Here is a 72,089-nt window from a genome sequence, read left to right as displayed (position 1 = left end):
TTGTATGCAGCAGTGACCATATGTGATCACTTTATCAAATTTTAAACATTACAGTTCACAAATAAGGCAACCCAGGCCAGATTTAGCCGAGCCAGAATAATTAGCTGGCTAATTTGCAGACTCCCAAGCCTCTGTCCAGAGGTGTCCAGATCAGTGGTCCTCAAATTCTTCTTTTGCAGAACAATGCTGTTCTCTAAGCTGTTGGGATTTTCTCTTGCTAATAGGGCCAATGGCTATCTATCAGAGCTTAGGAGAGAAAGTCTTAATGTTTGGAATTTTTTCTCATTTTATGGTTTTCTCTCATTAAGTATTTTTCTAAAAACATGACTCAATTTGGTACTCCTATAGTGAAGAGGTTAGTATCTTCCTTCTGCCTTCCACATTTTTGTAGTATTCTTTTATGTTTACTCTCTCTTCCTCCTTGCATGTTGTTTCTTTGGGAGAGTTCCCTAATGTGGTTATACCTCTCAGATGGTTAGTTATTTTGGCCTATGAACTCATGTGAGATAAGTAGGGGACATCAGCCATTTTGTCTGGTGGGCTGTACTGGAGAAGGGCCAGAGTCTAGGCTTGGTCTGTGTCAGTCCCAGGGAATTTAAGTGCAAAGCTCCATGCATGACATGAACTGCTGTTGGTCACTCCGGTTTGCTGCCCACTTACCAGGCAATTCCTTCATTCAGAACTTTCCCTCAACTCCTTAGAGATTAGCAAGAGTAGTGCTAATTATATCTAAAGATATAATCCACCAATTCACCAGCCCTAGGGACATGGAAGGAGTAGGTGAAGATGAATTATCTAACGAGTCCATCTGCCCCACTGTTGCATTACCTCCTCACCCCAACTTGTGGACTCAGGCATCTGGAAGTCTAGCCTAGGGTCTACACATTTTTCTATAATGTATGGAGGGTTGTGGTTGTGCCTAGACAACTCAGGGGAGAAGTAAAGAACAGAACTTGACATGATTGTCCAGCCTCTCCTCTCATGGCCTCCTTCTTGCCACCTGTGGCCACTCACCTGACCCTCAGTCCCCAAACAATCCTAAACAACCATCCTTCTCTCCAGGTTCATTTTGGTTGTTGTGTAAATTCCTGAAATAAATGTTTCCTCTCACTTTACAGCTTTTCCAAGGTTGATATTGCCTAAAGGAGTTAGCAGGAACACTTTTCCTATGAATGATTACAGCTCACAAAACTTAGGTATACTAACATTTATTAACGTCTTTAGTATTGCATAAAAGTATGTAATTAGCTAAACCAAGCATCAATATTTCATCCATTTCCAAAAGAAAACACGGATTTTATATACTCAGCCAAATGAACATATTTGAGAGCCTTTAGTCTGCCTGATGCAACTCAAGGAAATAGTAAGTTGGGAATTCCTTCTCCACTCTACACATAATACAGGAAGCATTAAGTCTATTTGTTGTTCAAACCAGAGGACTAACATGGAGTTCTACCAATTGTTGAGTCCATTTCTTAACATAAAATGAAAACAGAAATAATAACACTGAAAAGAAAGTACTTGAGAAAACTTAGAAATCTGCTAACCAAGCTTTTATGACTTCATAATTATTTGTCCTGTTTTGCTGGGCAAATTCTCCATTGTCAAAGGGAAAAATTCCCATCCGCAGCAGTGTTTGTCCAGATGGCATAAAACTCAGGTCTTCATCACAACTGTTATAACCAACAAATAAAGCTAAAAAAGTACTATTATCTTTGAATGACTCTCACTGGATCTGACTGAGGGCTCTTTTCTGTCCAGTGAGTAGTAGGACATATTTTTTACCCAATAGGTACAGACCAATGGACTATTCAAGTCCTTTCTAAGGTGATAATTTCCAATCCTTAATTAACTAAACAATGCCTTTTCTAGCTAAAAAAAAATCCCTTCATTTCCCAGGACTACTCAATTAACTTCCTTTGTTGCTAAGTATTATGACTTTGTCCTAAGTTATTTTATCTCAGAGGATTCTGGTATATGTTTGACAAATGTTTAGCCTTTAGAGCCTTGCTTCTCAAAAAGTGTGATCCATGAGGTATAAGCGTTGATCTCACCAAGGGAACATGCTAGAATCTTCAGACCCCTCCCCCATGAAGTACTGAATCAGAACTTCCATTTTGACACCATCCCCAGGGGATTCCTATGCAAAATAAAGTCAGAGAAGGGCAAGCCTAGGACAGGATTTATCAGAGGTGAATCTATGGACAACCTATATCAAAAACACATAAAGAGCTTGTTTTAAATGCAGGGTCCTGGGATCCAAGTCAGATTGATGTAATCAGAATCTCAGCAGGTAAATCCTTGGAAATCTGAATTTTTAAAAAAGCACCCAACTGATTATAATGAACACTGAAATGTGAGAACTACTGCTTTAGAAACTGCGATCATCAAGTAGGGAGTTAAAAAAAGTTTTTTTAATGTTTATTTATTTTTGAGAGAGAGAGACAGACAGACAGAGTGTGAGTGGGGAGGGGTAGGAGGAAAGGGAGACACAGAATCTGAAGCAGGCTCCAGGCTCTGAGCTGTCAGCAAAAAGTCCAACGTGGGGCTAGAACCCACAAACTGTAATATCATGACCTGAGCCAAAGTCAGATGCTTAAGCGACTGAGCCACCTAGGTGCCCTAGTTTTTTTTCCCTCAAGCAATTTGTATCTTATTTTTACAATTAATGTTTCCATTTATTTTAAGGAAAATGTGTTTACTGTAATTAAGCAGGAACTTACCAAACAGAAACTACAGGAATGCTATTTTATCTCCACATAGTTCATGTACCGTGTATACAAGATCAAATATTTATTATATTGGCTTAATCTTTTGATATGCATGTCAAAATGTCTAATCCTTATGCCTGTGTAACAGCAATAGATTACTACCAAAATAAATTGCCCCAATGATTCACCTAGATTCATAGAAATTTAAAGAAGCATTGGAATGGTTTTCTTTTTAGCCTCATAATTTTATGAAATTTAAATGAGAATTCGGTGCTGATTTTAAATTTAAATGACTCTCTGTAGAGGAACACTTCCTTACATATTTGCCTAACTATAATTTTACAGTGATATAGGTACATCTGAAAGTCTGTCATATGTTTTGTATAATTCATACACTGCCTTTTACTATAATTAATTCTATAGAGTGAAAATTTTTTAGTAAATAATGGTATCTTACAATTCAAAGAGAAGAGTATTAGAAGTATCAGGTTAAAACTGAAGGAGATCTCTTCAACAAATGGTGCTTCGAAAATGAGGCAGCAACACACAAAAGAATGAAACTGGACTACTTTCTTATACCATACACAAAAATAAATTCAAAAAAGGCTAAAGACTACAACATGAGACCTGAAACCATAAAAATCCCAGAAGAGAGCACAAGCAGTAATGTCTCTGACATCAGCTATGGCAACTTTTTTCAAGTTATGTCCCCTGAGGCAAGGGACAAAAGTAAAAGTAAAGTATTGGGACTATATCAAACTAAAAAGCTTCTGCACAGCACAATCAACAAAACTAAAAGACAACCTACAGAATGGGAGAAGATATTTGCAAGTGAAATACCTGATAAAAAGTTAATATCCAAAATATACAAAGAACTTCTACAACTCAATGCCTAAAAAACCAATTGTCCAATTCAAAAATGGGCAGAAGAAAAAAAAATACAAAATGAGCAGAAGACATGAAGAGACACTTTTCCAAAGAAGACATCCAGATGGCCAACAGACACATGAAACGATGCTCAGCATCACTCATCATCAGGAAAATGCAAATCAAAATTACAGTGAGATATCACCTCATACCTGTCAGAGTGGCTAAAATCAACACAGGAAACAATATGTGTTGACGAGAATGTAGAGAAAAGGGAACCCTCTTACACTGTCAGTGGGAATGCACACTGGTATAGCCACTATAGAAAACAGTATGTATAAAAACAGTATTTCAAAGGGATACATGCACCCTACGTTTACAGCAGCATTTTTTTACAATAGTGAAAATATAGAAACAGCCCAAGTGTCCATCAACTGATGAATGGATAATGAAGTGGTATGTGTGTGTGTGCATACATATATATATATATTCCACATATATTCCAAATACATATTCCACATATATTCCATATATATATTCCACATGTATTTAATATATATATTCCATATATACATGTGGAATGGAATATTATTCAGCCATAAAAATGAATGAAATTTGCCATATGCAACAACATGGATAGAGCTAGAGAGTATAATGCTAAGCAAAATAAGTAAGGGAAAAAACAAATAGCGTTTCACTCATATGTGGAATTTAAGGAACAAAACAAAGGAGGAAAGGGAAAAAAGGGAGAGAGAGTCAGAAACAAGCCAAGAAAAAGACCCTTAACTATATAGAACAAAATGATGGTTACCAGTGGGGAGGTGGTAGGTGGATGGGTGAAATTGGTGATAGGGATTAAGGAATACACTTGTCCTGATGAGCACCACGTGAGAAAAATAAAAACTTCAAAAAAGGGGAAGGAGAATCTGATGCTAGATTTCAAGTGTCAAAAATATTACAGTTGTGTGTATGTGGGTATGTGTGTGTGGATATGTGTGCACCTATGTGTGCAACAAATATAAAAAGTTTTTTTCATTAATCTTATTATTGGCCTGTTTTTTTTAATGTTTATTTATTTTTGAGACAGAGAGAGACAGAGCTTGAGGTGGGGAGGGGCAGAGAGAGAGGCAGACACAGAATCCGAAACAGGCTCCAGGCTCCGAGCTATTAGCACAGAGCCCAAGGTGGGGCTCGAACCTGTGAACTGTGAGATCATGACCTGAGCCGAAGTCAGCCCCTTAACCGACTGAGCCACCCAGGCGCCCCTGGCCTGGTTTTTATTGATTCGATTTTTCTACATTCAGAAGTTGTCGTATATTACTTATTATAAATCATTGCTAGTATAGCTATTAAATAAGAATACTCAGTCAAAATTTTGACATGAGGAATAAAGTAGTTGAATGCTTTGACCTAAAGATGATAAAATACAAGATACGTATAGCACAGCATCATGTGTATATTTGTTATTGCTTCTCCCTCCTCTTTTTATTTTTTTTCTTTTTCTTCAATACTTGTTTGAGGAACACCAAAACAATTATGAAAAAGTTGGCTGTAGAAAGCAAACTTCTGTACTTAACTTAGAATATTTCCACTAGTAGGAGTGGGCAAGACAATATGAGGAGTGATTGTCAGAGGTGCAGAGGTGGCCTTTAGTAGATTATGGGCTTTCCCAAAATCTTCTCCTTAGGCTGTTTCATTTCTATCCAACTTCTCCGATAAGGCTAATTGGAGATCTTTTTTTTAAATCATAAATTTCTGGGCCCCATTCCATATCAACTGAATCAGATTCTCCAGAGGAGGGGCCTGGGAATCTGTGCTTTCTCTTCTAACATACATGTTTTGAATGGCAGAATGATAAGACTTAGACTTTTTAAACTATAGAATTTGGATTATAATTCTTTTTCACGAATAGTGGAAAAAGGGGAAGTATTTTTTGTGGTCATGTGGATTTTGGTGCAGAAGAATTCTAAATAATTCTTGTCTCATTTATTTCAGTGTCATTTTGGTGGAATCCTCAACATTTGTTATCTTTACCTTAATAATGAACTGAAATCTGGCCAATTAGCTAACCACATGAGCCACTGGTAAATATTTTTATTTTATAAACTGTTAATTACCAGAGAGAATTCAGTATAATATGTACTAAATAAATTTCATCTAAATTTACATATTGATTTTAACTTATTCAAATAATTTCTATTATTCACACTTTTATTCAAATATATCTGTTTATGTGTTACTAGGTTCACGTGCATGGTAATTGAATAACTATTAACCTGATAGCATTAATCTTTAAACTTCTTTCATCTGACTTGTGAAGTCAGTGCTTATGGTTTTGAAAGAGTCTTTGGGGGCGCCTGAATTATTCAATCAGTTGAAATTCCAACTCTTGATTTTGGCTCAGGTTATGATCCCAGCCCTGTATTGGGCTCCATGCTGAGCGTGGAGCCTGCTTAAGATTCTCTCTCTCCCTCTGACCCTCTCCTCAGCTTGTGAACTTTCTCTTTAAAAAAAAAAAAATAATAAAATAAATATATAAATAAATACATAAAATTTAAAAAAGAAAGAATCTTTGAATGGAAGTAAGGTTTTTAAAACACAGATGCTTTATAATTCTAATATGTTTTAAACTACAGAAAATTATCAAGGGTGAAACAGATTAAGAAGTATTGATATGACAATTATGGAATGTCAAGGCAAAAGAAAATAATGTAAATTTCTATTAATGAAATGGATTTATATATTGGCCTTTACTGCTATGATATCAGTATATTTTACACCTTTCTTTCTGCGTGATCCTTTTAGATGTAAAAATGACTCAACAGGTAAAAGTTGGGGTAATTTTGATTACATGGACTTCCCAGTGTTAAAGTCATCTGAAATCATTACAATGCTTAGGCCAATCTTACTAAGATTACAATTAGTGTATTTTAATTTCCAAAAGTGAACTGTACTCAAGCCAATATTTTTAAGAAATACTAAAGATTCTATAAGATGTTTGATTTCTCTATTGGATGTTCTGTGAGAAAAGTTGTTAAAGAAGATACCATTTGCTCTCAGTGCATTTGCTTTATTGAATGTTCATGTTATGCTTACCTAGGGCATTCAAGGCCTTTCTTTCTCATTTGGCTTCAGTTAACAACACAACATGAATTAATGAGTTGAGCTTTATTACCATACCATACAATAACCATATCATACCATATAATACCACACTACATATTACACTATACCATATCATACCAGGAGATTTTAGATATCTTATGTTGACTTATTTGTAGATATCAAATACTATTACCAAACACATTAGTAAACAAACAGGTCATCTAGAAATCTAACTTTTCAGTCCCTTGCATTTTCTTGATTAGGTGGTTGCTTTGTGATGTAGATTTCACCTGAGTCGTCTCAAAAGATTTTCTTTACTTGTACTTTTGAATAATTTACAGTATTACGTATCAAACTAGAGTCAAACTGAAAAACAGTGCTATGGGTATCTCTGAGCATAAGTAACAAAAAATTGACTCAGTTTAATAAACAGCAAAACTGAGTCTACTTTCACAATTTGGGATACAATATAAGAATTCTGTCTCACAGATTTTAACATGTTTTGTTTCTTTATATATTGCTCTGGAATGTGTTTGACTAGATCCAAAGTTCAGGACAGTTACTGAAGCCGTAGACACTAATATTACAAGTAAAGTTATTATTCTTGTTATGGTATATTTGCCAAGCCAAAAAATAAAACGGAGTTCACAAGTATAAAAATATTTATAATTTAATTTTGGCAGGAAAGAAAACCTTAGAAGTTTCATCTAAAATAATTACTCATCTAAAATAATTACTAAGTCAGCATCAAGTAAAGCTTAAGTATATCTACCATGGTCTCAAGATTTATTGATTATTCTTTCTCATATAGTGTCTTCCCTTTACATCTATATTACTGAACATTCTCAGTTCTCTCAACCCTTCCTGTGATAAAAGAAATATAAAGCTGATGAAACACTGAGTGAGGGAGTCATGGTCCAACATAAGTCAGGGAGAATATGATCCAACATAGAGGAGTCATCCTTCTGGAGGCCAACCCTCTAAAAATCACTCAGAGCCCTTAGTTGAAAGGATTAAGGATTTACTCCATATAACTCTGTGAAGACTGTCTGCCAAATCAAGGGCAAGGGTGGGACTTACAAAGGCAAAGCCACAACATTTGTCAAGAAAAATGGACTGGCTCATTTATAGAAGTCCTTGGTTTGTCATTTTATGACTGGCATAGACAGCTGAGCCCCAAAGACTATGACGAATTAAAATAGAATAGTCACAAGCTCACAAAAGAGGTTGATTTTTCTGAAAGGCTAAAGACTTTCTTCTGTTTTCTGGCATCCTGACTATTTACTTTAAGACACTTCCAGGCTCTGGGTCATGTAGCAGGAAAATCCCTACGCACTTATTGAGAATTTCCAGAACTCCAACCATCATATCCACTTTCTAGACAGCAACAGAAAAAAGAGGAAGGACAAGTGGTAAGAGTGTCCCCTTTCCATTTTGAAAAGCTTCCCAGAAATTTGACACAGCACCTCTGCTCATAGCCCACTGGCCAAATCTTAATTGGATGACTGAATCTAGCTAGAAGGGAGACTGAGAAACCTCTTTCTCCTTCTCACATGACTAAATAAAATTAAATCTGGCAGTGAGGAGGAAAGGAAATATGGTTATTGGGGTAAACAATCAATGGTCTCCTCCATAAGGGCATACAATAAAGATTTTTATGTATGTATGTATGGCACAAAGTTATCCGTTATTTCATCAATCTGCTTTCATTCCCATAATGAGGCCTTTGATCTTTAAATGTTACTTTTTAAAATTCTTTTCTTAAATGTTTACTTATTTTCGAGGGGGGGGCAGCAAGAGAGGTAGATAGAGGATCCCAAGCGGCTCTGTACTGACAGCAAAGAGCCCAGGGTGAGGCTTGAACTCACAAACCATGAGATCATGACCTGAGCCAAAGGCAGACACTTAACTGAGCCACCCAGGTGCCCTGATCTTTGAATATTTCTTAATAAAATAATAATGAGCTATGTTACAAGATCACACTTTTCTTAAAGCTCTTATTATTATTTGTCTTTGTAGAAAATTCCAGGCACAAATAAAATGTAAAAATGCACATTTAAAATCATGGCCAGAAAGAAATCCTGTACAGTACTCTGTGGTTAACTTTCGTACGTAATCTGAAATGTAATAACATTACAGTGTCTTAACAAGAACCCTGGGTCTGGTCTCTAGGTTTAATCAGCAAGGTAACACTGGGAAGTAGAAAAGGTTAAAAAAAATCCCCATAAACTGACTGGATTGCTTGTAGAACTCTTAAAAATATTCATATTCTCTTTGGGGGCACATGATACTATTGCACTTCCTCACCAATGTTGAAGTTATGTATGACCATATTACCTCTTCAGCCAAAAACATGTGAGGAAAAGTGCCATACATTATTTCCAAATTTAGGGGTCACTAGGCGATTTTTCAGATTCTCCTTTCTTGCCAGATGTAAAAACTGATCCTTCCTCAGCATGGGTCTCTGAGTGTACATTCTCCATCTATGACGAACATATACTATGAGTATAACTTCATATAAACTATTATATGAAGCCACTGATTTTAGATGTCTGTTACTAAAACACGATGTGTCCCAAAGGATATATTTTCTTTTCTCAAATGAGCTTTATGGCACTGAAATTATAGGTGTTGTTAAAATATAATAGAAACTGTTATTCAAAAATAAAAACATCTCTATAAACTGTTCTTTATAAACAATACATAAATATTTTAAAAATTTAGAGGCACCTGGCTGGCTCAGTGTGAAGAACATGTAACTCTTAGTCTTGAGGTTGTGAGTTTTAGGCCTCTGAGAACAGATATAGAGATTACTAAAAAATAAATTAATTTAAAAAGTTTAAAAATAAATAAACTGAAAAAAATTAGATTATTAAAAAATAAACTTAAAATTTTTTTTAAATAAAAAAATCTTTAAGAAATTTAGATTACTAAAAACTACATAAACTGAGCCTGGGTGGATCAGTCAGTTAAGTATCTGACTCTTGGTTTCAGCTCAGGTCATGAGCTCATGGTTTGTGGGATCGAGCCCCTCATCGGGCTCTTTGCTGGCATTGTGGAGCCTACTTGGGATTCTCTCTCTCCCCTTCTCTCTGCCCCTCCCTCACTTGCTCTCTGTCTCTCAAAATAAATACATAAACTGGAAAAAAAAATTAAATGGCATGGGAAGTAGACTTTATATATATTATTTTACTTTATGAGAATATGAAACATTAGCATAAGCAAGAACCGTTAACAAATTCTTATTCTAATTAATCCCAAAAGAATTGGCTGGCAAGGACCTATATAAAAAAGTGGTTTTAGACACAATTAAAAATTGATCAATGAATCAGCTGTGCTCAGAAATGACCCCTTTGAAAAGATTTTTCTATACCAATATGATTTGCTCTTCTTTCCAGCAATATTGACTTATGTACTCACTCAACAAATCCATACTAAGTAATGTCCCAAGCACTCTTTTTGGAACTGACGAATACAGTGATAAGTAAGTTATATCTGGTCCTAAAGGAGCCCACCAACAAGTAGAAAAAAATACACAAATGTTTACTGTTGTACAACACAGGAGGCACTCAGTATCATATATTATATGAAAAAAAAATCTATGAGTTGATAAAAGAACCTCACTAGATATTACAGAGAACTTCATGGGGGAGGAAAAGACATTTAAGGATAATTATGAGATACTAAACTCTTTTTTCATGTATATTCTATACTCTGTTGCTTTTATTTATCATATACAAATTGGCTTTAAAAAAAATGAACAAAATCTTGACGGCCAGAGTCTACAGAAGGGGAAGATGTTCACTCTATAGAAACGGAGCACAGAAAGAGAGAATAACAGAAGCAATGGCAGCACAGCAAAGGGGTAGCACCAGTCATTGCGGGTGTATATCAACCACAGGGTTGGCAGAGGAGAGCGTGAATGAAGGATGAAAAGCTATGGAAGTGCTTATTGTTCTGCATTGTAATTATTTCTTGCAGGCTTGCATTTTGTGAAAGAGATGGTAGGTGAGCTTACAGGCTTCATCATTCATCCTGTATCCCAGAGTAGCTTGACCCCAAACAGTCAGCCAAGTGAAAGAATACTGTAGTGGAGATTTTTATGTGCGTCCTGATTCTTACTAAAAGCTCACCAAAAGCTGGATTCTGGAGAGCCATTATTTTAAAACATTTCATTTTACTGCACTGAATTAGCAATTAGAATTAGGCAAGTCTCTATGGAAACGAGAGCAGATCATAGGCCAAGTGTACACAGTAAGTATAGAATCTCCCCTTATCCATCAGGGATGTGTTCCAAGACCACCAGTAGATGCCTGAAGCCACTGGTAGTACTGACTCTATATATACTCTTTTATTTTTAATGGACGAATAGTTGACATACAATATTATATTAGTTTCCGATGTACAACATAGCGGCTCGACATTTATATACACTACAAAATGCTCACCACAATAAGTGTAGTTAACATCATTCACCATACAAGGTTATTATAATATTACTGCCTATATTCCCTATGCTATACTTTTTCATTCCTGTGATTTAATTATCTTATAACTGGAAATTGTACCTTTTAATCCCCGTCACCTATTTCACCCATCCCTCCACCACCCTTACGGCGTTATACCCATGATAAAGTTTCATTTACAAATTCCGCAACATAAGAGACTAACAACAATAACTAATAACAAGATCAAACAATTTTAACAATATGCTATAATAAAAGTAATGCGAATGCGGTTTCTTTCTCTCTCAAAATATCTTACTGTATGTACTCACCTTCTTATGAGGATGGGCGATGGTAAACTGCCCACAGGATGAGCCGAAGTGGGTGAATGACAGAGGTGTTAAGTAGCAGTAGGCTACTGTTGACCTGATGATTCGTCAGGAGAATCATCTGCTTCGCTGTTGACTGCAGGTAACTGAAATCGCGGAACCGGAACTGTGGAAAGTGAAACCGCAGATAAGAAAGGATAGTAGGAATTTGCCTTGATCCTCTTGCTCCAGATCAGATTTTCTTTTTCTTTTTAAAAATTCTTAAATGTTTATTTTTGAGAGAGACGGAGAGAACGCCCGCGGGTGTGTGGGCGCGCCTCTGTATGCACACGCATGCGCGTGAGCATGCGCGGCAGTGTGTGTGTGGGGGGAGGGGCAGAGAGCGAAGGAGACACAGAATCCGAGGCAGGCAGGCTCTGGGCTCTGAGCTGTCAGCACAGAGCCCAGTGCGGGGCTCGAACCCACGAATTGTGAGATCATGACCTGAGCCACCCAGGCGCACCTCTAGATCAGATTTTCTTAACTTTTTTTTATGCCGTCAGCCTCTTTGGCAATTTGGTGAAGCCTATGCCACTTCACAGAATACTGTGTTCAGACATATACATAAAATAAGATGCAAGGATTGTAGAAAAACTAATAATATTCCATTAGGTTATCAAAAAGTAAAAATATTATAATATATTTAAACGTGTACTTCTTCATTAACACTAAGATCTAATGGTGGAGTTGATGTAACTGTCATACTTTCAAAGTAGTGATAAATATAAAGAATATTTCAAGATATCTTTAACAAATGAAATGTGATGTAAACATATTTATATTTCTTTGGTGACCAAGTTATAGGTACAACTTATATTACTGTGTCTTGGGAATGCTATATTGCAGTTAAAAGTCCGTGAAAATAAAGACAGGATTTTGCATATCTGCTCTGTTCTTGGAACCCAGGTTAGAGCCCCCTTGGTTGAGACAACTCAATTTCCCAGAGGCGAAGTGGTACAAAATGCAGTGTACACCCCATTTTTATTACCCTCTAGATGGCCACTTGGAGATTATATGAAAATATCTCTATTCTTTTTTGCTCTGTCCATTTTGTGTATGACCTTTCTTATAAATGCTAAAATATCCTACCACTATGTCTATGAAATTCTTAAATTAAGATGTATATCAAACCTGGAGTGCCTGGGTGGCTCAGTCAGTTAAGAATCCACCTTCAGCTTAGGTCATGATCTTGCGGTGTGTTGCTTTGAGCCGAGCCAAGGGCCCTCAGCCAACATTCAGAGAGAGCCCAGAGCCTGCTTTGAATTCTGTGTCTCTGTCTCTTGTCTCTCTCTGCCCCTCCCCTGTTTGTGCTCTGTCTCACTCTCTCAAAAAAAAATGAACATTAAAAAAAAAAAATTTAAGGGGGCACCTGGATGGCTCAGTCGGTTAAGCCTCCGACTTCAGCTCAGGTCAGATCTCACATTCGTGGGTTCGAGCCCCGCATCAGGCTCTGTGCTGACAGCTAGCTCAGAGCCTGGAGCCTGCTTCCGGTTCTGTGTCTCCTTCTCTCTCTCTGCCCCTCCCCCTCTCATGCTTTGTCTCTCTCTGTATCAAAAATAAATAAAACATTAAAAAATATTAAAAAAAATTTTTAAAGATGTATATCAAACCCCAAAAATACATATAGATATCGAGGGAAGGAAAAATACATGTAAATATCAAGTGTTCTTTACTTTTAAAAAAAGGTATTCTTTAAACTGCTAACCAAAATATATGCAACTAGAAGTAAAGCACAGAATAATAAATGAATTGGGTATGGAATCTCACTAAGAAGGTTGTATAAAAAGACAGTGTTATTCATAAAAATCAAGTGGCGAAAATGATAAACTGCTGCGGAAAGAACTTTTCTCGGAAATACTCAATATATTTATACAACACCAAATCCAGGCAAAAATAGACGTCTGGGTAAGCAAATATTTTTCTTTATTTTTCTCTTTTCCAGAAGTAGATCAGGTAAACAGTGTCTGACCAGCCAAATATTAATTGACAGCTTGTTGAGCAAAGCGACAGGAAATACTAAGAGAAGAGTAATTTGACTAGGGTTGATAGGTTCTGAAAACCAAGGAAGCTTTTAAGGGAGATAACTGCTTCTATTAAGACTGTCACCTGCTAATTATTTTTCAGGAATGCAACCAGAATACCCCCTCTATGAGAGAAAAAAAATGTGGAAAACATTAGCGGATAAAAGAGAACTTTTCAAGAAAGCATCATTTTGGGGGGGCTCCTGACTGGCTCAGTCGGTAGTGCATGCAACTTTTAATCTTGAGGTTTTAAGTTCAAGCCCCATGTTGGGCATAGAGCTTAATTAAAAAGAAAAAAGGAAAAAAGGTATCATTTTTGGAGACAGTACCTATTTAGTCCTACCTTTTGACCACTTATTTTTGAGTCTTTGGATTAAGTTTATTATTATTATCAGCATCATTATTATATTAGCAAATTTATTCTTCTCTTCATTGTTTGAAAGTGAAGATGTATCATTTTACTGAAAAAGTGAGTGGTGGAAATATGAATTGTTAATTCCCTTTTTGGATTTTTTTCATGTTTAAAATTTTTCAAACAACATAAAAGATCAAATGATATATGCAATACATCTGTGGTCTTTGCTGATCATGTAAGTAGCCCTAATTTTTAAGGATCTATCAGATCTGTGGAAGATAGAGAATTGTTTTTGAATTTGTTTGTGTGGTTCATATTATTCTTCTGTTTGCTTATGATAGGGACTCTGGGGGTAGCCCTGAAAGTGACAATGCTGAGGGTTGATTACAAAACCTGAAGAACCTGTGAGTACCTCAGATAAGAGCTTTTATTTGTCTTCACGTCTGACTTTTATGTGCAAAGCATACTAGTGAATGTCATAGTCAAGAAAGCCTGGTTAGGACAATAGACAGCATGGCAAGCCCTGGGTGAAGGGGTGGCCCAGGTGTTGGTCCTCAGCCTGTCCTGCTCAGGACCCTTTGCAGGACTCCGCCACATCTTTCTTTTCACCGCCAGTCCTGGTTTCCTTACCCGTACAATGAATATACTTAGATAAACGACTTCTATGTTTCTTTTGGCTTATTCTGAACTGTTTAAATTTATTTAGGTGACAAATATCACCGTGTTTAAAATGATAGGAGAACACAGGTTTATTTTGTTTTATGAAATAACTAAAGATTTAGAAAAGATGGATAGAATGATGGATAAGACAATGGATATAGGAATGTTCTGGTTATCTCTAGCTACAGAACAAACCTCCCCAAGTGTAATGGCTTCAACAAACAATATCACTTATGATGATTATTTCTCACACTTCCCAGTGACTAGGCTCAGCTAGGTGCTGCTTGCTCCGAGTCTCTCCTGTGGTTCCGGTCAGATGGAGGTTGGGGCTTGAATCATCCCGAAGGTTTTCCCACATCCATGTCTGGTGTCAATGCTCCCTTTTGGCTGAGACTTCAGCAGGGATCGTTGGCCTGGACATTTACAGGTGGGCTTTGCATGTGGCCCAGGCTATTTCACAGAATGGCAGTTTGGTTCTAAAGGAAAGTGAGTCAAAAAGACGGAGAATTAGGCGAGAAGTTTTGTTAAATTTCCTGATCAGATGTCAGAAATTACTTCACTTCCTGCTGCACCCTAGCATACTCTTTCTTAGGAGGAAGTCACTACGGCCCACCATGTCACCACATTCACGGCAGTGTCGAACAATTTGTGGCCATGTTTTCAAACCACCAGAAAGAGGAGTTCATGAATACATAAAACAGTCCTTTATTTCCCAGTTCAGATTTTCCATTATGCCTTGTATTGTGAACTGTACACAGTCTATAAAAAAAAAATAATTGAAGATTCACGAGTGACTCCTTTGTTACGTCTATACAGGTTAATTTTTAATAGTAGTGAAGTTCCCTTTGTAGAGAAATTCTTTTTTTTTTAGTTTTTTTTTTAATGTTTTATTTATTTTTGATACAGAGAGAGACAAAGCATGAGAGGGGGAAGGGCAGAGAGAGAAGGAGACACAGAACCGGAAGCAGGCTCCAGGCTCTGAGCTAGCTGTCAGCACAGAGCCCGACGTGGGGCTCGAACCCACAAACATGAGATCTGACCTGAGCCGAAGCCGGAGGCTTAACCAACTGAGCCACCCAGGCACCCCGAGAAATTCTTTAATATAGGGTAGCAATTATGCATTTTTTAATATCAAAGTTGAGCTGGGGTCACCCATACTTTCATTAACAAACGTATCACATGCTAATCTTGTGTGCTAATACTTGGAACACTTTTATTGATCCCAAAATGTTCATCATTAATTGAAACAGCTGCTTTATTTAAACAGCACTTAGGACATGACATGCAGACAGGTTCTTCTTCATGTTTTGGCAGAAGTTAAGTCCAATTTGCTCAGAGGGCTCATCGGCTCCACACATACTCTTGACCTGGGAATGAGAGGGACTTCAAGCCTGGAGCAGTGCTTTCCTCCCTTTGACATCGCACGTGCTCCTGTGGTGAGAGGAACAAAGAGGTGAGAAAGAATTGAGGTCTGTACTTCCAGCATGGCCTGTAGCTCTAATGGAGTCACCAGTACAGGTGATCTAAAGACAGCAGAAGGTCCTGGGAAGCGTGGGATTATACCCTAGGACCAAAAGTAGCCTTTCCTAGAAGCCACTCTATAAGCCCACAGGTGAGAGCCATAATTCAGAAAATACATACGTGTTTCCGTTTCTAGGAGCTGCAAGAGTCAAAAAGTTAGTAGTGCACGGGGCACCTGGGTGGCTCAGTTGGTTAAGCGCTGGAGTTCACTTTAGGTCATGATCTCATAGTTCGTGGGTTTGAGACTCACGTAGGGCTCTGTGCTGATGGCTCAGAACCTGAAGCCTGCTTCAGATTCTGTGTCTCCTTCTCTCTGCCCCTTCTCCCCTCCCTCTCCCTCTCAAAAATAAATAAACATTTTTTAAAGTTTTTTTTTAAAAGTCAGTAGTCTAGCCTTGATTGTCCCTACCTGGCTCAGTTGTATTTAAGAGAGCTAACAACAGAGATGAGGGTGACCCTGAGACACCACTGATTGAAAACCTCAGTCTTCCCCATGCGTCATCCCAGCTTCCATTTCTTACTGACACCTTCCTTTCTAATTGTGTGTGTGTGTGTGTGTGTGTGTGTGTGTGTGTCCAGCTTTATTGAGATATTACTGACATAATATATGTAAGTTTAAAAGGTGTACAGTGTAAGGGTTAGATATAGTACCTGTACATATTGCAAAATGATTACCACAGTAAGTTTGACTAACACCTCCATCTCCTTATATAATTACCAATGTGTGTGTGTGTGTGTGTGTGTGTGTGTGTGTGTGTGTGTGTAGGGGGGTGATAACATTTAAGATCTACTCTCTTGCGGCACCTGGGTGGCTCAGTCCGCTAAGCATCCAACTTTTGGTCAGATCCTGATCTCACAGTTCATGAGTTCAAGCCACGTATCTGGATCTCTGCTGTCAGTGCAGAGCCCACTTGTGATTTTGGGTATCTTCTGTCTCTGCCCCTCTTCCGCTTACACTCTCTCTCTCTTTCTCTCTCAAAAATAAATAAATGTTAAGATCTACACTCTTAACAATTTTCAGGTATATATTACAGTCACCATGCTGTACTTAGATCTCCAGATCTTACTCATCTTACAGCTGGGAGTTTGTACCATTTGATCAGAACTTCCCCATTTTCCCCACACCCCAGCCCCTGGCAAACACTATTCTACTCTCTATTTCTGTAAGTTCAGCTTTTAAAAAAAAATATTTTTATTTCTAGGACTCCTGGGTGGCTCAGTCGGTTGAGCATCCGATTCTTGATTATGGCTCAGGTCATGATCCCAGGGTCATGGGATTGAGCCTCGTGTTGGGGTCCATGCTTAGAGTGGAGCCTGCCGAAGATTCTCTCTCTCCCTCCGCCCCTCTCCCACTTGTGTCTGCCCTGTTTCTCTCTAAAATAAAAGAATTAACATTTTTAAAAGAGGTTTATTTCTAAGCAATTTCTACACTCTACGTGGGGCTCAAACCCACAATTCCAAGACCAAGAGTCATATGCTCCACCGACTGAGGCAGCCAGATGCCCATACAAGTTCAGCTTTTTTAGCTTTCACATATAAGTGAGAACAGACACTATTTGTCTTTCTCCTTCTGACTTCTGACTATAGGTCTGACCTTGGGTACATGGATAGCAGGGCAGGCTGGTGATGGGAGTCAGGCTGGTGAGGTACAGGTGCACTGGTGCAGGAGCTGGCTGCAGGTCTGCCCAGCGCTGCACACCAATGACAGGAGACAGGGCTGGATAGGGGCCCGCAAGCAGCTGCATGCATTCTGGCTGTCAGTATGCACTTCTGTGACTGCAGGGCCTCCCTACAGACATGTACCATGTACCGGGCACTGGAGGCCAAAGTTCAGGCTAAGAGCATGATGGTGCATTGCCGGAGGGGCTAGCCACAGGTGATCTGAGGGGTGCAGTCCAGTGACTGGAGGTAAGGCCAAACCTGGACTCGCAGCAGGTATGGGGGCCTGGGCTATCCGTGTGCACTTCGGTGACTTCAGGATCATATCACAGGTGCGCATGTGGCAGTAAAGTGTGTCAAAGTAAATAAGGAGGTAAACTGAGGCAAGCTCAAATGACCAGATATTGGCTTTATCCCGGAACAGCAGAGGAATTGCAATTTGGGAAACACATGCTCCAGGCTTGCTCACCCTCTGTTGAGGATTTTGGGTGGTTCTATTTAGGAGCAAGGAGAGCAAAGAGGGTGACGTTGAGCCAGAGTCCAAGCAGTAAGTTCACTGGTTTAAGGATGGAGAGAGATCCCTGGCACACACTCACTGGTCAGGAGACAAGTTTCAGACTTTTGTAAATCAGGTATTTATGGGAAATCAGTCTCTCACTTCTTAATTCCATTCTTCCAAGGGTGCATGCTTGAGAGTCTCCATTTCACATTCTCCATTTTAGATTGAAATACTCTGGCCAAGGGCAAGCGCACAGCTGCAGGGTCTAGCCCTAGATGCGTACATGGCAACACATGTCAACTGTGCGCATCTAGGCTGATGCCGCAGAGGCCTGGACTGGGTGCAGGTATGTAAACCCGGCTCTGCTGGGGTGGGAGTGAGAGAGCCAGGAGGCACTCAAGTGGCTGGTATCAGTGAACAGAAGTACCTGTTGGGGGAAAACTGGTGAATTCTACTGGGTGTTCAGGGTGGCTATGCTGACCATTAGTGTCTTCAGTGGTACAAGCTGCTGGGGTCCTCTGCAGAGCAGGTCACTGGGAACTGCCATCACTTCTGCTGTGTGGCTGACATTGGTAGCACCTGTTCTTCTCCCTTGTTCCCAGCCATCACTAGATGTCTCAGTCTTGTTGGTCTCTGGGTAGGGTGAAACCCAGGCAGGTCCTTGGTGCAGGGCTGAGAAGGCTGGGAAGCCGCTCGCTCATCCACCTCTCCCTTTCTAACTAGGAAGTTCCCTCTTGGCACTGAGCATTCTGAGCATTGCTGGCCTGGAGGTAAGGTGAGGCAGGCTAAACGAAACTATTCCCTTTTTTCCCCTTTTTGCAGTTATTCTCAGATGTTTTGTTCTACTGTGTTGCTGAATATTGTTAAGTGGACTCCTGAGCGGTCACTGAGCTGTTTTTGTTAGTGGCTAGCTGTCCAATTATTGATCTTTGTCGAGGGACAGAGGCTTGGGTCTCTTACTTCACCATCTTGGTGACATTACTCCTTCTCTAGCTTTTTGTTTTAATGTTTATCTATTCTTGAGAGAGAGAGAGAGAGAGAGAGAGAGACAGAGACAGAGAGAGAGAGAGAAAACATTAGTGGGGGAAAAACAGAGAGAGAGGGAGACACAGAATCTGAAGTAGGCTCCAGGCTCCAAGCTGCCAGCACAGAGCCTGACGTGTGGCTCGAACTCACCAACCAGGAGATCATGACCTGAGCCGAAGTCTGACACTTAACTGACTGAGCCACCCAGGCACCCCACTCCTTCTCTAGCTTTTTAAGTGGAACACTTCTTATCTATTTTCAGCCTTAAGTATATAAGAGTCTATAGATTTTCCTGAAAATACTTTTGTCTTTTATAAATTTTAAAGTTCATTTGAAAGCAAGTCAGAGAATAACCACACACATACACGCACGTGCACATACACACACATGGAAAGCATAATTAAAAAGTGGATGGATGCCACACCAGATTTTAAAATATTGTCATTAAGTGTGCCTGGGTGACTCAGTCCATAAAGCCTCCAACTCTTGATGTCTGCTCAGGTCATGATTTCACAGTTGTGGGATAGAGCTCCAGGTCGGGCCCCATGCAGAGCATGGAGCCTGCTTGGGACTCTCCCTCTCCCTCTCTCTCTCTCTCTTTCTCTCTGCCCCTCCCCTGTTCATACTCTCTCTTTCTCTCAAAATAAATAAATAAATAAAGTTAAAAAAATAAAGTAAAATATTGCCATTAGACTCCAAGACCTGACTTTACTGCCCACGTGCTCGTACACACCAACCTTTGACCCACATTTTTCCTCAAGCTCTTCTTTCCAGCTTATCTCTCAACTCCGGCAAAAGACCTCATGGGCATAACATCCTGTGTAGGAGACTGAAACTACCCCTCAAGCAATAGAGACTGACCAGAGGAAGAGACCCAGCCAGCCCAGACCACCCAGACCAGTGAACTTAACCCCTAAATCACACCTGTGCAGGAGGACCACGGAGTGACCTCTAGAATGACATACCATTGCCTTTGTCTTATTATAATCCTAAAATCTCCACCCAAGGAGGAACTGCAGCCTTATTTGCATAACATACAATGTATATATAGGCACGTTTTTCCTAAAGACACATGTGTGACCTATGCCCACTTCTATATAAAATAACAAACCTCCCCTTCTAAATATTCATCCTAACCCTAAATAAAAGGAACCCATTTGCCCTTGCTGAGGGAGTCAGGGCTTTGGAAGTTATTCCCCACGATCTCCTTATTTGCTACAAATAAGGTTTTCTTTGTGTGATAACTCCACCTGGTGTGGCTTCTTATCTGCAAGTCACCAAGGAGCGAACTTGCTTTAGTTAGGTTACAATATTACAAGATTAATAGAAACCGTCCTTACATCATATTTAACAATAAATTCTAATGCATTTTATTGATCTGAAAATTGAAACAAAATATATGTAGGCCTTATATTCCTTACCTATAAAATGGAGACAGTAATTATGTTAACTATATCACAGGCTGTTATGAGGAAAGTAATGCATATAAGTTGCTCCACAAGAATAACTACAGTGGCTAACATTCCTGGAATGTTTGAGGCACTGTTTGTAGCAGTCAATACATATAACATGGATTGCTGTTATGATGATGCATTATTCACGTGAAATACTGAAAATTGTCATTGTGGATATTTGATTGGATTTGAAACAAAATGTATAAAATAGAGATGATAGAAACAAGAGAAGCATGTGAAAGACAGGGTAGAGATTCAGGAAAAGGTGATATTTATTTTAGCAGTCAAATGGCTTCCAGCATGACTAGAGAGAACAAGAGATAAGGTCCTGGGCTTCTTGTGCAAGTGAAAGTTATCATTGAAAACTCTGCATCAAAATGGAATTTTAAAATAAGTGCACCTTTGTGGAAATAAGTGATTAGATAAAATCCAACAATCAGTTTACAAACACTCTGTTTTGTGTGATTTTATCTGACCACTAGATGAGAAAAGACATTTCCCAAGAGGTAACATGGGCAGTCTGTGCACTGTTGCTTTGTGTTATTCCACTTGAATGGATCAGGAACCCCAAACCAAGAACTTTACATAGAAATTAGTCTAGGGACTATTATATCCCCCAGGATTACTGGTGAGTGCAAATATAAAATAATACAACAGAGGCACTCATACAATTCATGCTGCACAGAGCGGGGAAATATGAACACAGAAGCACTTACGGAAACAGCCTATCAAAAGAAAGAATCATGGATCAAATGGTCAAAAGGAATAGAGCCCAAATAACATGAGCAAATAGTACACAAATGTAAGATAAAATATAAGCAGGTTTAAAATGGTGAAGCATAAAAAAAGAGATTGAAATGGTAATTAAAAAATAATAAATTATAATGAAAAATGATTCTATTAAAAATAACAGGAAGAATTGGAAATTTCTGAGTGAAAAATATAGGCACTGTTATTTTTTACAGCTTATTTATTTTTGAGAGAGAGAGAGAGAGAGAGCAAGCAGGGGAGGGGTGGGGGGGGTAGCAGATCCGAAGTCAGCTCTACGCTGCCAGCAGCTCTAGCTCATATGGGGCTGGAACTCACAAACTGTGAGAACATGACCTTAGCCTACGTCTGCCGCTCAACCAACTGAGCCATCCAGGTGCTCCAACACTGATTTATTTTAAAGTATTCAATGGATGTAGTAGGTTGCAAATATGTGCAGATGATGACAGAAATTGAGAACTGCAACAAAATTTTGAATAAACTATCCAGAATCCAGCATGGTTAGACCTAAGTGAAAACTACAAAAGAGACATTCACAGTGGATACTGTGGAGTCTAGCCTATATTGTAGAGGACCTCCCATTGAATTATATGGATACTTGGGCCAGCATGCTTTAAGTCAGTTCACACATTCCCTCTAACAGGCACCCCTTCTTATGCTCTTGGGCCTAGGAGTCTACGATCAAGAGGGCTGACCCAGGGGTGCCTGGGTAGCTCAGTCGGTTACGCGTCCAGCTCTTGATTTCGGCTCAGGTCATGATCTCATGGTTTATGGTTTCGAGCCCCACGTTGGACTCTTCATTGACAGTGTGGAGCCTGCTTAAGAGTCTCTCTCCCTCTTTTTCTGCTCTTCCTCTGCTTCTGCTCGCTCTCGCTCTCTCTCTCTCTCTCTCTCTCTCTCAAGATAAATAAATAAACTTAAAAAAAAAAAAGACAGCTGACCCAGAGAAGAGGCCTGTGCATGTGCTGGAAACAGGGTCAGGCTATTTAGTAAGAAATCTTTGCATCATAAGTGCCTGGAATGTGCTTGGGGATGGACATGTTCCACTGGATCCTTGGACTCCTTGCTCTATGGAGAGTGCCAAAGATGGAAGAAGGGTAGAGTGAGGATCTGGACAGGGACCTCACTTGATTGGTTTGAAAGGATGTCTTAGGTTGTGTACCCCCAGAAGCAAATACTGAGACTACCCATCGAGAATAAATAGTTAATTTCTTGGGTGATCTCATGAAGCATAGATAGGGGTGTGGGAGACAGTGAAGAGGGGAGACTAATTCAGGGGATATCAATGAAAGAGACTAAGAGGTACAAACTTCCAGACTTCCAGTTATGAAATAAATATGTCACAGAGCTTACAAAGTACAATGTAGGGAATACAGACAAAATAAACAAAATACATTTATCGTGGTGGACATTCTGTAATGTGTATTATACACCTAACTTTATATTATATGTCACGTCCACTTCAATTAAAATTTAAAAATTTTTAAACAAATATGGGGTGCCTGAGTGACTCCGTCAGTTGAGCATCCAACTCCAGCTCAGATCATGATATTTCAGTTGGTGAGTTCAAGCCCCACATCGGGGTCAATGCCATCAGCTTATAGCCTAGGGTTTGCTTCGACCCTCTGTGCCCATCTCTCTGCCTATCCCTCTCTCTCTCAGAAATGAATAAACATTAAACAATTTTTTTAAAAATAAACAAATACTTTTTTTTTAATGAGCAGGGTACCACTGTGGACAATTGGGGTTTCATCCTGCTGCGGACTTCTGGAAGAATTCAGTTCAGGGGTGTTCTAACCAAAGGACAAGGAAGCTAGGTGTTTTTTTTTTTTTCCTACTAATTCCCATCCATTGTCAGTTGAGAACTGTTCCTGGAGGCTTCAACTGTCACTTATAGCCAGATGCATGGAAGGGCTGAACACTCTCCTGTAGCCAGAGAAAAGCCTCAAGGAGAAAGAAGTATTCCAAGAAAGCTATTGACCTAGAGGAAAGATTCAAATGCCCAGGGGACCTGGCATCTGCTCTGATGCAAGAATTGAAAAGGACTTTGAGAAAACATGTCCCTAAAAGAGAATGACGGTAAGACGGCATAATGTGGCCAGTAAAATTGCCAAGTGTCTGAAGATCAAAATGGTTTCTACCTCTGCTATTTTATATCTGAGGGGATGCAGATATAGACAGATGAATCTCTTAACCCAGAAGTGGCTTCTCATTTATAATGTATGATAATACTCCTTTAAATGTCTATTATACAAATCAACTTATTTTGGATGTTTAAGAAAAGATACACATTATTTTATCAGTACATCTTCAAAAATAGAACTCTCTTACTATGAATTTCACTGTTAGGATGGATTCCTTTTTGGGCTGGTAAAGGAGAGAGGCTGGCGCTGTGCATTCCTGAGGGTCTTTACTCATGAACATTTCATGAGTTGGAAAATGCTCACTTAAGAATGTCCTTGACTTTCACTTTCAGACTCAGTATCATTAGGAAGTAAATATTTTTAGGGAAAAGGGAATTGTGTATAACGCAAAGCTTTTGGCAGAAGCTTTATACTTTAATTTGTGCATTTCCATTTTTGTAGACTATGAAATAGCTAGTGATTCTTTATTTTTGATAACATTAATAATTACTGTTGAGCTGTTTAAATTTCCTATTCTAAACATTTCGTTTAGTTAAAATTCCCATTCTAAAGGTTTTCATTTCTATCTCTTTATGTGCAAGCAAAATCAGGCATTTTTTCCCCCTGGATTTCTGTTAATAAAACAACATTCTTTGATCAAACAATTCTTTCTCCTGATTTGCTCTAATGAGATTGCCACAACCCAAATACTTCTCTCAGAATAAAGTAATCAATGAGCAAAGATGATAAAATGTGCCTGGAGTCATTTTTTGCCAAGAGAAAATTATGTTCTAAAATTATATTTGTAGTTGAGTAGGATGGAATAAAAATAGTAATATTTTGACAGTCTTTGAGAGTAACTGTTTGTTTCCCCCATAGACCAGCTCAGAATGTTGGGGCTTTGGTTAGACATAGTATGGATTCCAACAATGGTTCATTGCCAGTGTGTGTTAACATATAATAACAAATTGTAATACGTTATAGTACTAATGCATATAATATAATTAATCTGTGATATAAAATATAGTACATACATATAACATAAACAAAAAGGCGGAATTTGTTTTACAAAGAATTTAAAGTTACAAAAAAACCAGCTGATTTTCTTGACATATAGGCTTCAGTGCTTTTGAAAACAAAGTTGGCATCTTTAACTTTTGATGTGTTAAATGTTTCTGATAGAGAAGTAAAATGTAGCCAATCAGTCTCATTGTCATAGATACTTGTCTGATTAATGTGCTTGACTTCTAGTTTTCCAGAGAATTTCCTTAAGTGGAGTTAGGCCTTTGTACACTTTTTTATCATTTGTTGTTTATTGATTACATACTTGGCAATAAATGGAAAGAAAAGTTAAATGGTTAAATGTGTATTATTTTTTAAAATGTATTATTTAATATAGTTGACATTCAATGTCATATTAGTTTCAGGTGTATAACATAGCGATATGACAATTCCATACCTTTGTATTATGTTTTTATACTGTATCCCACCTTAGGGTTGAAAAGATTTTTATAACAATGCTTTGATTTCATTAAGATTATGAAAATGGTAACCGTTAGAGAAAAAGTGACATTGCTTGAAAGGAAAAGACCACCGTAACATAAATGAAACAGAGGATAGCTTGCCCAGCTAGTGGGAAGCCTTGAAGAAATAGCAGTTTTCCCTGGATAAACAGCAAGCTAACAAGAAAGTCTTCAAAAGAGCAAGGGTAATTTTTTATGGTTATGTTGTCCCATTAGTGGAGCTTTCTACCTTTTTGAGCAACACGCCTTTCTCCCCATAGTAAGTCCCATGTTTAAAGGAATGAGATTGTTATTCAATAACCCCTGACATGAAGACAGTCCACAACAGAGATTATAGACTCGAAGAAAACTGGAAAGTGAACAAAACACTTTTTATGGCAAAATTTATGTGCTTCATTTTCTACTGTCCAAGAGTTTACGTATTTCAGCTCAGGAGCTTAGCTGAGCCTAACAAATAGGCATGTCTGAGTGCTTCAGGAGGGTGGTAAATTACAGTTACTTGAATGGAGGAAATTAATGGGCTTCTTGCCACACATTTTTGGAAAGTTTCCCTGTTTATGGTGGAGTTAGATAATACAAAATACAAAAAAAAACACTGAGGAAGAAATAACTTTATTTGAGTATCTCTGAATATATACTAGATATAAATTATGCATTAGCTTAGATATATTTGCAGGAAAGAATACATACACTTATTTCTGCAAAGATTGGATATTCTGCAGGTGGTCTAGAAGTGAGATTTGATGACACAGTTTCTCCTTAAAAAAATTAATGGTACACTTTAATAATTAAAAAAAGGATCATTAAATTGTTCTTGTCTCCTCCTCCCAGTTGGATAAACCAGTGTCTTAAATTATTTATGTGCTATCCTCAGAAATATAATTTGCACAGATTTAAGAGGGAACACAAGAGTCTGGAGTGAATGAAGAATAAAATCTCTTAAGATATTATGATGAAGATAAAACAGGACTGTAGAGGGGAAATCAATGCTGAGGTCACTGGGAAACTACAAGAAAGCCTTATAGGTGCTGAATGATCCTTTGGAGTCAAAGTCCAATTAGAAAATTATACAACAAAGATCAGATCAAGGGGCAGGAACCTCCAAATGTCATGCTAAAATAAATACTGAAATTCAATTATTTATTCATTCATCCAATTAATGTTGTTGAACCCTTAGACGTGCCAGAATCTGTTTGGCAGTAGATGTGACAAAATGAACAATGAAGACAAATAATGGGAGTCAGAAATTGTGTTAGAGAAGAAAATAATTGCCAGTAGATAGGAGATTTTTTAAAATTACAAATATTGAAATTCAGATGTTTTCAAGAAACTAAATTATGTAATTTTGAACATAATCCAGGAGCAATAAAGGTAGGAAGTGATTCTCAATAGCATCAGAAGAGATACTCTCTTCAGGGAAAGGAGGAACTCAGACCTGAGGATGGTGAGGTAGGAGATGTGCATCCTGCATTTTGATAGAAGAACACAAAGAAACTCAAAAGTGACTCTGAAAAGAATAGATGATATTTGAGAAGGAAGGAAATGTCATTTGGAGTTTTCAAAAATCTCTTTCAACGTACCTACTTTTTTTCATGTTTATTTTTGAGAGAGAAAGAGAGAGAGAGAAGAGGTGAGAGAGAGAAAGAAAGAGGATCCAAAGAGCTCTGAGCTGTCCGCACCCAATGCAAGTCTCGAACTTGCAAACCATGACACCATGACGTGAGCTGAACAAAGTGGGATGCTTAATTGACGGAGCCACCCAGGTGCCTCTTCATTGTACCTCCTTAATAATATTTTCTGTTTTTCCTCTTCTACAGAAACATATTTTATCTTATTTGAATACATTTAACTTTACGCTTATTTTTTAAACACAGGGCAGTATCATAGCATGGTGAATTTCATGTCATAAACTTGTTCTTTAAAATAAAGTGCACATATTAAAGCAGGATTTGAATATAATGCTCATGCTCAGTGTTTCCTGTATTTCTCTAGTTGGATAAATTGAATACAGGCAAGTATACTGAAAATATACTTGTGAATTTTGGTTAAAGTTAAATTGTTTAATTAAGATTAATTATATGCAAAAAAATGACATACTTACAATAATATCCCCCAGTAGGTATAACATTTTGCTCAACAAAAAGCAGAGAAAATAATAATTCTCAAATTAACAGGTCATTAATCTTGACCTTATGAAAGAACAAAGTAATTTATTTCAAAGATAATTGAACTTAATATGTGAAACCTAATAAAGTTGCAATATTAGTAATGTAATTGTTCTCGTTTAAAATTTGGGTCAGGCTTATAATGTAGTGAGAGAGCAAACAAGGAGAATATTAACTTCATAAAAACAAACAGCAGGACGTTTCCTTTGGCCTGACAGTAAAGTACAGCACAGATCAGCAAAGGTTCAAATGCTAGAGCCAGTTCTTACTCTCCCTGGGACAAGTCACTGAACTGCTTCATGCCTCAGTGTTCTCAGCTTGCGACTGAGATGGTTCAGTGAAGAACATACGATGATTTATTTTTTTAAATATTTTTATGTTTATTTATTTTTGAGAGAGAGACAGAGTGTGGGTGCAGGAGGGGCAGAGAGAGAAGGAGACACAGAATCCAAAGCAGGCTCCAGGCTCTGAGCCGTCAGCACTGAGCCAGATGCAGGGCTCAGACTCACGAACTCTGAGATCATGACCTGAGCTGAAGTTGGACACTTAATCGACTGAGCCACCCAGGTGCCCCTTTATGATGACATATTTAGTGCACGTACGGCAGTGTCTGGAACACGACAGATGCTAATTAAATGTTACTATTGTTTTTGCTGTCATTATTAATTCATCAGAGTAAAAAGAAATGATCTAGGGGTGCCTGGCTTGCTCAGTTGCTCACTTGGTAGAACGTGTGACTGGTGATCCTGGGGCTGAGAGTTTGAGGCCCACGTTAGGTATAGAGATTACTTGGTGCCTGGGTGGCTCAGTCAGTTGAGCATCTGTCTGAATCTTGATTTCGGCTCCGGTCATCATCCCAGGGTAATAGGATCGAGCCCTGTGTTGAGCTCCACACTGAGCATTGAGCCTGCTTAAGATTATCTCTCTCCCTGTCTGCCCCTCTCCCCTACTCACTCTCTTTCTCTCTCTAAAAAAAACATCGGGGCACCTGGGTGGCTCAGTCAGTTAAGCGTCCAACTTCACTCAGGTGATGATCTCACGGTTAGTGAGTTGGAGCCCCGTGTCCAGCTCTATGCTGACAGCCCAGAGACTGGAGCCTGCTTTGGATTCTGTGTCTCCCTCTCTCTCTGCCCCTCTCCTGCTCACACTCTGTCTCTCTCTCTCTCAATAATAAATAAACACTAAAAAATTTAATGACAGAGAAAAGAAAAATGAAAAATAAAGATAAAAAATATTTTAAATAAATACCTAAATATACTATACTGTATTTAATTTATCCAAAAAATTTCAAAGCACTGAGTTTCAAATTGAGTACTAATTATTTAATTTGAAACAATCAACTTAACCTCTCTCAGCCTCAGTTTCATAGGTTACTTTTACCCCAAGTATCCGTGGTTGAGTTGACTCAGAATATTTCAATAGTAGGTACAAATTTTTTATCTTACATTAAATAAAGAAATATAACAAATGTCTCTCAGGGATGCTAATGCTCCAGTAAATACACATTACTAAATTTCTAAGCAGAAAATTCATGTCCCAAACTTTACTGAGTTTTTCCTGCCCATCAACCTTGTTACAGTTTTAAGTAGGAATCCTCTTATACGGTGTGACATCAGTGTTCCCAAAATGTCTTTGTACAAATGTATTTTTCTGCCACTCTTCAAGAGATTTTAAAATATCCATCTTTCCTTTGGATTTGAAGCACTAATGGCTTCAGAGGAAAGCAAGTCAGTTAGCTGACCTGAGTAATGCAATAAACAAACATATGATCTAGAAAGAGCCTTAGGAATTGAGAACAAAGGCTGGTAAAAGTTAATAGAGTCAATCTCATCATGTAAGAAGCACACAACTTAACAGCAACTCTGGGATCCTGGTGAGTGCTCTCTCTTCATTCCCAATTGCACAAATGCCTGTTCAAGTCCAAATATTGTTTTTTAAGCACAAGTGGCCAAGAGTCCTTTGGAGCACTGCTCTCTCCAAGCTCAGGAATCTACTCCCTATAGGGAAGCAAGTACCATAGGAATGATAAATGTGAAGAATCAATAAAATGAGGGTTGCCTAGGTGGCTCAGTTGATTAAGTTGATCCAACTCTTGATTTCAGCTCAGGTCATGATCTCACGGTTCATGATCTCACAGAGCCCAACTTGGGCTCTGCACTGACAGCACTGACCCTGCTTGGGATTCCCTCTCTCCTTCTCTCTGCCCTTCCCCTGATCTCTCTCTCTCTCTCTCTGTTCTCTCTGTTTCTCTCTCAAAATAAATAAATAATTTTTTTAAAAAGTCCATAACGTGATGAATCCCTTCAAGCTAGGCTACTAAGGGAAGACAACGTATAGGAGTTAGTGTAACTGAGGCTTGGAGAATGACTAGTACATTTATATATAAACTTGAAGGTGGTTATAAATTCAGGGAAAGTGGGTGACAAGAGCAAATTCTCAGAATACAGAATTTTCCAAATTGACTGGGACACTGAGCCTTTGGGAAATTTGGGAAGTTGAGGCTGTAAAGGTGTATTCATGTCAGTGATTTTGGGGGCATCATTCACTGAGTAGTGGAGAGTAGTGGGAAATTTTAATGTGGAAGTGTAACATAAAAATAGTTCCTTGGAAAACTATAGCAGTCTAAAATTAGAGAAAATATTTTAGGTTTATGAAATCAATTTGGAAGATATTTGAAGTAGTCTAGCCATTAAGTCACAAAGTCAACAAATAGGGGCAGAGGCAAGAGAAAAATTGAAGAGTATTTGGTGGGACTTGTATGCCCGGCCAGCCTACAAATACTGGTACTCCGATTATAAAGACCCTTAAAATGATGACTCAAACCCAGTTCATTTTACTTTCACATAGGTTAAATAATTCAAATGATATCAACTGGATTGAGGATATAAAAATGAGTGTAGAAGGTTCCTCAGGTTTCCATACGTTCTCAGAATTCTATCAGCTTAGAGGTCATGTGTATGTTCTGGTCTTTAAATCAGTCAAAACCTTGCATATCTGTGATTACCACAGAGAGTACAACATGAGACCATCTGCTCAACTTCTTGAGAAGGGATGAGGCTTGGGAATTAAAGCGCTCAGGAAAAGATCTGAAGAGTTCTTTGGAAACTGCCATCTAAGGAAAACAGGAATTTGATGAAAATAGGGCTAAGCAGAGGTGAAACAGACAGTGAGAGCACACAAACTTTTAGGGCTAACCATATTTGTGCTTTCTTTACCATTTTGCAGGAATTATAAAAAAGAAATTGTAGGGGTAAGAATAACCGAGGATAGATAACCTCCATGGCATCACTGGGGAATATCAATAAGTAAGGGATTCAAGGGCAATTTTGAAATAGCTGGCCATGAACTCTCTGCTAATTACCAAGGTGACTTTCAGACATTTTTATTACATAACCTTCAATCTCCAAGGATAATAGCAAGAGATAAAGGAAATAAAGGAAATAAATAAAGGAAAACCTTGATTCTGGGATTGAATATTATATTTTTTAAAAAGGGTAGGGGGAAGGCAGCTGGGTGGCTCAGTGGTCAAGCATCAACTCTTGATTTTGGCTTAGATCATGAAATCACAGTTCGTGAGCCCAAGAGCCTGCTTAGGATTCTTTCTCTTGGGGTGCCTGGGTGGCTCAGTCAGTTAAGCGTCTGGCTTCAGCTCAGGTCATGACCTCATGGTTCGTGGGTTCGAGCCCCGCGTCAGACTCTGTGCTGACAGCTAGCTCAGAGCCTGGAGCCTGCTTCAGATTCTGTATCTCCCCCTCTCTCTGACCCTCCCTGCTCGCACTGTCTCTCTCTGCCTCTCAAAAATAAATAAGACATAAAAAAAAGGGATTCTTTCTCTCTCCTGGTCTCTCTACCTCTCCCCCACTTGTGCATTCTCTGTTGCACATTTTCTCTCTCTCTCTCTCTCTCTTTCTCTCTCTCTCAAAATAATAGGTAAATAAACTTAAAAGATTTTTAACTAAAAATATTTAAAAATGGTACAGAAATAAATAAATGATGCAGAGAGACAAGCTTAGTTTATGAACTTCTAAAGCATCTATGATGAATGACAATAGAAGAATAGTGATCTGGAATTATCTATGATGTTCTATCTGTGTCCTGTTTGCCTTCTTTTGAGTCTGGAGGAATAGACAATAGATAGTTTTTTGGAGATGACTGAGGAAATATTTAAGGAAATACCAGTTCAAATGTAGGTAGGAAGATATGGGTGAATTTAAAGCCAGTTAGTATGGTATAGTGGATAGAATGGGCAAGAAGACATCAAAGAATTAAGGAAGCAAACTGGGTAAGAATGGTAGAACCAAAGATTGTTTAATGGGAAGGTCCATACCTAACAAGAAAGATACAGAGAACTAGAGCAAAGAAGGAAGTCTAAAGATAGACTGAATCCAAAGAACTATTAGTGAGCAGGAAAGAAATTTTACAAAGGCATAAACATGGCCTAAATTTGGAGTTCTGCTTGAGTGCATCATCCTTTGCCACTGGAACAGAGCACGCTGTGATGGACGTGTCCACTGGCTCACTCCTCAGCTTCTAGTGTGCTTCAATCAAATGTCACCACATTAGCCATTAACAATCTTCCCATAACTTTTAAGAATTTTGTTTTACAGGGGCACCTGAGTGGCTCAGTTGTTAAGCATCTGACTCTTGATTTCAGTTCAGGTCACCACCTCATGGTTTGTTAGTTTGAGCCCAGCATTCGGCTCTGTGCTGACAGCGTGGAACATGCTTGGGATTCTCTTTCTCCCCCTCTCTCTCTACCTTCTGCCCCTTCTCCACTTGCTCTCTCGCTCTCTATCAAAATTAATAAACTGTGAAAAAAAAAGAATTTTTTTACAAAGATCATTAAGAGTTCATGGAAAAAAAAGCCCCCCCCCCCAATTCTGTTATAACAGAATATTTGTCTTGGATAACCTGAGTCAGGGTTTCATTCCCATTCTGAGGACAAAATGCTTAAAATTTTTGTCTCCAATTTCCATATTCTAAAAGAGAATAGAAATATTCATCTCAAAAATTCGTATGTGGCTTCTGTGTGATAAAGTAAACAACAGTGCCCGGCAGGAGTGTTTTCTGAGCACTACCTGACTTTCACTTCCACCTGTCCTCATCTGGAAGTCTGGCTTACTTGTTCCACTTCCAAACTATTGTTTTACTTTTCTTTTACTTTATAACATTACAGGAAAAAAATTCACGAGAGGGTAAAGTAATTCTATTCTAAAACTTTCAGTGGAGTAGTATCTTTCACCAATTTTGCACGTAATCCGGGGATGTAAACTGATTAAATGAATTTCAATTTCAATGTATATTTTCATCATCAGATGACAGCTCTACAATTCTTTTTGTGAGGAGCAACAAGTCCCCCAGAACTGGCGTGATTATTTTTAGATGAAACATCATGAACCCCGCTGTCCTGCTGTATATAAGGCAGCGAAATCTGCGACTTACGAGAAGGAACACAAGAGGCACCGTGATGAACGGTGGAGCATTGTGGAAATGGAAAGTTTATGACAACTTTGAAAGAAGCTCTTTGGCCACTCATTACTGAAATGAACAGAAAAATTAAATAATTACACTTGATAATGCTTTTCCCTTGTAAACCTTTTCTTGTGCTGATCTAATCAGCATTTGTAAGGCTGTGCATTCAAGACATGCTTATAATAAGTAAATATATACTCTCAGCATATTTGTATAGAAAATTTCAGAAGGAATTTAAGGAAGTAAAGGCAAGTCAGGGTGTAATGCAAAGTGAAGGTGGACTATGGTAAATGCTGCTGGTTACACAGGAGGTTTTACAGGTTTCATTACTTTGAAAAATATTTGCAAAATATAATCATGATAGCTCCGCTCAGAGTTTTCCCTTACAGTTGAATTAATGTTACCACTATGCTCTGGGAAAAAAACGAGCTAGTCAAGGAAAGGCTAATTCCATTTTTAATGATATTATTATTGGAAGACTTGTACATGTTTTTAAACACTAACTATGATTGTTTCTTGAATAGCTGTTAACTACCATGAAATAATGTAAGAAAACTAGATATAAATTTTTCACACATAGGTGAAAATCACCCTGTTTGTTTTGGTTAAAAATGTGTGCCTGTGTGTGTGTGTGTGTGTGTGTGTGTGTGTGTGTGTATGTGTGTGTGTGTGTACCAGAACTCATTTTAAAAAATGTGCTCATTTTCAATTCTGTTCTTAAGTATAAAAGAGTTTTTGGAGTGCCTGGGTGGCTCAGTAAGTTAAGCATCTGACTTTGGATCAGGTCATGATCTTGCAATTCACGAGTTTGAGCCCCGCATCAGGCTCTGTGCTAACAGTTCAGAGCCCGGAGCCTGCTTCAGATTCTATGTCTCCTTCTATCTCTGTGCCTCTCTTGCTCATACTCACTATCTCTCAAAAATAAATAAACATTAAAAAATGCAATTACTTACTGAGGGTCTATAATTAGGAAACCCTTGATAAGCATAATAGTTCTGAAAAAGTCTGACCTCCAATGAGTTGTGCTCTGCTTGCTAAAATATTGTAACAGTTGCTTTTACTATATAGTGCGACTTGACACCCTAATAACCAGAGGCCCTCCTTCAGAACCCTCTGAATCTCCCAGCAATCCAGTAACAAGTAAGAAGTGAATACATGTGTAGTAGGGGGCCTCAAAACCTTGCACAGGCATCCGTTCAGATTGGTAAGAACTCTATCTGTGCTTCTTAATTATATTTAATATTATTCTTGGCCAGCAAGATGGCTGTGATATGGCTCCTGCCTCCCAGGAATTCATATCTGGTAGTAGAAATAGATATCTATAAATCTTCTCAATACAAGGTACACTCTGATATATTGAAAATCTAAACAAAGGGGTGGGGAGCCTGGTGGAAAGAGATTAATCACAACAGCGTAGGGTCTAAGAGGTCTTAGGAGATACAGGGTTTTAGCCAAACCTTGAAGGATGAGATGGGATAAATGTGAGGGACTGCATTCCAATAAAACTTTATTTACAAAAACAGATGACAAGCCAGATTTGGCACACAGCTCTGTTGACTCCTCCTGTTCTAGAGCATCAGTTATTAACATAAGTACCTTATTTTGAGTTTCCCATAGAGCAAACTCTGAAACAGGGATGACAGGAATTTGAATGCACATAGGTTATTTGGAGGCTGATTTTAGGAAACACCCTGGAGAGGGAAGGTAGCACCCTGAAAGAGTGAAAGCCAACAAAAGGTAGAATTATAAACAGTTTACTACAGAAATCTGGAGTATCTCACTGGAGACCTTATTAGAGACAATGTAGACTACCCCCCAGAATTGTCACACGATGGAGTGAAGAAGCTGGATATGCATTCACTGTAACTCATACCTCATTATTTGAGGGACACTCTTGAGATATTATACCCCAGATACATCTGACGCAAACAGGCTACATATGCTCTCATGACAAAAAATGCATTCAGGCAGAGAGATGACGGAAAACATTGGTTTTCCATCTCCACCATTGTGGAGGACAGGTAGGCTAGGAACATGTGAGTTTCTTTCTTTCTTTTTTTTTTATTATAGTTTATTGTCAAGTTCGTTTCCATTTAACACCTAGTGCCCTTCGCCACAGGTGCCCTCCTCCATAACCATCACCCCATTTCCCCTTCCCCTCTCCCCCTTTAGCCCTCAGTTTGTTTTCAGTATTCAAGAGTCTCTCATGATTTGCCTCCTTCCCTCTCCCTAACTCTTTTACCCCCTTTCCCCTTCTCATGGTCCTCTGTTAGGTTACTCCTGTTAGACCTATGAGTGAAAACATATGGTATCTGTCCTTCTCTGCCTGACTTATTTTGTTTAGCATGACACCCTTGAGTTCCATCCATGTTGCTACAAATGTCCAGATTTCATTCTTTCTCATTGCCATGTAGTACTCCATTGTATATATATACCACATCTTCTTGATCTATTCATCGGGTGGTAGACATTTAGGCTCTTTCCATGATTTGGCTATCGTTGAAAGTGCTGCCATGAACATTGTCTTCGACATGAAAATATGGAATCTAATTTCATAATATTGTATTATCTCAATGAGAAAAAAAGAAGCAAAACAAAGTGAGCAAGCAAATGCACTATGTATGAAGTTCATTTTTCTTAAGGCCATGACAGAAATAATGTTAATGATATCACACTTTAAGACATGATGAAAGTTAAGATTTTTTTTGAATAACCATAAAGTGACCTGTCTGATGTGGATATAAATTATAATTTGAGAAGCTAATTTTATTGTTCATTGTTACAGAATCAATACAGAATAAATTGCAGAAATGCCATTCTATGGCCTATTATTTACTTGAAGTAGTGAAATATGCCAGTATATTTCCGTTCTTGTCAGGAAGAAGTTTGTTTTGCACAAGACAGAGATTAAAGCAAAGATGATTGGGCCTAAGTGGTTAACTTGTACTTTAGTAACAGCAACTCTTAAATTTATTTTGATTGCAATGACATAATATGATTCATAAATGTAATTTAAAGATGGTTATAAAAGATGCATGTTCTTAAGACAGAGACAACTCACTCCTAATGCAGTATTATGAAAATGAACTTATACCAATTAGAGCTTGTATAATGTGGTATAACCTGCACATCATTTTTCTCATAATTTTCTCCAGTTGGTCTTTAATAATCTACATCAAACTCATACACCTGAGGTGTGTGCCTCTGGCATGACAGTTATGAATTTCTTTTTTTTTTAACGTTATTTTTGAGAAAGAGAGACAGATAGAGCGTGAGCAGGGGAGGGAGGGGCAGAAAGAGGGAGACTCAGAATTCAAAGCAGGTTCTAGGCTCTGAGATGTCAGCACAGAGCACAATGCGGGGCTCGAGCTCTTCAACTGCGAAATCATGACCTGAGCTGAAGTCACACGCTCAACTAAGTCACCCGGGTGCCCCGACAGTTCTGAATCTCTTATGAAGATGTTACTCTAATCAGCAAGATCCCCTCCAGCTTGTGAATTACAGGGCAATAATATACATTTAAAAAGAGAACTTTAATAATAACAATAAGCAGTAAGTGCCTAAACTTACAGGGCCACCTTCAGGACCACTTTTCTGTGTTATCAGTTCCCTACTTCCAGAACCTGCTGTACAGAGTAGCTGTTCTGAGCCTATTTTTGAACACAGACCCCTTTGGCAGTCTAAAAAACATACACCCAGAGTACTGTTGTATATAAATTAAAATACATAAATAGCAAAGGATAGCAATAGTTTGGAAATAGTACCATTAAAAAAAAGTAAATGCATTTGTGATGTACTGTACGTGCTCCTTAACACAGTGGACAACATGATATAGTGAGTGATCAGTTAATTTTTGTAGTTTCAAGATGTGTGACGCAACTGTTACATGATTTCAGAATACCTGGGATGTTTATTGGCAACCTAGTCATAGGTACTTCTTCCTCATTAGGTTGTCCACATTCATACTTCAAAAAAATGATACATTTCAGTGGGATGTTAGTGAAAACATAAATGTTAATTTTTTCCTCTGATTCTTCAGCCCTTTCCAATTTCCTGAATCCTATACATGGGCACCTCTGAGGGATGAACCATAGATGCTAGGTTGGAAACCCATGGCAGGCCCTGCTCTGTTGCCCTCTGCCAGGGCCACGGCTGTGGTGAATTTGGTGTTGGTTGCACGTCAGTCCAGTGGTCCCTCAGCACAGTCTACCTCAATGAAATCCTCCCCCTGATGGCATTCCTGATGTGAGTGAGGCCAGATTGTGAGGAAATTTAAGTTCCAGAACAAAAAGTTTAAACTTTAACCCATAGATATTTTTCAGTCTTTGCTACTCTTCTGATAGCATGCCAGTTTGATTCAAGCCAGAGTATAGCCTTGTAACTCTGTTAGTGCTGAATGAGATGGCCTGCAACAGAGGTTGAGGTTTAGTAAGGCACGAGGAGGAAATATGAGTTGAGTTGAGATATCACTGTCTCTGTCCTGGTCTTAAGAATGAAGAATGAATTAACAGTCAGTGTAATGAATTACCAGAACTTGATGAATGTGGAATTTGGATAAAGTGTCAGAGCCCTCACTGATAATATTTCCTGGCCAGGTAAATAGAAAAGTTGTTGCAATACAAACAAACAAACAAACAAAAACAACCCCCCCCCCAGAGAAACGAGATGTTAAAATATGTCTGGGGAGGACATGTTATTTCTTTGATTTACTTGTTGAGGAAATTTCCAACGGGCACTTGTTAATCTTGAACAAGTAGGAGACAGACCTGGAGATCCAGGTTGGGGTTTGTATGAGACAAGATGTTATTTGGGTCTGTAAGTATGGTAAGACATTTAAGAGAGAGTGAGACAAGAGCAGAGAGGTAAAACAAAACTTTGGAGAATGCTACATGAAGGAGGAACAGAGAATTTGTGAAAGAAGACCCTCAAACACAGAAGACAAAGTAATAGTATAGTGTTGCATAAGGTAAGCAGTTATAAGATGAGCAAGTTTGGGGGCCTAATGCACAGCATGGTGACTACAGTTAACAACACTGTATAATATATGTGAAAGTTACTAGAGAGTAAATCTTAAAGATTCTTACCACAAAAATAAATAATGATAACTATGGGAGATGACATGTGTTAACTAACCTTGTTGTGGTGATCATTTTGCAATATACACATATATCAAATCATCACGTTGTACACCTCAAACTTATACCATATTGTATGTCAGTAAAGCTTGGAAAAAAAGAGAAAGAATTTACCAAAGTGTCTTCCAAAGTGAGTATAACATTTTGCCGTGCCACCAGCTATGAATGAGAGCTCCCATGGCTCCACATCTTCGCCAGTACTTTAGTGTTGTCAGTGTTCTGAATTTGGGCCATTCTAATATGTGTATAATGATAGCTCACTGTTGCTTTAATCTGCATTTCTCTGATGACATTTGATGTGGAGCATCTTGTCATATGCTTATTTGCCACTTGTATATCTTCTTTAGTAGGGTGTCTGTTATGGTCTTTGGTCCATTTTTTAAGGTAGTTGTTTGTTGAGTTCTAAGAGTTATTTTTATGCAATAGTTCTTTATTTCATGTGACTTTTGCAAATATTTTTTTGCCAATCTTTGGCTTGTCTTCTCATTCACTTGACATTATCTTTCACAGACCAGAAGCTTTTCATTTTAATGAAGTCCAGTCTATCAATTATTTCTTTCATGGATCGTATCTTTGGTGTTATGTCTAAAAAAGTCACTGAAACCCAAGATCATCTGGGTTTTCTTCTGTGCTATTTTCTAAGAGATCTATAGTTTGGAGTTTTACATTTTGGTCTATGATCCATTTGAATTCATTTTTGTGAAGAGTGTAGGGTCTGTGTCTAGATTCGTTTTTTTTTTTTTTCCCATGTGGATGTCCACTTATTCCCACACGATTTTTTGAAAAGACTATCTTTGCTGCATTTTATTGTCTTTGCTCCTTTCTCAGAGATCAGTTGACACGTATGTGAGTCTATTTCTGGGTTCTGCATACTGTCTCATCCACCTGTTTGTCTTTTCTTTCCCCAATACTACACTGTCTTAATTACTGTAGCTTGATAGTAAGTCTTGAAGTTGGGTGGCATCAATCTTTCAAATTTGTTCTTCTTCAATAGTGAGCTGGCTACTTTATATTTTTTGCTTTTCTTTTTTCCCTCCTTTTCCTTTTTTTTTTAAATTAAGTTCCAGGTCCAATTTGAGGCTCAAATTCATGACCCCCAGATCAAGAGTCACATGCTGTATTGACTGAGCCAGCCAGATATGCCTCTTTGGCTTTTCTGTATAAAATTTAGAATCAGTTCATCAATATTCACAAAATAACTTTATTGGGTTTGATTGGGATTGCATTGGGATTGCGGTAGATTATTTTGGAAAGATTATGCTGTCAAAAATTCAATGTGTTGATCTTGGTTGATGGGCCAAAATTATTTCCAAACATTAAACAGCAAGAATTTTTTAGGGGTGCCTGGGTGGCTCAGTCAGTTAGGTGTCTGACTCTTGATTTCAGTTCCGGTCCTGATCTCACAGTTCATGAGTTCAAGCCCTGCATTGGGCTCCACTCTGTCAGGGACTCTCTCTCTCCCCGTCTCTCTGTGCCTTCCCTGTACTCTCTCTCAAAAATAAATTAACAAACCTAAAATAAAAACAAAACATAAATATTTCATATAGCATTTACTTATAGTGGCAGGTCTTTCAATGTTCTAGAACACTACACAGGCACTGTTCAATGCTGTCACCAAGCTGCTTTAACTCTGTTTACTCCACATTAGAAAACTAAATTCTGAGAACTCACAATTAAGATGATTACCAGTTACATTAGCAAATTTAATCTCTATCCTGAACATTCTTTTTTTTTTAAATCAGATTTTAAGTTTATTTATTTATTTTGGAGGGAGAGAAAGAGCACGAGCAGGGGGAGGGACAGGGAGAGAAGGAGAGAGAGAATCCCAAGCCGGCTCCAGGCTGTCAGCACAGAGCCTGATGTGGGGTTCAATCTCATAAACCGTGAGATCTTGACCTGAGCCAAGATCAAGAGTCAGATGCTTAACCTACTGAGCCACCCAGCCGCCACTGAACATTCTTAATATAGTAGTCTGAAATTTAATCCTATTAATTCATGACCTTTGATAGTAACAAATAGTTAAGTTTGTAGCTCCAGAAGCTAAGTAACAATGATCAATTTTAACATAATCAACAAATACTGTACATTTTTATTCAATAGAAACTGTAAGTGGTTTTTTTACTTGCTGAAAAGTGATTGTATTCACTTAGTTGCCACAAGTGTGACTTATAGCTAAAACATGTTTCTAAAAATTTGCAATTCAGAAGTTAGCACACTGAAAAGAGATCTATTATGACATTGGAACAAGAAAACCTCATCCAAACAATTGCAAACAAGCTTTTATTCAGCTTTGGTAAAGATGTGACATCAGAAAACTTCTGTTTAATGTCTAAATAAAATGTTTAATGTGAGCACAATAAAGTTGTTCTTATGTTAGGCCTACATTAAAGCAAGATCGAAGTAGTTTTTATAGTCAACATTCTGCCACTTTCTGAAATGATACACTTTCCAGAAAGATATTTATTACCAGTTGCCATCTTTAAAATGACAAATTCAATTCAAAATTTGATTTCTAATATTATGTGTAATGAGAAACACTACTTGCACTCTACACTTTTAAAAAGTGATGCCAAACAAAAGTATTACCATTTAATTTTGTATTTCCATTTAACTTTGGGAAGGATATTTATGCTATCCACCACAGTGTAATGGCAAAATGACGTGTCTCATACTTTGTAATTTCCTATTTAACTATTATTGCACAAAGAACATATTCAGAAGACAAACAATTTGGTTTTCATAGCTTCTTAAAATATCCTTTTAAAAACATTTCAAGGTAAAGTGAAGGTTATATATTTCAAATGATTTTTAGTGTTTTCCTTTTTTAAGACAATATCCCATAATCATAATGCTTGAACTGATAAAAACTCTATTTTAGACACAAAGCATTTATAACAATGCTTTTATTGTTAGCATTTATTCTATTTTTACTTTTATAAAATATATTTTAATAATATTTTCTAAAATATAAATACAGAAAGAAATCCTTTTATTTCAGTGAACGATCTGAGATTTCTCTTCCTTGTTGAATATAAGCCAAACTACATCTTATATCCTGAGCAAGCCATCCTTTAATTTCTATCATTAAGTGGTGCCTAGGTATTTCAGGGCTTCCAACAATATTGTAATGACTAAGAATTACTTTACATAAAACCTAGTTTTAGATTAGTATGTATGTAATATTTTCTCAAAATGGTTTTTTAAAAATCAAAGGTCATCATCAAAATATGATTGCTTTTTATAATTCCATGGTACATGAAAAACAGACTTTGAACCTCTTACCTACTACTTCTTGTCTCTGAGACGTGGCCCAGGTTATGCAACCCCTCCAATCCTCAATATGATAATATAAATACTCCTTACATAATTGGCTGTTAGGTCATCAGTGGGTGATAGTGCTATGAAGCCACTAACACAGAACATGCAAAAGGCACAAAATAAATGTTAGGTCTTCTCATTTTATGCATCTGGATAAACATTACTTCAACTCACAATTATGTTATTCTCTGGTTGTGTGACCTTGAGTTATTCACTTAACCTCACTGAATGTCAGGTTTCTTATTTGTAAAAGATAGATAATATTTAACCTTTTGAGATGGGTATAGGCAGTAAATGAGAATAAATGAAATGTGCTAATATAGTAGGGGTTCAATTAATATTTATCACTCTTATTTAATATGCTGACTCCCATCTCCACCCCAGGTCTGACCCTCACATCTGGAAAACAGTCTTTTCAGCATTGAAAATATTGTGTAGGGGACATCCTTTACATGTTAGCACTGTGTTAATTGAAATTTACTTCGTATCTTTAAATAAAACATGCTCTAGAGAAAATCTACTTGAGAGCTGGCCTGGAAGATGCACAGTACAAATGTAAAATCTACCACTTACTTGTGTCTCTGAAAAAACTGTGTAGTATTTGAAGCTTGTGGGAATTCTGCTAATAGTGTCTTTTTCAAGGGTAACTAGTACCACCATATATATGTGTATATGTATGTATATATGTATGTATATTTATGTGTATGTATATATATACATATGTATTCTTTTCTAATCCTCAAGAACATTTGATATAGATACCATTATTTCTACTGTTTTGTAAAAGAAGAAACTGAGGCACAAAAGAGCTTCAGTGAGTTGTTGATATTCACATAATTTGTCAATGGCAGAGCTGAGATTTGAATTACAGCATTCATTTCTAGAGTTTTTGCTTCCTATCTCTATGCCATACTGTCTCTCTTTAATGTTGAAAAACTCAGTGACACTCTTTTCTGGTTATTGCAGCGAGGCAATCTGAGCAGCAAATTCTCCCCCAACGTCTTGTATGAGGATGTGTGGGACATCCTGCATGGGGACCAGTGCAAGGTCTGTAAGTTTTGGGGAACACTGGAGCTGCAGATCAGCTTGAAGAACTATGACCCTCAGAAGGACAAACACTTCTTGGGCACCATCAGGCCTAAGTCCATTCCCCACCCCAACTTCCCTGTATGTGTTGGGGGACCAGCAGCAATGTGGTGAGGCTAGGATTGTGGATATTTCCCATAGGGACACTGAGGCACTGAAAGCTTAGTCAAGATGCTGGGCAAGAAGTATGATCATTTTTTGGCTTCAAAATCTCTAATCAGGCAGATCCCATGAATCCTGAGTCCAGTTCTGAATAAGATTGGCAATTTCCCTTCCTTGCTGACCCACAATGAGAACATGGTGGCCAAAGGAAGGGGATGAAATGAAGTCCATGATCAAATTCCAGATGAAGAAGGTGCTGTGTCTGGCCCTGACTGTTGCCTACATAAAGATGACAGATGATGGGCTTGTGCACAACATCCACTTAGCTGTCAATTTCTTGATGTCGTTGCTCAAGAAGAACTGGCAGAATGGCCAGGTTTATACATCAGGAGGACCATGGGCAAGCCCCAGTGCCTGTACTAAGACACAGCTTAATAAACCCTAGTGTTATCATTAAGAAAGAAAGAAAGAAAGAAAGAAAGAAAGAAAGAAAGAAAGAAAGAAAGAAAGAGAGAAAGGAAGGAAGGAAGAAAGAGAGAAAGAAAGAAAGAAAACCTAATGACCATAGCACCACAGAAAATGATAAGGTATTATCTAATGAAAGTTTTTGCTTTTTCTGTGTTCTTTTTCTTCTCACTAAATGCCTAAAAGCTATGGCCAGATGGTTAAAAGTCCTTTCTTTGAAAACTGTCTAACATGATATGTATATATGGTGGATTTTTGAGTCCATTTGTCTTCCACCCTCTCCTAGTTTGTCTCAATGACAAAGACAGGAAGCATAATGTCAACGTTTAGTTGAGATCACATTTGTATTTTGCTATCTTGTTTCCATGCCAGTGTGGTCTGTCTCATGGATATAGAAGCATCAAAACCAATCAGACTGCCTCTGGTCTTTCAAGTGTTGGTTGCTAAAACCATTTCGTGCTCTTTTTAGAGGACAGAAACGATTTGCAAAAGCAGGGCTTTGAGATAGTTCAGAGAGAGGAGAATAGATTTGCTTGGATTTTGTCATGACAAAATGTCCTTTGGACTCTCCTCTTTGCTTTCGCTTTTTCCATCTCTGCTTTCCCAGGCGGCTCTGATGTTTCCCAGTGGCTCCAGCCACCTCATGGTGTTACCCTACAGGGCTTGTGAGCACTTGACCTTTTCTTCCTGCTCTCATCCTTCAAATCAAGAGATGTTCTCATTGAAGCCCCAGATGATTGGCTAGAGATAAACTAAGTCATGTTAATCAATCAATGAGTGATGACGTATTTGCATTTTCTGTTTTTACATAAGATTATCTGTCCTTTACCTGCCAGGTCAGCATTAGCCCCCAGAACAATACCTGGCATAAAACAGCGGAAATCTCATCAACAGTGAATGGAGGAAGACATGCATTTCAAAAATAAAATTGTTTCTAAATATTAAAAGATGTATTCAGTAATGCAATAATAGGAGTGCTATTAAATTCAAGAACACTATCAAGGAAGATTTACAAACTGAAGAAAAGCATAAATTTGACAACTATATCTACTCTGTCAGGCTGAAGGAAAGACACTCTTGCAACTACACTGTTTATCATGAAGCCCATATTTAATTGGCACAACATTAATTTGTATTCTTGATTGTGTTAGAGACCTAGCTCTTCCCGGGAGTGGAAGACAGGCTGTAAATGCTCTATTGAATATAAATTTAGGTTGCTTTAGGAAGAAGGCTCTAGTGGCTGATGAATCCACTCTTGATATTTTGTTTAAAGTGTTTACATCAGGGGGCATCTGGGTGGCTCAGTCAGTTAAGTGTCCAAGTCTTGATTTCGGCTCGGGTTATGATCTTGGGGCTCATGAAATCAAACCCAGAGCTGGGTTCCTTGCTGATAGTGGAGACCCTGCTTGGGATTCTTTCCCTCTCTTCTTTTTTTCTCTGCCCCTACCCTGCTCACAAGCAAGCTCTCTCTCTCTCTCAAAAATAAATAAACTTTAAAAAAAGAAAAGGCCTTTACATCTGAATTTTGAACACCCAGGATATAGTTTGCATTTATATTGAAAACGTAAAAGTCTCTGTGTACATGCATGCATGTTTGCATTTGTGTATCTGGTTTGGCCAATTAAAAAGAATTTGTGTATGCTGTGAGTGGTTTTTTTTTTTTAGAGTTTATTTAATTTGAGGGAAAGAGAGAAAAGAGAAAGTGCCAGTGGGGGAGGGGCAGAGAGAGAGGGAGAGAGAGAGAGAATCCCAAGGAGGCTCTGCGCTGTCAGCACAGAGCCCAAAGCAGGGCTCAAACTCACCAACCATGAAATCATGACCTGAGCCGGAGTCAGATGCTTAACTGATGGAGTCACCCAGGGGCCCCAAAAATGTGATTTGACAGGCTTTTCTCATGTAATCTCAGAACAGGAGCTTATAATAAGCTATTTTGTTCATACCTCATGCATTTTTTAGAAACTCTCAAATTCAAAGCACCCTGCAAAAATACTTTCCTAATATGTGAATAATTAAACATAACCTGTTGGAATTAGGAGGGTGAAAATATTCTTGAGCAATTCTGAAACTTTAAAACTGAAGGCTTTTCATGGAAGCTTAAATATCCATTAACACAGAGGCACCTGGGTCACTCAGCTGGTTAAGCGTCCAACTCTTGAATTCAGCTCGGGTCATGATCTCAGGGTTGTGAGATCTAGCCCTGCCTTGGGCTATCTGCTGATGGCTTAGAGCCTGATTGGGAGTCTCTCTCTCCCTCTCCCCAGTACTCTCTCTCTCTCTCTCTCTCTCAAAATAAACAAACTTAAAAAAAAAAAAAAGAACCCGACTACCACAGTGCAGTGAATCTAAACAGATGAGCTCAATTGCATTTGACACTTGTGAAGCATACTTGACTAAAACATGTTTGACAAATTAGCCATGCTAGTCGAATCATTGGTGTATTAGTCAGGGCTCCCTAGAGAAACAGAATCAATAGGATATATGTAGATTTATAGAAAGAAATTTATTATGAGGGATTGGCTCATACAATGATGGAGGCTGAGAAGTCCCATGGTCAGCCATTTGCAAGATGGTGACTCAAGAAAGCTGGTGATGTTGTTTCACTCCAAACCCGAATGCTGAGAACCAGTAGAGCCAAAAGTGTAAGTCCCAGTTGGAGAAAGGCCAGAGAACAGGCACACTGATCTCGGAGAGCAGGAAAGATAAACATCTTAGCTCAAGTACAGGTCAAATTCATTCTTCCTCCACCTTTAAGTTCTCTTCAGGCCCTCAGTGGATTGGATCAAGCCCACACAGACTGGTGAAACCCATCTCCTTTATTCAGTCTATGGACTTAAATGCTAATCTCTTCTGGAACCGCCTTTACAGACATATCCAGAAATAATGTTTTACTAGCTATATGGGCATCCCTTAGTCCAGTGAAGTTGACACATCAAATTAACCATTACAAGTGGATTCTGTATAGAAAATGATACTACAAAATTCTTGCAACATGTAGAGTAAATCAAAAAGTACATAGACAAGAAATATCAGAGATAAAAGTGTTACACAGATGTCTCAAGTGGTTCCTTAAGTTATATATTTATTTTCTTCATTTTGTGGGCTTGCAGTATATATCAGCTTTCAAAATTTATAATTTGTTATTTCTTTTCCCATTTTCAATAAACAGTCCTTTTTTTGTTTAATCATTTGTTTTAAAGTGGGTTCTATGCCCAAAATGGTGCTTGAACCCATGACCCTGAGATCCAGAGTCACATGCTCCACCCACTGAGCCAGCCAGGCATCCCCAATAATTAATCATTTTTCAAAACTAATTTTTGAACTTTAATCTCAATGTTATATTCTATCCTCTTAAAGAGGCTGTGCAAATCAGACAAGCTTCAAGTCGCATAAAACCGGATGGCTCCCTCCACCGAACAAGTGCCCCTAATGACAGGTGTAAGAACAGTGTTGCCTTTGTTAGAACATCTGATGCATACTTAAGCCTCTTAAACAGAACTGACAATTTTCCAGATACATACAGTGCTTTTTCACCTAGTAGCTATTTCATCAACACTGCTGGGTGAGGATAGTCCTAGGCGATGAGAAATGATGACAGAAAGCAATGAGAGATATAGTTTAGTCTCAAATTCAAGTAAGTGGCCTGTGAAGAATGTAATTATACCATAGTAAAGCTTGTAAAAATATTGACCTTGCTCTTACTTTTTCTTTTCATCCATTTTGTAATATGTTTATAGTAGCATTGAACGACAATTTATACATTTTAAGTTGTGTATATTGTTTACAGCTGACAAGGAGAATCTATTATGCTGTCATCACTATAGGGACAAATATGATGTAGTTTAATATAGAGGATACTATATTGCATAGAATCAGGCAAATCTGGTTCAAAGTCTGGTTCTTCCTCTTCCTTATTTGACTCTGAGCTAATTGTTTTCCTCTGGGTCTTTGTTTGCTTCTCCATAAAATGAGGATTAAAAATAGCTATCTTGAAGAATGGTTGAGAATTTTAAAAGAGATTTTATAGATGATTACAATATTTGGCTCTGAGTCATGACAGGCACTGAAGGGGTGCATTCTGGGTGTTATTATTACTAAAAATCCTTTCCATTGAAGAGGAGAATTATTGAATCATTTTATGATTACTCTATATCTGCAGAGCAGGGATGTCTCTACTTCCAGGTGGAAGCAAAAGTTTGCTTTCTGTAAATTATATCAGATAATTCTTGTAACTCTGCCCTAGAAAATAGTTTTATGTCATGCCACCACTGAAGAAGACATTTTGACAAGATCATCTAATTAGAATGGCTTGTACTCTAATAAGCAATTAAAATTGTTCCATTGTTTTCATGTTGAGCTTCCATGGTAAAAGATTTATAGCACTAAGGGGTTATTTTTGGCAGGCCAGCGCATGGTGCTCTTAACAACAGATTAGCATGAATTTGCAGAATTACGATTCAGGGAATTAGCTGTATCTGAGTAACACAGTACACATCGACATATAAAAATATAGTCCTCATGTAAATATATTATAAAACATCCATAGGTCAAACTTCTGTCACTGGCTCAACTATCATTCTTTTTTAGAAGAAATTCTGCTTTGGGCCTAGGTGGCCATATTTGGGGCAGATGATCTTTTTCCCTGTGGCTAAGTGTGACTGGACCAAGAGTGGACACTTGGCTACCAGAATACCTCTCTCAGGAATTTTGAATAAGGACATGTTAGGCTGTGTTTGCTGATAGCTGACCTGAATAAAACACAGCTGGGGCTGCCTGGTGAATCAGAGAGGGAACATGAGAAGGGTGTGAGAGCAGGAACAAGAGCCAGGGAGTAAAAGAGTGAGAGTAAGAGAGCATATGCCTCATGGTTTTCTATGAGATGGTTTTCTGTGAGATTCAGCTATACTTCCAAATACTGGGCCCTGTCCGATTCTCCTCCTACTAGAGAGTAAAATAAATTCCCTACTTCCTTAAACTAGTTGGAGTGAGTCTCTGTTTCTTATAACCATGTGATTGCTAATTAGAATTATAACAATTACATATTTCATACCTTCTCAGGGTGTGAATTAAGCTAAGCAAGACATCTACAGAAATATGTAAAAGTGCTACTATAATATGAGAGGTCTAATTTATCCATCTGTATTCATTTCCTGTTGCTGCTGTAATAAAAAAATCACATATTTTGTTACTTAAAACAACAGAAGTTTATTACTTTACAATTGAGAAGGTCAGAAGTCAAAATGGGTCTCATGGGGTTACTATTGGGGGGCAGTAGGGCTACACTGCTTGTGAAGACCCTTGGGGAGCATCCCTCCCTTGCCTCTCCCAGCTTTGAAGAGACTGCCTGCATTCCTGGGCCTTAGCAACAACCTTCCAATCTCTACTTCCATCATCACATCCTCTTCTTTCTTCCTCTTCTTCTGCTTCTGCTTCTGCTTCTGCTTCTTCTTTTCCTTCTCCTTCTCCTTCTCCTTCTCCTTCTCCTTCTTCTTTTTTAAGTAGGCTCCACACCCAACATGGGGCTTGAACTCATAACCCTAAGATCAAAAGAGTGGCATGCTCTCCTGATTGAGCCAGCCAGGCACCCTCTGTTTCCCTCTTTTAGGGATGCTTATGATTACACTGGATCCAGTTGGATAATCCAGGATGATTTTCCCATCTCAAGATCCTTTGCTTAATCATATGTGAAAAGCCTGTTTGTCACATAAAGGAGCATCTTCACAGATTTTGGCGATTAGGCCGTAGACATCTTTGGGGAGACATTATTCTACTTGCCATACCATCTGTGATAATAGTATTTTAATGATTTTATAATTGATCTTTTCACTCATGTTTATATGCTTAAAATTATTTAAATTATCCGAGTTTATGGTAAGATAAGAGTAATAAATCTAAACTTCATTGTGTTTATAAACATTGCATAAACATTGGAGGGTCATATAGCTCTAAAAAAAGATACATGCTCTACCTTTAGCCATATTTTGATGATGAACTTTTTAAATATTTTGATGAATCTTTATAAAATACTTGATAATTTTTCAAAGGAAAAATTATTGACTGGGTGCGAATAACCTTGTGATCATCATCACTAACACGTTGCTTGAAGATACTTTAAATATATGACATTTGTTGTTTGAGAGAAATGAATATTTCATTTCCAGGAAAGTATTTACAATTTTGGTCCTAATGTATTTAATTCTCTGCAATACTTTGAAATGTATAATACAAACATTGAAATTAGACGAAGATGTTGGTCTCCCATAATTTGCCTTCAATTCACTTTAGACACAATCCAGGCATCTCTGGTTTTTTGAATACATGAAATGCTACTCCCACTTTTACTTAAATGTTCATTCATAGTTTCAGCTAATAGTTGTATTTTCTTAAATAATTTTCCAAATTTTAATTCTATCCATACTTACATTATGAGTTTTAAAACTTAAGAATATTCGTTTATCATGCCTTTTAAATAAATTGTTGTGTTATGAAAATATTAAAAGAAGGAACACATTCTACATCTTCCTGATAAAGATCCCACAGGTATTTATTTATTTAAAGAAACAAAGTTGTGAGGTGGGAGTATTTGTTTTGAATGGTCTATTATGAGGGGGAGAAAAGAAAACAAAATCAAAGAATAGTTTCTTTTTTTCTTTTGATATAAGCAGAGTTACTTAGAATTCTCTAGGTTTTTTTTTCACCAAATGAAACCAGAACCATAGCAGTTTATAGGTCAATGTATTAGAATGTATTTGTCAGGGTTCTTCAGAGAAAGAGAACCAATTTGTGTGTGTATGTGTGTGTGTGTGTATTTCTTTTTTTAAGGAATTGGCTAACTTGATTACAGAGGCTCAGAAGTCTGGACCCTAAAGAGCCAATGGTATAAATTCCTATGTGAGTCCTAGTCTGAGTCCCAAGGCAGGAGAAAAATCCATGTCTCAGCTCAAAATTCTTTCTTACTCAGGTTTTTATTCTATTCAGACCTTCAGTGGATTGGACAAGATTCATCCACATTGCTCAGTCTACTGATTTAAATGTTAATTCCACCCAGAACCTATTCCCCCCTCCCTAACACACAGAAATAATGTTTAATTCAATATCTGGGCACTTGACAGTTAGTTGACAGTTAAAATTAACCACCACATAGACTTCTAAAATATTCTGAAGGTTGTAGAAAACTGAATCATTTGCATTTAAAATTAATTGATATTACTTTCTGGTAGTTCACAGTGTGATATAAATCATGGTAGGGAGAGAAAAGGTAGAAATTCAAATATCTGTACAGCAGCATATGATAAATACGAAAACAGAGGAAAGCTAGATACATACATAATACAGAATGCCAGTTTTAATCATGGTGGCCAGGGCAAGGCAGACAATAGCAGACGCCGACTTGTTAAATTCAGCCTCCCACAAGTGAGGCAGAAGAATCTGTGGTTGGAAAAAAAAGGGGGGGCGATTAAAGGATTACAGAGACTGAAGAGAGAAGCCTGGCCTTGCTCCAAAGGCACTTTGTTGTGGTACAACCTGGCATACAAAAAGGCATTGATGGACCAGAGTGAATTAGTACTCCCTATGCAATACCTCAGATTTAATTCTACTTACAAGAACACAGTAAAACACCTTGCAACAGATACCATTACTGTCGATGCCTCACCTTCTCTGCTCACCACTGGCTTCACCTACTGCTATAGTGGACAGTACCGTGCACACTCCCGGGTGCCAATTTAAGGGCATCATAGCCTCTCTGCTTTTCTGTCTCAAGGCTTTCTCCTGCCTGCTGATAGGTCCACCCATGGTTTTAACATACCCAAAGAGAACATCCACCAAGGGAGGATGGTAGTCTGCAGTGAAATGCTCCAGCTTCCTGTCGTTTGGGGGAAGCCAATCCCACAGGGAACTCTATACAATTCCTCATATGGTTCATGGAGACTGAGCCTATTTGTCCAGAAGGAAAACCAGCTTCTTATTGGTTTTCCAGTCAGACATCCTCTCTCTCTCTTTATCATTCCATGGATAACCTGTCAAATAAATATCCTATTCCCAAACTCTTGTCACACGCTCTGCTGTCAGGGAAACCCAAACTAGTCCACACTCAGTTTTATCCATATAGCTCTACTATATACAAAACCATTTATTTTATTTTTTTTAAAAAACTTTTATAGGTATTTTTAAATGTTTATTTTTGAGACATAAAGAGAGCACGAGCACATGAGGGGCAGAGAGAGAGAGAGGGAGAGAGAGAAAGACAGACAGACAGACAGAATCCCAATCAGGCTCCACACTGTCAGCACAGAGCCCACCAAAGTTGATCTCATAAACTGTGAGACCATGACCTAAGCCAAATCAAGAGTCAGGCTTTTAACACACCGAGCCACCCAGACGCCCCTCCAAAACTGTTTTATATTCCCACTTGCCCCAGAGGGAAGTAGGATGCCATGCAGGGTGGGGGACAGATTGTGTAGTGTTGTCAACTCCATTTTACTAATGAGGAAAAGATTTTAGATAATCTGAGTGGTTCTCCCAAAGTCACACAGCTAATAAGTGGCAAAGTCTTCTTTGATGTGCTAAATAGAAACTTGGCAACACACAAAAAAAGAATGACTCATTTCCCAAATGAGTTCTGTGTGTTTTAATTCCATGTATAATTTCAATTTAATGTGTCAGATCTTGCTAGCTTAAGCCGCTCAGCTAAACCTCATTAATTTGGACTCCATTTATGCTTTGTGATAACTTGTAAATGTAGGAATGAAATTTATTTTCTCTGTAAAAATATTATCTAATCTAAAATATCCATTTTTAATAAGACCAAATCATTTCATCAATCCCCATCTTGGGTTTCCTGTAGCCACCAGACTTTAATGTTTTATGGTATCCAATAAAAGCCAAAGAACATTAGGCAAACTCAATTTTAGGTTGCTTTATCATTCTCATAGTGCCTTTTGGCATCATGAAATTGAACTCTGACTCATTTCAATTTATATTTAGAGAAGGAAATATTCGTATATTTGTTTCCATTTAAATTTTTTATATAATATGCACATATATGGTACTAACTGTATGCCAAATTCTATTCTAAATGTTTCACAAATAGTAATTCATTTAATCCTCACAATAATCTGTGGTAATACTATCATCCTCATTTTGCAGATAAGAAAACTGAGGCACAGGGAGATAAGTGATTTGAACGGTGTCACACAGATGGGAAATGGATACGCCTGGATTCAAACTTCGGAAACTTGGCTCTGAAGTCAGAAGTCAGGGCTGTCATCAGTACCTTCAAAACCTTCCAATCCAATCTCATTCAGCCACCATAGCAACCCACATCTCAGAAAAGTCTTTAGTAATAAAGGCTGAGGATGAGGGTTTTAAAATATGCCTTTCAGGGTTATCTTTCATTCCAAATTGCACACGAATATTTAAGTGTTTAGGACCCAGTTACGTCTAGATGCCTTCACGCACCTTTTAAGTCTTTTTAAGTCCATGTCACACTCCTTTACTGAGGAAGCTTTGTGACCTAGAAGGGCTTTTGTAAACAACAAAGAGACCGGTTGGGAGCTAAGAGGTTTTGGAGTGAGTGCTCTTTATCTGAAAGTTGAATCACACACACACACATACACACACACAAAGGAAAGTCAGCAGATACTAATTGTAGAGGCCACTTTTAAGTGGAAGGCTTGAGTAAGGGAATGTAGACAGGACCCACCATGATCCCCCGGGCTGAATACACACAGGCCCATGAGGCGACCCATCACCCTCAAAATATCCATAGGCCCTAACTAACCAATGGGCTACTTACGACCAGACACAGTTTCCAAAATTAGAGAAAATTCCATACGCTGACATATCTCCTCACCTTCTCCCTTTAAATACACGCCCCACCCACTGCCTCATGGCAGACAGTCTCTCCCGTGCTGTGCTGCCTGCTGCTCCCTTGGGGTGTATTTGATAAACTTCTATCTCCTTTGCTCCACCTCACGTGAGTTCTTTCACCTCCCGCGCTACTGGCTTCTATCAATCGTCTCCCATGTTTGGGGGCCCCATCTGATCGGAGAGACACCACAGTGATGACTATAAATAGTCATCTGCCCATCCAAATAATGTGTAAACATTAGGCCAATTCATAGTTTAGTCAAATTCTCCACCGGAGTTAGGATTTGGGACCGCCAGTCAGACAAACATTTTTGCAATTGTTTCTATTGAGATCCAGCCTAATTGTCAAACTGTGAAAAGAAATGATTTTCCAGACTAACTCCCTTTGCCCCAAAATGATTTTGAGGATTTTATATTGTGTGTTGAGGAGGAAAAATGTCCCCTTCTATGCTCCTAGATTCTTTGGATGGTCTAATAATAAAATTGACGTAAGACAGATTAACAGAAGAAAAAACAAACTTAAGGTGCCTCACAAAGGCTGCCGACTCCCAGGCAGTCAGGCAGTGGAGGCCTATACACCATCCTGAGGGAGGGAGAAGGGGGTAGGGGTCTGGGCTTCAAAGGGAGGGAGGAAGACAGACAGTTGACAGGAAGATGAGAGGAGCAACTGTCTGGTAATCAGATGTTTGCCAAGCCAGGCCAAGTCTTTCTGACAGAAAAAAAGCTTCCTCTGGTAATAGCTCTCTTCCTGGTCAGGCTCCCCATTTAAATTCTTTTAGGCAGTTACAGAGAGGTAAAAAATTTTTCTGAGCGGGCTGGGTCTTAAGTGCCTTCCATTCAAAACAATCCACGTGCCAAAGTGGCATATGGCAGGGTGGCATATTCTGTTCCCCTCAAATGTCAGTGTTCTTATTTGCACAAAATTCTTGTCCAAGCATTTAGAGTTCTAAAATAAACTATCCGGCTACTTTATTGTTTTGTCAACAGTTTTTCTTTAAAAAAATGTTTTTAGTGTTTATTTATTCTTTGAGAGAAAGAGAGAGAGAGAGACAGGACAAGCAGGGGAGAGACAGAGAGAGGGGGAGACACAGCATCTGAAGCAGTCTCTAGGCTCTGAGCTGTCAGCACAGAGCTCAGTGCACGGTTCGAACCCATGAACCATGAGATCATGGTTGGAGTCTTAACAGACTGAGCCACCCAGGCATCCCTGTCAACAGATTTTCTATATATTCTTTTAAGAAAAAAAATGCTTTTTCCCTTAAATATTCTTGCTTGGATTGTTTTACCAAGTCTCAATGACACTTCTCCACATCTAGTCTAGATTAAAGACATTTAATTATACAAATTAAGGCCACTAGAAGGCCAGTTATCCTCCTAGGACACTATTTTCCTTAATAAATGATTCTCTAGAGTTCTGAAAAAAGATTAACACATTGAACAGAACACCTGGCCTGTAACAGCATCATATTATTTACTTACTGGAATTTACTTAGAAGATACTACAAAGATGAAATCCCCAAGATGGAATAGAATTATTTAATGGTACAATAACACTTATTTTATTGATGTGACTTTGATTTGATTTTCTAACCCTGTGTTTTGCGATTGCCTCATTTTCTTATTAGAGTTCTAACATCCATAATGTTGGAAGCTGTGACAAAAATAATAAATCCCAACTTTCTAATTTTACATCTAATGAAACAGAAACCCTGAGAGTTTAAATTATTGTCTTTCCTTGCTTCCAACCTAGCATTCTGTCCAATAAACATCTTTTCTCATTGATCTTGACATGTTTCTCTGCAAACATAAGCTCCTTGGTTAAAGAAAATGCTATGTTTTAAAAATACATGCTTAAATAAAATATTCACACATGTTAATCGTGATGGTGATAGACATTAGCACTGTAGTTTTATATTTCAGTGGTTAAGAAAACACTGATTGCTCATTTTATTTTAAATACTGGATCTCAAGGGAAATTTTTAGGGGAGCCTCAATGGCTCAGTTCATTAAGCGTCCGACTCTTGGCTTGGGCTCAAGTCATGACCACAGGATTTGTGGGTTTGAGCCCCGCATCAGGCTCCACACTGTCAGCACTGAGCCTGCTTGGGATTCTCTCTCTCTCCATCTCTCTCTTCCCCTCCCCTGCTTGTGCTCCAGGTATTCCTGGTGAAAACCAAGGTAACAGAAAATGCTCACATGCATAGAGAAAAAACGATGTCATTCAAGAGGAAGAGAACTCTGACAAGAGTCATATGGCCCGAATTTAAGTGTTCATTAAAGCACTGGGAGATTGGTGCGCTCACCAGTGAGTAGATAACAGAATCTCAACTGGTCTGGCTATATATATACATATATATATATATATATATATATGAATCTTTGAGTCTGATGTCATTAAATGTCTGTGTCAAGCCACTAGATTCTCTTGCACTTGATCCTGTGTTGGTCAAGCAACCTTAAGACAATTTGCCCTCCATCTAAAGAAAGGGAATGGGCTGATCTAATCACTTAGTGAAAAACTCTGCTTCACTTATCAATTTTTCTTCCTCTTGTTATACGTTATCAGTCTCTTGAGAGTGGACTTAACAGTTTTGTTAACAAAGAAAATTCAACTGGGTAAATTTAAAGATCTCATTGGCTTTATGCAATGATTCATGAATTGGGCAGCATCCCACCAAACAAATAAAAGGGAGCCCTGACAAGCTGTACAAAATAGAAGGTCTTTTCAAGGCAGAAAGGAGGTGGGATGAAGTCATAAACAAAAGCAAGGATTAATTCAGGCAGGGTAACATTTCTTGGGGAAGGAGTGGGGGAATCTATCTTGCTAGTGCTGACCTGGTAATTTTTTTAAAATATAATTTTTTGTCAAGTTAGCTAATACACAGTGTATACAGTGTGCTCCTGGTTTCAGGGGCAGATTGCCATGATTCATCACTTACATACAACACCCAGTGCTCATCCCAGCAAGTGCCCTCCTCAATGTCCACCCCTCATCAACCCTCAGTTTGTTCTCTGTATTTGAGAGTCTCTTATGGGTTTGCCACCCTCTCTTGAAAGGACACAGGTCTGAACCAAACTGACTCCATGACAGGCTTTAAGTTTCCCCTCTGAGCTTAAAGGCCTAAGTCTCAGTTTCCCAGAGTCATTAGACAATAGCAGGAAAAAGGCACATATCACATATTGCTCAACAAGCGACCACCCTTGCAGCACCTAATCAGAAGTGGCCAGCTAACACCCTTAACATTCCTAAGGACAGGCCTGTAGATGGAAACTATGGATAGTTACCTGTTGCTTAATGCTAGAATAACCAGTTACTCACTCCACGTGGGGGTCCTTGGCCCACCCTGTAATAGGTTATTTTCAAAGAAACACTAAAGGTCGTGATTGGGTCCCGCCAAAAGTAACGAACACTCTGGACAATGTGTATGGTTAGAATTGTTGCTAAGGCTGTTACACAATGATGACTGGATCACTGAACCTATGTCATAATTTTCTGTAACCCCCCTTTTCCAGCCCCCATAAAAACCCTACCCAGCCTTTGCTCGGGGCTCTCAGCACAGATCCACTGCGTTGCTGAGGTCTGAGAGTCTGAGCTTAAGCCCGAATAAACGCCCCATGCTTTTGCATAGGTGACTTGAACTCCTTGATGGTCTCGGCAGGTGGGGATTCTGCGATTTGGGCATAACACTCTGAAACTATTTTTCCCCTTCCCTTCCACCATGGTGTTCTGTTAAGTTTCTCAAGTTCCACATATGGTATCTGTCTTTCTCTGACTGACTTATTTCACTTAGCATAATACCTTCTAGTTTCACCCACATTGCTGCAAGTGGCAGGATTTCATTCTTTCTCATTGCCAAGTAGTATTCCATTGTATCTATAAACCATATAATATATGTATATATATTCTTCTTTATCCATTCATCAGTTGATGGACATTTGGGCTCTTTCCATGATTTGGCTATTGTCGAAAGCGCAGCTATAAACAGTGAGGTACAAATGCCCCTATAAATTAGCATTCCTGTATGCTTTGGATAAATTCCTAGTGCTATTGCCTATGACCTGGTGATTCTTGATTGACTAGTTAAAGGTCATGATCCTGGGAGTGGCTGAAACTGCAATTAAGTCTTAGTTTGCTTTTGTGGAATCTAATGAATATTTTGGGTCTGTTCCTTTTTTAATAGTCTTCATGATTTTAATATTTCTATAATGAATCTAAACATTTATATGCTGTAAAACCAAGAGGCATAGATCATATTGTGCTCAATTCACCAAGATAGAGACATTTCATGAGACATTTTGGAAAGTGGCCATCTAGCTTTCTGCGTGGGCAATGGAATCTTTCCAGCTATTTTACTTTCAGACTTCTGTTTATTTATTTTTGAGATAGAGTGAGTGTTATACCCAAGTTTCCAATATTGCCCCCAAAAACCAGACTGCCAGGGAGACTTGAGTCACACATGCAAGAGCAAAGGGCTTTATTACGAGTTTAGGCTGGCCGAGCCTAAGCAGGCTCACAGACTTTACCGGCGCAGTGGATCCATGCGGAGAGCCCCGAACAAAGGAGGGGGGATAGGGCCTTTTATGAGTTTGGGAAGGGGGAGTTACAGTAAATTGTGACACAGGTATAGTGATCCAATCATTATTATACACTATTATTGATAGCAGGTTTAACCATTCACATTGCGTAGAGTATTTGTTACTTTTGGCGGGACCCAATCACAACATTTAGAGTGCTAACCAATCAGAGTGGACCCAGGGCCCAGGACCCTCACGTAGGGTGTAACTAGCCTTCTAGGCCCGCCCTTAGAAATGTTAAGGGTGTTAGCTGGCCTTTCCTGATTGGGTGTTACAAGGGTGGTCCCTCCTGCCTTGGGCAATGTGTGCCCTTCTATTGTCTCATGGAGTCAGTTTCAGACCTGCATCCTTACAAGAGGATGAGCCGGGGAGGGCAGAGAGAGAGGGAGATATAGAATCTGAAGCAGGCTCCAGCTCTGAGCTGTCAGCACAGAGCCCAATTTGGGGCTTGAACTCAGGAGCCATGAGATATGACCTGAGATCTAAGTCAGATGCTTCTGACTGAGCAACCAAGGTGCCCCTATTTATTCTATTTCTGTTGTTGTTTTTAGGATCCATATAACTAATTCACAAGTATACCACGAGTATATTTATCACTATGGTTTTATGGCTATAATTCTATAAAATCATCCAAATTAATGTAAGACACCAGGTTACTTTTAGCTGAAGCTTTGTACTATTGTGCTTTGGTGAGGCTTCCCCAAAATTCCAGGTTTGAAATTTACTGGTATCATGAAGGTTCTCCTTATCTGAGATGTTGTCCATGGTATGTAGATACAGGTCCTAAAAATGGATATAACTTTTTTGATAGATCACAACTAGTTTCCTAAACCTCTTATAGACGTAAGACAGAATCAATATATTTATAAGAATAAATAAATTTCATCCAGACTGCTAGAGTATTTCTAATTAAATTTGATGACTAATTAGAGGCTTGTGTAAAACTTTATTTGTAAAATTAAGCTATACTTTCCAAATAATGGAAATGTATGTATTCTTTACTTTGCAATTTCAGTACTGTTGATGAGGAAGCTTAAGACAAGCTGACATCCCATAAACACCACCTCCTTACCCCCAGGTGGAATAAGGGTGACATTCCTCAGGCACTCCTAGCTGCCCAAGAACAAAGGAAAGGAAAGAAAACAAATGGTTAACTGATAAGAGATCAGTGTCATGCAGTACAGAGTTTATATATGTCTTAGTAAATTATAAGAAAAAACGCAATCTTAATCAATAGCCTAATCTCCAGAAACCTATAGACTCAGTTTCCTGAAGTCCTAACATCACCCTCCCCTCCACAGTAATGAGAGGAACAAAGGCAAGAAGGAAATGGCAGGTAAAATTAACTTTCTTTATAACTGCAGGCCATTGACAAATACTTGAGGCAAATAGAGAGCACAGCTTTTCTTCAGGAACCCCCTACTGTTAATGTTTTACTAGTAGGAAAAGAACCTTAGCTTGACAACAGCAAGGCCACCAGTCTCTTAGGAGTCCTCTTCAGCATATCCGAGTCCTTCTGGAGGCCTCCGTTTTGCTTTTTTATCTCCCCTGATTTCATAGTGTATAATGAGTCATTCTTCACAACCTCAGTGCAACTCTTTCTGCCCAAGGGTCCTGTTTCCTAGCTTTAATAAAATCACCTTTTTCTAATTTTTTTTAATGTTTTATTTATTTTTGATACAGAGAGAGACAGGGCAGAGAGAGAGGAAGACACAGAACCAGAAGCAGGCTCCAGGCTCTGAGCTAGCTGTCAGCACAGAGCCCGACGCGGGGCTCGAACCCACGAACATGAGATATGACCTGAGCCGAAGTCGGAGGCTGAACCAACTGAGCCACCCAGGTGCCCCTAAAATCACCTTTTTTGTACCAAAGACATCTCAAGAATTATTTCTTGGCCATTAGCTCAGGATCTCCACCACTCCAACAGCCCATCATTGTGACTTATAAGAAATAAATATTTGGTCTTTGTCCATGGTTTGGTTCCTGGTTTACAGCTCTCAAAACCTTTGGAATTTTCCAAACAATAATAGCAATGGAAGTCATAATATTTGGTCTCTTGTCCTCAGTTCCTGAAATCACTGGAGTGCTAAAAGAGTATTTGTTTATTCATAACAATCCCCTTTCCACCAAAACCGGTTTATGTTAATTAGGTGCCTGTTGGAAAGCACCTAAGATAAGGGCTGTTTGCCAGGGGAACAAACCCAGAATCTAGGGTTAGAATTTTCAGTCCCACCCCCAGACCTCAGGTGTGGTTAAGTCAATCACCCATCGACAATGATTTAATCAATGACTCCTAAGTAATGCAGCCTGCATACAAACCCAAATGGGTGGAGTTTGGAAAACCTCGGGGTTGGTAAACACGTGGAGATTTGGGGAGAATATCACACCTCGGAGGGGGCTTGGGTGCTCCCTGTCCTTTCCCCCTACCTCGCTCTATACATCTTTTCCATCTGGCTGCTCCTGAGTTATACCCTTTTATAATAATCTGGTGATCTAGTAAGTAAAATGTTTCTCTGAATTCTGTAAGCCACTCTAGCAAATTAATCAAATCCAAGGAGGTGGTTTTGGGTACCTCTGACTTCTAGCCAGTTTGTCAGAAGTACAAGTCACAATCTGGATTTGTGAGATGCATCTGAAGTGGGGCGGGGGGAGGGGGGATGTTGTAGAACTGAACCCTTAAGCTGAATCTGATGCTATGTCCTGGTACCTTGTGTTAGAATTCAGTTTAAATAGACCTATGTGACTGGGGGTTGCTGTATTCGCACAGGACAATAGTAAGTACAGAGAGACTAGAATTTTATCTTGTAAATGCACTGATTAATTTTAAGGTAAAAATATGAGCTAATTAGAATTAACATGTATTTTGTAAACAACTGAGTGAAATCCTTAAATATGCCAAACCATATATTTTATTAATTTAATGGAAACTATCTTAGAGTTGAATACTGTGAGATGTTTTAGTTCTTGTATTCTTTTGAGAAGATAGCATCGAAAGGAAGGAAAAATTCTTTTTCTACCTTTTAAGGTCTTCCATCTGGACCAAGAATTAAATATACAGGAGACAGATTAACAAGAGAAAAATATAAAATTTTATTACATGTGCATGGAGGCCCAATTATGAAATCGACGCCCAAAGAAATGAGCAAGGAAGGAAGTTTTTATACTTTTTAAACAAAGAGACAATCTGTTTAGGAATCATCGAGACAAAGATGCTTAACTTTGGGAGCTTCAGTTAGTAAAAGTTTCTAAACAGAATGTCTGATAATAAAGATGTCTTTTTACTTCTTAGTCCCTCTTTCGCATGGGAGATTTATTTCCTGCTTTCAGGGGGACAGAGGAGGGTTTGAGTGTCCTTGTACAGGCTGTCTTTTAAGTCACTTTTCTTTTTTCTTTTTTTTAATATTTATTTATTTTGGAGAGTGAGACAGAATGAGCGGGGGAGTGGCAGAGAGAGGGGGAGACAAAGAATCTGAAGCAGGCTCCAAGTTATGAGCTGTCAGCTCAGAGCCCCACCAGGGGCTTGAACTCATGAACTGTGAGATCAAGATCTGAGCTGAAGTTGGAGGCTCAACTGACTGAGCCACCTAGATGCCCCAAACTTTTATTTAAAATAATCAATATGCCAAAGTGGCCCCTCTTGGACCAGCCTGCTCTTGGCTTCTACAAGTATTACCAGCTATATTAAATGAAATGGATTCCAGTTGTCTCACATAACAAAGAGCAATCTTTCCTCTATTATACTATATTTTGGTACAATTCTGATGATTTTACTTATTTTTTTTTAAGTGAGCTCTATGCCCAATGTGGGGCTTGAACTTATGACCCCAAGATTAAGTAACACGCCCTACTGACTGAGCCAACCAGGTGCTGCATTCTGAGGATTTTATTTTTATTTCCAAGAGAGGCAGTGGTGCAAGTGAGTGAGGGGCAGAGAGAAAGAGACAAAGAGAAATGGGGCTCACCTGGGGCTCGGGCTCGTGTTTTTACCTGAAGCGAGGTTCATGCTCACCCAATGTGGGACTCAAACTCACGAACTATGAGATATTGACCTGAGCTGAAGTCAGATGCTTAACGTCTGAGTCACCCAGGTACCCAATTCTAATGATTTTAATGAACTGTCTTCAGGGGGCCCTTGGGTGGCTTGGTCCATTAAGCCTCTCACTCTTGATTTTGGCTCTGGTCATGATGTCATGGTTTGTGAGTTAGAGCCACCTGTCAGGCCAAAATTGGCAGTGAAGAGTCTGCTTGGGATGGATTCTCTCTCTCTCTCTCAAAAATAAATGAATATTAAAATTAAAGGACACAGATGTCTACTTTCATAGACATTAAAGGTTGAGTTGGTGGGGTGTCAATAAGAAACTAAACACAAAATAAATCTATAAAATAAAACACAGTTATATTGTGATACGTGTGTGAAAGAAAAGATTCAATGGACGAGAATATCAGGGAAAATATAGTCATATTTGGGGCTTAACAAAAATGCCATTTTGAGAGAGGGACAATTAGGCTCAGATCTGAAAGATGAGAGGGGGTTAGTCGGGGGAAGAATGAAAAGTGTGGAACAGTCCAAAAAGAAAAAAAAACAGAAATTTGATAATAAGAGCAATTCATTGGTATCATCCAGACATATTTTGCATTAAATTCCATTAGAATTGTTTTAAACAGTGCAAATCAAGAGCTTTTTCAAGAAATGTCAAACTTTATTTTGATTACTAAAGCATCACACTAATTTGCTAATGTATTGTTCATAAAATTTTTCAAGATGCAAAGACTTTCTTATTCAAATTTATTCATTGTATCATTTGTTCAATTTTGAGTTATGAGCATTTAATATTGAAATCTCCTAATGATATCCTTGTCATTAGATTAGAATGTTTTCTTAGCTAGTAGTTCAAAAAATTTTACATAGTTTTATAGTGTTAAATCACAATTTATTTAAATTGATTTAGAGTAGACAGTCCATCTTGTAGAACCTAATTCCATAAGGTTAACTAGAAAAAAGAAAACAGGCGGTCTAGGCTGTACCGGGCTGTTCTCTGTAGAGAGTCTTTTGGTTTTTTCAGCTTTTCTTTAGCTGAAATTACCTTAAAATTATTTTTTCTAGTACCAGGAGATGAAAGCAAAGTCCACCATTTGATGTCAATTGGAATAGGTGCTGCCTTGGCCTTGCACTTTGTTAACCTGTTTTCTTCAAGTGGCAATTTCTTTTGGTCCTAGGTGGCAGATTTGTAGCAGAGTGGCATCCAGAAATCATTGTAATTGCAGCAGTATTTCATGCAACTGTTGAAGAGCATTCTCTGTTCAAGGATTTCAAAACCCTTCTCTAATGGTAAATTACCTTCCTAATATTCCTTTCTGTAAGCTATAAAAACTTGAAGCACAGGAAGCAATAGTTTACCAAGGTCTAGTGCTGATTTTCTTAGTCAACATATTTGTTGGCTATCTAACTAAGCATTGACCCCTTTGAGGGATGCGGTGAAGAGTTTCAAGGGAAATAAAAGACAACTTTCCCGAAGTCAGTTGTTTGATTTAATGAGAGAAAAAAAGAGCTAAAGAAAATTATGCATATGTGGAAAACATTTATAAAGCCAATTATAGACATTCCCATTAAGCACCTAAGTATTTAGACTGGTTAAACAGCTAGATAAACAGATTTCATTGTGTAATTAGGATCATTGGCCTTGGGAAGGTTTTTAATGAGTGAGGCCTAAGATTTGACACTGTAAAGAGGGGATGACATTCTGAGCAGATTAAATGGCATATTTAATGATATACAGGCCAGAGAGAGCACAATTTATGTGAGGGTGGCACTGTGGCTTGCCACATACAGCCAAGATCTGGATGGCCCCAAATAAAGCAGAATAAAAGGACCTTTGGTTAAGGGAAGGGTTTCTGGCAACAGGAACACCTGGAGTCATTCATTTTAAGGGAAATGATCAAAATGATATGAAGGTAAAGTCCTTACTACACCATGTGGCAAAACTGGATGATAGGAGGAGACAGAGAAATTCAGTGGAAGAGACTTCAGTGAGAATTCTTTGGTGACACTTTATGTATCAGGCATCAGTGGGAATGGAGAATCCAATCTTTAGAGGAGAATCTTAGAATCATAGTCATAAAAGAAACCTTGGAGATTATTCAGTTCACTCTCACTATTCATCGAATTGCAACTATGGAAATGAAATACAGACATGGGCACTGTTGTATTAAATAGGAGTTATTTCATTTTTTTATTAACAATTTTTGTAATGTTTATTCATTTTTGAGAAACAGTGTGAGCAGGAGAGGGATAGAGAGAGAGGGAGACAATTAAAAGCAGGCTTCAGGCTCTGAGCTGTCAGCACAGAGCCTGATGTGGGGCTCAAACTCACAAATCGTGAGATCATGACCTGAGCCAAAGTACTGATTGAGCCACACAGGAGCCCCAGGAGTTATTTCTCAGAAACAAATATATAGGTTTGTTGTACTCAAGATTTCTTTATCGCCCCCAGAAACCAGAGACCGCCAGGGAGGCCGAAGCACGCATGCAAAAGCAAAGGGCTTTATTACGAATTTAGGCCCAGCCAGCCTAAACTCGGGCTCACAGACTTTACAGGCGTGGTGGATCCATGCTGAGAGAGAGTGAGCCCGAACAAAGGCGGGGTAGGACTTTTATGAGTTTGGGAAGGGATAGTTACAGGAAATTGTGACATAGGTACAGTGACCCAATCATAATGGTACAACAGTATTGGCAGCAGCTCTAACCATCCACACTGTTCAGAGCGTTCGTTACTTTTGGCGGGACCCAATTACAACATTTAGGGTATCTTTGAAATTAACCAATTACAGAGGGAGTTCAGGGTCTTGTTTGGTGACTATGGGGTTAACTTTAACACTAGGTCACAGGGTCCTATCTAAAGTTCCCATCTGCAGGACTCACCCTTAGGAATGTGGGGAGAGGTAGCTGGGCTTTCCTGATTGGATACCGCCGTGGTCTGCTTTTGCCCTGGGCAACGTATGACTGCCAAATGGCCAAATGGTTCTGGAGAGACTGACCTTAGGCCTTCTAGTTTAGAGGGGAAACAAAGCCTGTCATGGCGTCTGCTAGGTTCAGCTGATAGAATTTTTTAAAGTTTATTTATTTTTAAGAGAGAGAGTTTGTAGGAGGGGCAGAGAGAGAGACAGGGAAAAAAAAGATGCCAAACAGGTAGAGTGCTGGGAGCCATTTCTGAAGTAAGGCAGGTTTGCAAGGCCTCCCACCATCAGATGGTGAACCACTCAACCCCCACTCAATTTCTGCTTGAGCACCGACCCCCAAGGCACCTGACTGACTGATATCAGGAGTGACTTGCCTTTTTATGCTAAAAATATGTGAATTGTACCTTATGAAAAAATCTGTTATAGAAGTTTCTTCTTTTGTGATTATAGGAGCAAATATAACATTTCCCGAGAAAGCCTATTTTTCTTCCCCTCAAAAACAGGCTAGTGACCCTGCTCACAAAGAACTAACTCTTGCCTTTGCTATGCTAAAAACATTGCCTTGTATCTGAATGCTAAAGATCCCTTCCTTCCCCAAGTGATAAGCATCTAGTCACCTACTTCAATCACTACTGATAAAGGTTATGCATGAGTCTTCTACCAATCTATGTTCCGGGAAATTTTTACATACCAAAGAATTTGTCATCAGAAATCATTGTCTAAGGCAATTGCCACCTCTGTTTTGTACCTCATACATTTTTTTCAATAAATAAAGCTGACTCTCTAGTCAGCGCAGAGATGCCTGCCTGGTGAGCAGAAAGAAGCCAAGTCTCTGCAGGACACTGGCAGTAGGGCTTGATATCTTGGTCCCACAAAACATAAGATCATGACCTGAGCCAAGATCAAGAGTTGAACACTTAATTGATTGAGCCACCTACACTCCCTAAGCTGATTTTATTTTATTTTTAAATGTTTATTTATTTTTGAGAAAGAGACTGCAAGTGGGGGAGGGGCAGAGAGAGGGGAGACTCAGAATCTGAAAAGGCTCCAGGCTCTGAGCTGTCAGCACAAATCCTGACACGGGATTCGAACCCACAAATTGTGAGATCATGACTTGAGCTAAAGTTGGACGCTTAACCAACTGAGGCACCCAGGCACCCCAAATCTTTCTTCTATTAGAGAATGTGTGGGCTGTCCCCATTGATTTCCTGTGGTTCTGCAGAGGCTCCAGAGAGAGCATCCCCAAAGCTTCCCCACATGCCTCTGAAAAAGGTCATGAAGGAACTGAGATGGGTCTTTTCTTCATGGGGCAGTTTAAGTCTCACACAAAGCACATTTTCTGTTTTTCACTCTCCCCAGCTGAGGAAAATTTAATTTATTCTGAACTGAGTATAAAAACTGGATAGGACCTGCTAAAACCAAAGTTTATCTCAGAACATTAGAATCAATGCAAAATAAAGCAAAATCTATGAACAAAAGGTATGTTAGAAGAGTTCACTTCAGGCTGAAGCAAACCTACCCAGGACAATGGGTTTGGGAAGGTTTGGCTGCAATTTGAAATTAGTAAATTAGTGGAGTGTGTGTGTGTGTGTGTGTGTGTGTGTGTGTGTGTGTGAGAGAGAGAGAGAGAGAGAGAGAGAGAGAGAGAGAGAGAGAAAGTGGGAGAGTTTAGGATGGCAGCAGAGGGCACGGGGCAATAGGAGGAGGGAGGTCTGACTTAATGTGAAATATTATCATCCTACCACACTTGATGAGGGAAACTAGACATGACTATTTATGCAGTGAATAAAAGAGGCTTTTTAAGAGAGAGAGAGAAAGGGGCAGAGAGACAGGGAGAGAGAGAGGATCCCAAACAGGCTCTGCATTGTCAGCACAGAGCCTGATGTAGGGCTCTAACTCACAAGCTGTGAGATCATGACCTCACCGAAATCAAGAGTTGGTCACTTAACCGACTGAGCCACCCAGGTGCCTCGTTATAAAGGAGGCTTTATAAAATCCACACTCCGCTTCTGGAATTTTGTAAGGGGGGGGGGCGGTTAATGACCATTTTAAGATATTTCTGTCTCAGCAGCTCTCTGTGCAAAAGAGCTAAGCAGGAAGGCACTTCCTAGTGATCAGTCCCTGCAATTAGATATATTTCTACTTGTAACTGCTTTTTATTACCTTCCCTCCCCTCTTCGCCCCACCCTCTCCCCTCCCCAAGGTTACAGGAAATGCCTAAATAAACATGAACAACCCTATAGACTACAGGAGTTTCTGGCTCTTTCACAACTCCTCAGTGCCTGTCAATGCATCATCCCCCCCAAATCACCCCAATCTGGTGTTAGCTACCCACCTTGATTGCACCTCTGCATTCTGCCTGTCTCAGGTTGGATGGCAGAGGATTTGAAATGTGGGTGTGAGACGTGACTTCTGTGGGTGCAGATGGCAGTGACATGCAGGTGGCAGTGGCAAGGAAATGACAGTGGTGCTTCTAATTTACAATTATAAACCTGATTCCTCTGAGTTCTGAATTGCTGGCACTCACGTTGAGGCAGATTATAGCTATTTCTTCCAAAGTACATGATACTATACAAAATACCCTTTGGTAAGATTTTCAAATTGAATAAAATCAAAATAGAAGATTTCCACAATTATGTGTCTTACCTAAATTAGTATTATTGTTTGTTTTGGATCTCAGAAATAAGCCTTTTGGAGTGAACTCATGATTATCTTCTGAGAAATGATACAGTGAAAACTTTTTCCTGCTAGTGTATATTGAATTGCCGTTGACTAAGTTAAGCTCTGTATAGACAAAAACATGGTCTTTATTTACTCTGATCCTGTGAGAGGAGGAAATGATAAGGCTCTCAGCTCAAATATTTAAAGGATTAAATTGTTCCTGCTTGGGGAAGGTGTGAACCCACAACCGAGTAATCAAGTTATCCACGGTCTTGCTTCACCTGAGGCAGCTGACCTTATGCCAAAACTTTCAAGCAAGAGGCAAATCTGAGATTTTTAAACTCTTCCTGAGTCAGTTTCCTACCTACATGGTTGTTTGGTTATTTCGTTAATTATCCAGAACATCAGACCTACCCATGGTTAGATTTATATACAAAAACTAAAGCCTCTTATAAACTGCACATTTTAACCTTCTAACAAATATTTTTTTATTTAAAGTGTTTGTTTTGAGAGCGAGAGAGAGGGAGTACGTGTGTGACCAGGGGAGGAACAGAGAGAAGGAGAGAATCGCAAGCAAGCTCCACTCTCAGCGCAGAACCCAACACGGGGCTCCAATCCACAAACCGGGAGATCATGACCTGACCTGAAATCAAGAGTCGGACACTCAACCGACTGAGCCACCTAGGCACTGCCTAACAAGTATTTACTGAGGATCTCTGATATCCCTGGCAGTGTTCTAGATGCTGAGAAACAGCAATAAACTATGTATATAAGGCCTGTATTTGAATGGAGCTAACATTCTAGCAGAGTTAGAAAACAAATGACTGAAATGAGCCACTTCACAGAACTTGTTCTGTTGTCCTGGATTTGCCAATAAAGTCACAAAACTAAGCACTATCAGTAATTCTGTCTGTTATGAAGGGCATTGCTATGCCATCTACTTAGGACTCACTAAATATATTATTTAGGATATTTATTGCTGCTATAACAAACCAGATTTTCAATAGCTTAACACAATATAAATGTTTGTGACAATTTTAGCAGTCTAGTGCATTTGTTTCTGATTGATGGATAGTGTCCTCCATGTTGTGATCCATGGAACCAGGCTTTTTCCATTTTGTTCCATCACTAGAACCATATCACTGGGAACTGTCCTGTCTGGTTTGATGAGCAGTCTTGGGAGAAAGAAACTGTTTTCAGATTGCTGCCCACCAAGTTTAGCCCTTGCGCTGTGCCCATTACTATGAGAATAAATGATTGAGATAAACTGGTAGTTCTATAAACAAATCTAGTCCAGAGTTTCATTGAGGGAGGCATGAGAACTGGGGAAATGCACCCAGGGAGAGCAATTAACAAATGTACAAGCCCTCGGAACAAAATGAGCTTGCTGGGAAGGGAGGTAGTAAGAAGGAGCCCAGGCGTTCCCGGAACAGAAAAGGTGCTTATGAGGCTGGAGGTTGGAAAGAAATGTCAGGGGGTGACTTTCAATCAGAGGTGCCGGCAGGGCCGCGTCTTGCAGGACCTCAGAGGGCAAGAGATTTTATTCCACGTGCAATTAGAAGTCACTAGAGGGTGGAAAGAGAGGAATGACATGCTTCTAGCTGTTGGGTGGAGAATAAATTGTAGGAGACATGAAAACTGGGAACCTGGTAGAGACTTACAGTCACCAGGATGAGAGTTGATAGTGTTTTGGATGAGGCCGTTAGGGTGGTAACAGAGAGAAGAGGGCAGTCGCATGACCAAATGGCTAAAATGCCCAGCAGGAGCTTCAGAGAGACATTAAGTCCTGGGAAATTTGAGAAATGATTTTTATAGAGGGGATGCTGGTCAGAAGCCTCCACTCCTCAGTAATATCCTTCAGTGACATGCCCTGCTCCTTTAGTGGGCAGCTTGCTAGATGAAAATACAGGTCATTCGTCAGGAAGCACTGAGTTACTCCCTGTGTGGCTATTTCAGTTAACAAAGCCAGTATGGATTTTTCTCTTTTTCAAAATATGAAATCTGTTATAAAATAAATACAAATAAGATATCAGAGAGGTTTCTACTATCACATTTTCTGCTCAAGTATTTATTTACCCAACAGTCAGAAATAAAAGCAAATGAAATCTTCAGCATTGGAAAAGCTGTAACAAAGACTCCTAATTAGGATATATGTGCAAACAACTTACTAATTAAATATGCCTTTTCTCCTGTTTTCTTCATATCCCAGAATTCTCTCTTGGTCCTCCTCTTTCTGGTTATCTTGAATTGTTAATAGGTAAAACTTTCTTTGACATGTAAATAGAATGTAGGCTTGACATTTCTTCCCATCTCCAATCAAGAAAATATTTAAAGATAAAATGGTGAACTGTTGGGATTGTTATCAGAATTAAAACATATAAATTTGAAGGGGCCATTTTTATAAAAAAAAAATCTCTAGGCATCAACATAATTCAGCACAGAGCCTGCTAGGGATTCTTTATCCCTCTTGCTGCCCCTCCACTCCCCATATGTGCTCTCTCTCTCTCTCTCTCTCTCTCTCTCTCTCTCTCTGTCTCTCTCAAAATAAACTTTAAATGCGTTAAAAAATGTTTTTAATGTTCATTTGTTTTTGACAGAGGGAGAGGCAGAGCACAAGCAGGGTAAGGGCAGAAAGATGAGGAGACCCAGAACCCAAAGCAGGCTCCGAACTGTCAACACAGACCCCAACTTGGAGCTTGAATTCATGAACCATGAGATTGTGACCTGAGCTGGTCAGATGCTTAACTGACTGAGCCACCCAGGTGCCCCTTAAATGTTTTTTTTAAATGTTTATTTATTTTTGAGAGAGAGAGAGAGAAAGAGAGAGAGAACTCGAGGGAAGAGCAGAGAGAGAGGGAGACAGGGGATCAGAAAGGGGTTCTGTACTGACAGCAGAGAGCCCAATGTGGGACTCAAACTCATGAACTGATAGATAGAGCCAAAGTCAGACACTTAACTGACTGAGCCACCAAGGCTCCCTTAAATAAATAACCTTTAAAAAAGTAAATAATTAAAAAGACAAAACAATTCCTGAAAGGTATGTTTTCTGTTGATTTTTTAGAGTTCTGTAGATTGTTTAGAGCTTAATGGCTCTGCTTTCTCTACCAATGCCCACATGGTAAAATCAAAGGGATTTTCATGCTGTTGCTCCAACTTGAACCTATAACAACTTTTTTTACTTTTAATGTTTATTTACTTTGGGGAAGAGAGAGTGAGCAGGGGGAGGGGCACAGAGAGAGAGAGGAGAGAGAAAATCCTAAGTGGTCTCTGAGCTGTCTGCACAGAGCCCAATACAGGGCTCAATCCCAGGAAACTTGAGATCGTGATCTAAGCTGAGATCAAGAGTTGGACACTTAACCAACTGATCTACCCAGGTGCCCCTATAACAGGTTTTCTTGATGGCTATGAAGGTTGTTAATATCAATTTACAGTGCGAATAATGGTTCTTTTATTGCTTAGTACTAACGCCAGTAAAGTGAGTATAATTCTTTTCAGTCATCTGGATGGCTAATAATATTTAGTATTTTGTAAACATCTGTAATATTCTCTTCAAATCAGCAAACTGATTCTCTGAGTTCTATGTTGGTGTTGGTTTATTAGGAGAAAAAAACCAAGTATACAAACACAGTTGATTTATTTATCCTATATTTATAGGGTACCTACTTGGCTATTTTAGGGCTAATCTATGTCTATATACACTAGAATTTTTAAGGAAAATAAATGTTTAGAAGGGGAAGAAACTATGAAACTCTAAGTGATATAATATTGGGATGTTCATTTTTTAAATCAAAACATTTTGAAAGTTACTATAACTTTTTGTGTCCTATGCTTTTTTTGAATGTGTAATTTTTAATTAGAAATGACTTTTCTAGTGACCTCTAAAGTCATTGTTAAATTATCAGTGATTAATAGCATTTCACATAGCTTTGTTTAATTTCATAACTATAATAGATATAATATTTTTAGTGCAAAAATGATTAGGTTCTTTTTTAGAAAAAAAATTTCCTCTTAGTTTAATTAGTTGAAGTGACTATTAAGCAAGCATAAATTTTCAAAGATTCTCCTTTAAAAATAAGACTATTATGGAATATCATTTATTCAGCCTTAAAATATGCTCCCTGATTGTAATTTTCATAGCAAAATGAAAAAAGGGAAACTGATTACATGTTTAATTTGTCTCTTTAGCTTGCTTTAAAAATAGTCATTATTCTGTAAGCTTTTACTTGTTTTCCCAAAATTGTTCTCACTATTCTAGGTCTCAGAGGTGTGACTATCTTTGACATTCACCAGGCAGGTCTTATATTCAGGTGGGCCACACTGGTAGGTGCCATTATCTATTGTTTATTGGTGGCGTCTGCTTTCTGTGGTGGTGTCCATGGACTAGTCATTATTTTAAATACAACTCTTGTCCTGATCCTCTATATCCAATTAAATCACCACTTCTGAAATTCATCTACTTCTCTCTATCCATGTCGCCATTACCCTATTTTAAGTCTTCATTGTTAGGATCTTGTACTCTGTGGTAGCATTATTAATTCCCCCAAATCAGTCCGGCATCCCTTCAGTCCCTTTCCCAGTCAGTGTTCATTATATTCTTTCAAAATAATCCATCTGATGATGAGGGTCTCCATAAAACATTGCAAAGGTTGTGCATCACTCAGTAAACATAAGACTCTTTAATATGTCCTAGAAGGTCCTGAACAATCTTGTGATTGTTCTCTTTTGTTTCTACAGTCCAGCCCAAGGGTGATTTTTGAGTTCCTCTTAGGAATGAGTGTTCTTTCTATCTCTGCTCTACCTTTCTCTGCTCCCTGTTACTTTTCTACTATTTTTTAGAAGTCAGTGCGCCCAGTAGGCTGTTTCTAACTAACTCTCCAGCTTCTTATGTCAAGTGTCCCCTGTTATATGCTCTCGTGCCAGCTGGCACTTCTTAATTTAGCACTGCTATAGTTGAATAATTACATTTATAATTAAATTAATCATTATGTTTCTCTTGGTAGTATGCAAGTTTCACTAATGTGGGGTCATGTCTGTCCAGTCAATTTGCCATATTCTGAATGTTTATCACAACACCTTGCACAGTTACACATTCAATAAATATGTACTGAAGAAACAAGTGAATGAAATATACTAAAAATAACCCTTAGTTAACATTTATTACATGTCCACAGCATGGTTATG

The 72,089-nt window shown here is 38.6% G+C and overlaps 1 pseudogene; it reads left to right on the top strand.

Annotated features, from left to right (window-relative positions):
* Positions 1 to 17,990: 17,990 nt before the first annotated feature.
* On the top strand, positions 17,991 to 42,806 carry LOC115283368 (annotated as a pseudogene).
* Positions 42,807 to 72,089: the final 29,283 nt, after the last annotated feature.

This window comes from Suricata suricatta, chromosome X, assembly GCF_006229205.1.
Source record: "Suricata suricatta isolate VVHF042 chromosome X, meerkat_22Aug2017_6uvM2_HiC, whole genome shotgun sequence".
In the NCBI taxonomy this organism is placed as follows: domain Eukaryota; kingdom Metazoa; phylum Chordata; class Mammalia; order Carnivora; family Herpestidae; genus Suricata; species Suricata suricatta.
The sequence above is the reverse complement of the archived record's forward strand: the minus strand, read 5'-3'. Positions and strand labels throughout refer to the sequence as shown.